The 72,089-nt window shown below is 33.5% G+C and overlaps 1 protein-coding gene across 1 annotated transcript; it reads right to left on the bottom strand.

Moving 5' to 3' along the window:
* Positions 1-50,247: 50,247 nt before the first annotated feature.
* Positions 50,248-50,493, bottom strand: LOC110632410 (uncharacterized). Its single transcript, XM_021780628.2, has one exon. It carries the CDS (start codon positions 50,491-50,493, stop codon positions 50,248-50,250), a length of 246 nt encoding a protein of 81 aa, XP_021636320.2.
* Positions 50,494-72,089: the final 21,596 nt, after the last annotated feature.

The following is a 72,089-nucleotide window of genomic DNA, read 5'->3' as shown; positions in this document are numbered from 1 at the left end:
ACAATTAGTTCAAGAAGAAGGCAAAGGAAGGTAAATAGAGTTGGAGTTGGAGAATTCTGACCAACCAACAGATCAGATGGATATAGATCCATTTAATCAACCTACACCTATTGATAAAATATCTACAACTGTTCCTCGTAGAACAACCAGGATATCTCACCCACTAGTGAGATATGGTTTCCTTCATGAAGAAGAGCAAGAGTTGTCTACTCATGAAGAAGTTGATCATGGAGATGATCCACTTACCTATGAAGAAGTTATATCAGATATAGACTCTTCAAAATGGATTGATGCTATGAAATCCAAGATTGATTCCATGTATAAGAATCAAGTTTGGGATCTTGTTGAACCACCTGAAGGCATTGTACCTATAGGGAACAAAAGGGTTTTCAAGAAGAAAATTGGTTCTGATGGAAAGGTACAGACCTATAAGGCAAGGCTAGTAGTGAAAGGGTTTCGCCAAAGGCAAGGAATCGACTATGAGGAGACTTTCTTGCCTGTTGCCATGCTTAAATCAATTAGGATTCTATTAGCAATAGCTACATACTATGATTATTAGATTTGGCAGATGGATGTCAAAACAGCTTTTCTCAATGGATACATTGAAGAAAACATTTTCATGGAACAACCTAGGGGTTTTGAATCCCAAGATGGTTCCAAGGTATGCAAGCTAAAGCGATCCATTTATGGGTTGAAACAAGCTTCGAGGAGTTGGAACATCCATTTTGATGAAACTATTACATCATTTGGTTTTATCAAAAATGAGGATAAGCCATGTGTATATAAGAAGGTTAGTGACAATGCTATCACTTTTCTTGTCTTATATGTGGATAATATTCTATTGATAGGTAATAACACAGATATGTTGACAACTATAAAGGTATGGTTGTCAAATACATTCTCCATGAAAGACTTAGGGGAGGCAACCTATATTCTTGGGATTCGCATCTATAGAGATAGAGCAAAAAGAATAAGGGGTTTATCCCAAAGTCTATACTTGGAAAAGGTGTTAAAGAGATTTAACATGCTTGATTCCAAGAGAGGATTGTTACTAGTGAGACATGGTATCCACCTTTCTAAAGAGATGTCTCCAAAGACACCTGAAAAAAGAGATAAAATGGCCAAGATTCCATATGCTTCGACTATTAGAAGTTTGATGTATGCAATGTTGTGTATTAGGCTGGATATCACATATGTTGTTAGTTTGACTAGTAGGTATCAATCCAATTCAGGTTTGGAACACTAGATAGTTGTCAAGAATATCCTTAAACGCTTGAGAAGAACTAATGATTTATTCTTGATATATGGAAATGGTGACTTGCAATTGGATGGTTATATTGATTCTGATTTCCAATCAGATATCGATGATAGAAAGTTTACTTTTGGGTATGTGTTCATTTGTAATAGAGTTGCAGTCAGTTGGAAGAGTTCCAAACAAAGTACGACTGCAGATTCCACTACAGAGGTCGAGTATATTGCTGCATCAGATGCTGCAAAAGAAGCTGTTTGGATATAAGAAACCCTGGTCTCAATAGAAATCCAAAACATAGAAAGGCACTACCACATTATCAGAGAAATAGTTAGGCAAGGCGATGTAGCCATGCAGAAAATAGCATCAGCTAAAAATCCAGCTGATCCATTCGCTAAGCCTTTGTCACAAGCTCAGTTAGACTGATATCTTGAGAAGATGGGTCTAAGGTATTGTAAAGAATGGCTCTAGTGCTAGTGGGAGATTGTTAGTAGTATGCCTTAGAGCATATCATTTAGTAAGTATCTTGTACATATTTTATTAATAAAAGGCATTTTCACTTTTTTGTTTATATAATATATTTATGTGAAATAGAAAAGGTCCATTGATATTTTGTTAGAAATTCTATTCTTAAGTTGTTAAGAATATGAATGATAGTATTTCTAGCACAAAGTATTATAAATTGGTTCACAATCGAGGATACTTCACAATAAGGACATGACTTATCCAGAAAGATTGTAATCATGTTTGTTCCCAAGTTATTTATATGAGATGTAAATAAGATGGAATGGTGAGTCTCATGCCATATAACAAATATGATAGGCATTTATACATGATAAGTAGGCCGAACCAGTGATACTTATGACAAGCATATGGAGTTTACTCTTGTCAATGCATTATCATAAATCATATTAGTGCATATAATCTTTAGACTTGAGATAGCATAGTTATCTTGTATATAGGTGGTTTGAGTTTGATATTGCTTTCATACTTGTACTGTGTATGGGTATATGGGCATGTGTTGGCTCTTATTAGTTATATATGAAGGTAGGTGTTGATTAAGATGGAATCTGTTCCTCTAAGTAAATAGGGATAAAATCCTATGTTCATTTAATTGTTCTTGATGTTTCAAGTTCCTGGCCAGGACAGATAGATTTAATTAGAAAAGAGTCTCTGATGAGAAAAATATTTTAATCAAGAACTGGAATTAAAAGAGAATATAATATTCATAGCAAATGGGGTTTGACATAAACCATGACTCCAGCTCGAATGGGGATTTTGTAACAGAGAGATTCTAGTGCATGGTAACATATGATTATAGGTTCATTTAAGGTAAACCTTATTACTAATTGGGTGGCCATGGCATGCTATGCTAGGTGTTAACCATGGTCTATGAGGTACATAAAATGATTTAGAGAAATCATTTATGGAAAGAAAGAGTTTTGATGATATTAAGAGTTGATATCATGTCTCATTGCCACATAGTGATGAGCCTAGTAAGTCACAAACATACAGAAGTAATCACCAAATTAAATATGATTTAATTAATTAATTAAAGAGTTTAATTGGTTAATTAAATAGGTTTGGTTTGTAATTAGATTGCAAAGTCCCTAGCATGACTTGAAACCAAATCTAGGTTAGTGGATGTATAGTATAAGTTAAATTTATATTTAAAGTGTTTAAATATGAATTTAATTAATGAGAAATTAATTAATAGAGATTAATTAATTAATTTATATTTGATATAAATTGATTAGAAGAAGAGAAATAATTATTTTGGGTTGAGAACTCAATATTAAGACACTGAGGTATTTTGGTCATTTCACAGGATAATATGTGGCACCATGAGATGGTGACACATGGCACTACACATAGGCTTGCCAAATATCTTTTAATCATGTAAGATGATTAAAATTAAAATTAAATATAGGTTTGACACTTGGCACAATGTGATTGGGTCAATTAAACCTAGAGCCAATCAGAAGGTGACATGTGGCAAGGGTTTTTAGTGCTGAGCTAGCTATATAAGTATTGTTATGAAAGAGTAAAATATGTGGGCTACTGTTCTTCTTTGGTGCCGCCACCCAAAGAACATCTCTCCTCTCTTCTTATTCATCTCTCATCAATTCAAAGAGATTAGCAAATAATCTCTTGAATTAAAAATACTAAAAATTGTTTCTAGTTTCCTGTTTGCATTTGTAATCTCTCAAAAAGCAAAACTTGATTTTCTAATTCATAGAAAAAGCTTTAGAAGCTGTTCAAGGGCTGCCATTGGTAATCTTGGTGTGGACAAGCTAGAGGGACAAGATCTGGTGTCCTAAAGACGCATCCCAAATGTGCCAAATACACTGCAGTGCATCAAAAGGTTAGTGCACTTGTTCTTGATCTAATATAGGGTTCTAATAATTAATCTGATTAATTCTAAAATCTTAAATGACAAATGTAGATCCAAAAATATATTAAAAGAGTTTTAATGTGAGACCCCTATATTCGGTAGTGCGTTCTACTATTCCGGTGACCAGTGTCTGTCCGGACAATTAGAATGCCTGAAACTATACTTAAATATTAGTGAGGAGACATAAAATAATGAAATACAATAGAGAAAAATACAAGAAAAATAAAGAAAAAATAATAGCAATGAAATGTAACTAAGTTAAACGAGCCAAAAACCGTAGCGATGGGTGACCGCACCGGGAAGTTGCGGCAAGGACCGTTGACTAGCCCTGGACCGTGAGGAACCTTGGAAAATATTTTTAACACTTAAGTAAATATCTATTGAGGTATAAATGACATTAAAAATGTGAAAGAAAATTTAATTAATTAGTACAAAGAAAAATGAAAAATCGAGAAACCAACAAAAATCGGTGTTACCAAAAAATTGAGAATACAAACCGAATATGAGCATTTTAGTCAATTGACACCCCGAGTTGGCTTTTGACCTAAATGTCCATGAAAAAATAAATGAAATTAAAGTTTGAAAATGCCATGAAAAAATGAAATTTCATGTGTTGTATAAATAAGGAAAATTATGAGGTATAATGTTGAATAAATAAAAGTTTAACATTAACTTAATTTTTTAATGACTTAGTGGACCACTATGGAATATATAAAGCATTAGAAATCAGAAACCTTCCACTAATATTCTGCACTTCATCTTCTCCACTAAACCTTCACAATTGCCAAACCTAATTTCTCTCCTAAAACCTCCATTGTTGTACCTCAACCAAGCTCCATGCCCATCACTTTAAGCCACTTTCCACACAATTTTCTTCATTAATTCTTGTCTACACACCATGGTCAGTATATAGGCAGCAAAAAGGAGAGGAAATTCCAAGGATTTGTCAAGCTCAAGTTAAGGTAAGTGCTTATTTTCTTAACTTCCTTCATTAGAGTTTGTGTTGAGGTTATAGGTAGTATTTTGGGGGAAGAAATTTGAAGAAATGGTTGAGTTATGGATTGTCCATTTTTTGCAGCCATGGGAGGTGAGTTGCTTGAGTTTTTCTTGCATTAAATTGGTGGGAATTGATGGGAATTAGTGTTGGTTGAGTCCATTTGAAGTGCTAGAAATTTAATCCTCTTGTATGTGTGAATTATGAATGTAAAGTGAGATTATGTATTGAAATTGGGAAGCTTGATGTATATGAGCAATTGGGCAGCCTTGTGATGCATGGTAGAGTGTTTAAATTCATGAAATAATTTAGTAAATTATGGTATTAGGATGACAGCATGTGTATGTAATTATTGGTGGGAAATTAGATGTGTTAATGAGAGTTATTCATGTGTATGTATTGTTGAAATTGGATAATGTGAAATGGAAGTGTAAATAGTGCATTGCCAATTAGTCATATTCTGCCCAAAGTTACTATAATGTAAACTAATGAATGGTTATGGTTAGTACCAAATGCAGAATTAGGTTTGGGAAGTGAAGTATGGTTAGTTGAATTTGTGATTGGTTGATGCCTCAAAAATGAGTTAAGGGCAGTATGCAAATGAGCCTATAACCCTAAGTGTGTGACTCCAATTGGTATGAGGCCAATTGGAGGTGAAACTAGGCACAAAATATACCAACTTTCATTAAGAAAGCCTACCTAAATTCTGTCCAAAAAGTGACATGAGAATTGACCAAATCCGGATTAGTGACTTTGTAAACCTGAAAATTGACCATTTGAACAGCAGTCAGTATTTTGGTCATAACTCACTCAAAACATGTCCAAATGACATGAAATTTATACCATGGATAGCTTAGACATAGAAATACAACTCTTATGAAGGCACCAAAATCCAGAAATAACCATAAGCAAGTCAAAATGCTTGCACAAGTTTGGGTATAAAAACTCCCAGAATCGAAAATGACCTAAAAATGACCAAAGTTTGCCATTTTAGTGCAATCTGTCCAGCAATAGTAAAATGACCATAACTTGGTCTAGTAAACTCCAAATGACCTAAAATTTGTGGCAAAAGTTCACTAAGACATAGACCTACAAGTTTGTAATTCGGACCAGAACCCAAAAACCGAGGAAACTAGGTCATCCGGTTAGGTCAAAACAGCATACTAAAATCTGATAAATTGCAATAAGCTTTAAAATGAAATTGGTAACATATACCAACACCTGAGGACTATAAAATGTGACATATTGGTAACATTAAAATTAATTCACCTAGTGTGCATTAAAGGTCAACATTATAGGTTGACTAATGAAAGGAGTAGTATCAATAAAATTTAATTTATGGAACCTTATGATTAGAAACAATTTAACTGAGTATTGAAACACTTTAAATTGTGTGTTTCAGTTGAAAAGGATATTGAAGAGCATAAGGAACATTGAGTCAAGGCCAAGAGGTGACTCATCCGAGGTCTGTGCACAATACTTTTTATATTCACTGCTTTCACCAGAAAATTTATTAGGAGAAATAAGTTATGAATAATTTTTTATTGTTTTGGCTTTGAGAATTTTATTTGGAAATTATTGTGTTGCCTACTTTGCAAATAGAAATTTTGAGATAAAATGTGATTTGTGGTTGTATGAAATATTTAAATATTGTGATTTGGAATTGTTTTGATTCACACTTGGCATGGCAATATCACTATGTTCCTCCTCCATTTATGGGGTGAGTATGACTATATTCCTCCCTCTATGACTTGCCAATCTGAGTTGAGTGTGGATGAGTACTCATTATCTAGCTAGCTACCTCTCCCATTGATTTCGATTAGTGGGGTGAGTATGTCTTATCGTGGTGTACAACACGGCATGTTTGGAAAAGTTTGTGTCATGACCTAAGTTGTGTTATTGATTGGCAACACTGTGTTATTCAATTGTTTGATCATATTTGTGTTATATGAGCTTTGAAAATTATGACATGAAATTGTGAATCATTTGAATTGTGAATTATCGATAAATATTTTATATACCGCATTTTAAATTGTTATTGTGCACCACTGAGTAAATTTTCCTCAGCGATAACTTTTTCATTGCTGTCGCAGGTAGACAGATAGATAAAGCAGCAGAGTAGGCTGCTTGTGCTACACTTTTGGGATTTTGCAAGGTATATTAAGTATACCACTTCCTTGTAAATATTATTGTAATGTATGTAAAATAAAGTTGTAAATTATTTTAGCCTGTCAAAATGTTGTATTATAATTCTCTTATTTCAGCTTTTGCAATACTCATTTATTTTGCACTTTATCTTTGGAATTACTGAAAATGATATTGAATTGAGTTTGAAAGGTGTTGAGGACACTGATTTGAATTGAGCCATATTGGAGTTTGGGATTGAACAAATATATTGGAAGCGCTTTTTACAGGTTTTTGAAGAACTGTTTTGCTCCAAATACAGATGGCACTCTGCCGAAATTTTTATAAAATTTGTGGCTATTTCAGACCTAATATGTGATTTAACTTCAATTAAAAAAAAAAATTTAACACCTATTAAAATTGCTCACCACTGTAAAAAGAAATAAGAAAATGTTTAAAATCCCTTGTAGTGTATTTAATGGGTTATCAGTAGACAAAGTTTGGCAATTCATTAGGTATACTACGGGATCATGTTACATCTTACAGAGGCATAGGGTGTGACATTTAATATGCTGTTTGTCATTTAAATCAAATAGATAAAAATAAATCTTGCATGATGCATGTGACCCTAGATAAAAATTTTGAATTTCAATGATCTAAACTTGTGTTTTTCATGCTTCCGCTCCTTCATACTGATCATCATATTCCTCTTCCCCTTGTTTTTGACTCTCCAAAATCATAGCCAGAGACTTTTGCGCCTATTATTCCAACATTATCACACTAATCTTAGTCAAACACTTCTTTTTCTAATACTTCACATCCCAGTTCCCATGCCACTCAAGTACCTTCTTCTCCATCTAATAATTCTATTGCAGAAGTACCATTATAGCCCTCTTTTATTCCTAGAAGAAGTATAAGACAAGTCATTAAGCCATAACGGCTAAATGATTCTATAGTATATGTTGTATTTCCAGCTCTAAATGCCTCTTCTACTGCAACTTTAGTAACTATGGAAATGTAAATACAAGTATGACTTCTTTTCCTAACCTACCCCATTTTATATCTTCACCCATTTTTAGTCATGATTACATGAGTTTGTGGCTATTATTTTTGCATCCATTGAGCCAAAGTCCTATCAAGCAGGTAGAGGGGATAGTAAGTGGATTCAAGCTATGTAGAATGAATTGGATGCTTTAGAATAGAATAATACATGGGATCTTATTGATTTTCCTAAAGGGAAGAAAGCAATAACCTCCAAATGGGTTTATAGAATTAAATATAGACTTAATGGGACAATTGACAAATATAAAGTAAGGTTGGCGGCTAAAGGCTATAATCAATTGCTTGGCATTGACTATCATGAGAGTTTTTAACCAGTTGAAATGTTGGTAACTGTCACTATATTTTTTGCTATTGCTTCTGCTTATAGTTGGCCAATACACCAACTTAACATCAATAATGACTATCTTCATGGGCATATTGATGAGGATCTTCACATGTTACCACATGAGGGATATACAAAGGCTACTGTAGGACAAGTTTGCAAGTTAGTCGAAAGTTTATATGGGCTAAAATAGGCTGGTAAACAATGGAATAAAGAGTTAACTTAGAAATTGAAGTTATTTGGGTTCACTCAATATGTTTTTGACAATTACCTATTCACTAAAAGTTCAACCAATCATTTTCTTGCTCTCATAGTTTATGTGGATGATGTTCTTATCACTAGCAACCTAGAGTAGGATATTCTTGAAGTCAAAACTTTCTTAAGTTAGCAATTTACTGTAAAAGATCTTGGTTACATGAAGTATTTTTTAGGTCTTGAAATGGCAAGGTCTTCCTCTGGCATGTTCTTAAACTAGAACAAATATCTCTTAAGACATCTTACATGATGCTGGTCTATCAGAAGCTAAACCTACTTTATTTATTATCTAAAAGTTCTAAATTGGATCATGAGAATGGAGAAGTATTAAAGGATCTTGATAATATAGAAAGCTTGTTGGTAGACTCCTTTATCTGGGTATCACACTGCCAGATATCACATTTGCCACACAATAACTAAGTCAATTCATGCAAAAACCTCATACCACACATTGGGAGGCTGCCATTCATGTTCTTCAAAACCTAAAAGGGTGTCCAAACAAAGGGATATTCTTCCCTGCACAAAATGATTTCAAAATTTTTGCATTTGTGATGTAGATTGGGTAACATGTCCCATATCTCGCTAGTCTATTATAGGGTTTTGCATATTTCTTAGTCCTTCTCTAATCTCTTAGAAGGCCAAGGAGCAAACAATAGTTAGTTGGTCATCGACTAAGGCAGAGTATCAAAGCATGGCCTCAACAGTTTGTGAGTTGCAATGGATTACATATGCTATGAGATTTCCATATTCCAATTTAGTTGCCTATCACTCTTCACTGTGATAATAAGGCTGCTCAGCATATTACAACAAATCCTGTCTTCCATGAGCACACTAGGCACTTTGACATAGATCGTCACGTTGTAACATCCTCCGGTAGCAACTCCGTACATTCTACTGTTCTGGTGACCAGTGTCGGTCTGGACAGCTAGAACATCCGAAAAAATATTTAAACTAAAGTAAGGAACCATAATTAACTCAAATATTAATAAGAAAAATTTAGAAAAAATTTTAGAAATAAAATACAACTAAGTTAAATGAGTCGGTGCCCTAGCGATGGGTAACCTAGTGGGAAGTTGCGATTCTCACAACTAGAAGCCCTAGAGCAGAGGGAAAATTCATAAAATAATTTTTGGGACTCCAAAGAAGGGTCATTGAGGTTCATATGGCATTAGAATGCCAAGAAAATGTCTAGAAAAATTTTTTAATCAGTACAGACAATTTTGGTCTGTTAAGCCAAACGGTGAGCATTTTGGTCATTTCGCTTTCAGAGGTGATTTTTGGCTGATTTGTCCAGTTAAGTAAATAATTATTTTGACATAAAATATGAATAAATATTGCTAAAAATTAAATTGAAATTAAGTAGACAAGAAAAGAAAAGAAAATGAAAGAAATTTGAATTATGACATCATTATGATGTCATTAAACATCCTCCCACCCAACCAAATTTTGACACATCATTATAAACTACTTAAAAATAAATAAAAGGAGATGAAAATTAAAGAACTAAACAGCTATCTTTAACCTTTGGGGCAGCAAAAAATGTACAGAGAGAGAGAGAGGAAGGAAAACTCCATTAAAGCTTCACAAAGCTTGAGTTCACCACCCAAATCACCCCAAAACCCTAGCTTCCCTTCACAAATATTTACCCTTACACCTAGAGCAAGTCTTAGGCAGCAAAAAGAAAGAGAAGAGGAGTTCTCAAGCTTTAGGAATTAGCTAAATCAAGGTTAGTGTCCAAACTTTTGCTATTTTGATTAAATTCATGTTTAATGGCATGAAGTAAGTAGGAAATGTAAGAAAACAAGATAAAAATGTGTGTGTGTGCACTCTAAAAATTTTGGCAGCTAGGGTTAGCTATGGTTCGATGATTTTGCTTGGTAGAAAAATGGATATGAGCAGCCCTTGGTATTAAATGAGTGATTGAACCTAGTTGTGTAAGTGAAATGGAAAGTTTAGGCATGTATAAACATGGAAAATGTGGACACTTAACAACATTAGGGTTTGCTCATGTAATGGTTTATTAACCTTGTAATGGTCAATTAGTGACTATATGAATGTGTGTGAGAAGGAATTGAAGTGAGTAAGGATGTTGGATTTGAGTTTAGGTGAGCTGCCTTGGCTGACCTGCAAGACTGAGTATGAGTCTAGTAGGTTTAGGTAGTTATAAATGGAGTTGTAGAGGTTCAATTGGTGCAAGGGCAATTGGAAATGAAACTAGACACATAATGGCACAACTTTGGTGAAGAAACCCTGCCCAGAAAACCAAACCAAGTTGGCATAAAAATTGCCCTAATCCCAGTGACCTGCATTCTACCTAGGCAAAATGACCAAATGAATAGTGTTTATTCATTTGGTCATAACTCAGTGTAGAAAGGTCCAATTGACCTGAAATTTTACCAGCAGAAATCTGAGACATAGACCTACAACTTTCATGAAGAACACAAATCCAAATTCTAACCATAACCTAGTCAAATTGCCAACCAAACTTAGGTTACCAAATCTAGAAGAACTAGTTTTGCCCAGAATTTTGGATTCTGTCCAATTCGGCCAGTGATGGTTTTTAGGCCATAACTTGAGCTACAAAACTCCAAATGGAGTGATTCGAAAAAGGAAATGTAACTAGACAAAATAAAGAACAACCTTCATGAAAATAATTTTGCCAAATTCCTACTGTAAAAATGACCAATGGAACAGTAAACACAAGGCTTGAAATCTGAAAATTTTGAATAACTAGCACTAAGCTTAGAAATGGTATTGGCAATCAATACCAACAATTTTAGAATGCAAAATGTGGTATGTTGGGAGTATTAGAACCAATGTACCTATTGTCTATGCAAAAGTCAACATTTTAGTTGACTAATGAAATGAATAGTAACACCTAAACTTAAATTTCAAGAATTGTAAAGTTTAAAAGTGTAACATGCCCTAGTACATCTAGCAAGATTGGTTTGGATAGGTTGGCATGCCAATAGGGTTTAGTGAGTAGTACTGCACTTGGCATTATGCCATTCTGTGATTTCATGGCTTTTAGCCATTCTGACATTGTGTTGAGACTTGGCCTTGTGCCTAATGTTATTACAGCTTATTTGCTGTTCTGTTGCACACCGGGAGACACACATGTGACTGATGGTGTGATGGCCTGAGGTACTTGATACCCAGTGTCAGTTTACCCATTTATCCAGTCCAGTCATCCAGTATAGGTTACTTGGGCAACCAAAAATGATAGTTGATAAATTTAATGAAATAATGAATATAACAAGTACCAAATAAATAAGACTATCAATAATTATGAAAAATTTGTCTGCATGAGACATCAATACACTCATTGCATATTTATTTTTTTATTAGTTCTTTTTATTTTATTATTAGCACTACTAAGCATTATTGCTTAGTGCGTCGCTTTTTGCCACGCGTAGGTTCTAGAGAGACAGATAGAGAGCCCAGCAGACCACAGACTGAGTGAGGTCACAGATCTGCCTAGCGTCAGAGTCACCTCTCATCTACAGTGCATCAGTGGTAGGACCTTTAGGTCCCCTTTGAAATTATATTTTTTCATTTTGTATTAGGTAGTAGTTTGTGATTTGTAAATTATGAACTCATGTAAATAGTAAATTTATGTAATCATATGTGGATGTATATATTTTGAAGAATTTTGTTAATTGATATAATTTGAGAATATCTTCATGAAATTTTAGTTGATTTTGAATTTAAATGAAATTGTGGATTAATGTTGAGAACTTGAAATGATTGCTAATGTTGAGACCATGTTGATGGTTATTAGAGTTTGAGAATGATTGAAAATGATTATTGGAAGTGTTTTTCACAGGTTTCGAAGAACTGTTTTCTTCATTTTTAGCCAGTACTCTGTCGGATTTTCTATAAAATTTTCGGAACCTCAAATAAATTCTAATTTCAATAAATGACTTCAATGAATTATATTTCATAAATTATACTTCATAACTATAAAAAAAATTAAAAAAATGATTGAATTAAAATAGGGTGTTCCGGTACACTGCGTGGCATATCTTACTCGGCTACACTGTAAACGGGTAAGGGGTGTCACACACGCAGTCTAGAATCAACTCTTGCAGGGCTTTATTTCCATTGTGCACGGTCCTTCAAAACTCCAGCTCACTGATCTATTCACCAAGCTACTTGGTTCTTCTCCTTTCCAAGATGGGACTTCATAGTCTTCCCTCTTCTCCATCATAAAGGGGGCTGATAAAGTTATTTATAAAACGTAACATTTAGAGTAATAGGAACAAAACGCTATGCATATGGGAGCAAATAAGTCAGCTATTGTCCTTTAAGTAAAATGGTGCGTACTAGCATAATCAAAAGATAAACTAAGGCTATGATTCTCACCTCCTTCGATTCTTCTTGTGACACTCCTCACCCGTCTATAGTATAGTCGAGCAAGGTGTGCCACATTCGGTGCCGGAGCACCCTATCTTATCTTGTCATGTACATTATTAATTTAATGTCCATTTATTTTTATTATCACATGTATAAATTTTTTTTATCACATTTCATTCTTATGAAGACTCAGACAAAGTCTGCTTTGTTTTATTAGTGCATGGCGAGTTTTACTATTTACCTGTTCAAAATTTCATATCATAAGTTCAACCTATATCAATTTACCTCTTGTTATATCCATCTCATTAACTTTCATGTATCACATCATATCATCAATTCATATCATATGTCATATAATCAATTCATGTAAAACACATTTACTTCTATTAATAGAATTTATATACAATAATTTACAATTTATATTACAGTCTCAAAATAAATTGCATCTTTGACTTATGTACAGAAATCAAAAATATAAAATCTAAATACAAATTGGCCCTACTTGTAACACCCTTACATTCACTAGTTTTATACATTATACTATTCCAGTGATCAGTGTTAGTTCAGACAGTCAATGGGCTTAGAACCATAATTAATTCATCTAGAAAAGCCATGAACAAAAATTAATAACAATTACATGAAGGAGAAATGAAGATAAAGAAAATAAAGCATAATGGGTTAAATGAGTCGAGGCCATAGCGATGGGTGACCAAACTGGAAAGTGACTGCGAGGTCAGTTGCTATCTTATTTTTGAGTGGGACTTTATGGCACCCCAGGCCTAAGAATTATTGCGAAGCTAATGGTAATATGAAAATCATAGAAAATAATAAAAAACCAGTTTGAAAAATTGAATCAGGGTTCCGGAAGTAATATAGTGCTATCAGTAAAACGGATCAGGCCGATAAGGGGAAAAATGGTCAATTCACCCTTAGAGGTGACTTTTGGCCTAAATGTCTAATAAAATATAAGAAATTAATATTTTGAAAAATAGATTATAAGAGGATAGGTGAATGGAAGAAAATGAAAAAGGAAAAGAAAATTCAAATTTTTCTTAGGAATTATGACATCACTTCTTATGCAAGCATGACCCAATTAATACTATAATTTTTAATTATGGAAAATTGAAGATAAGTTAAAAAGAGATTAAAACAAATTAAAATTATAAAATTGGTCTTCTTCTTATCCACCCAAGCCGTCCCTCTCCTCTCTCTCTCTTCTCTCTCTCATTTCCTCCATAACTAAACATTTTCAAGCTTACAAAGCTTGAATCTATCCCATAAATCCCATAAATTTCTTAAGTAAATCTTGTTTTTGGATCTTGGCAAGAATATTGAGAGCAAAAAGGAAGAAAAAACTAGAAGAATTAAAGACTTGGGAAATCCAACAAAGAGGTTAGTGGTGAATCTTCCAATTTTCTCTCTATATTCATGCTTAGGCAATTGAACTAAGTTAGAATTTGTGAAAATGAAATAAAAATGATGTGTTAGGGAATTCTATGAATTTGAACAGCCATGGAATGTTGGAGAAGATGATGTGTTTTATTTCAATTAACCATGTATATAAGTCCAATTGAGTGAGTAGATGCTATTAGAATACTTTAATTTCATGGATTGTGACAATTAGTGAATTAGGGTTCTTGACCAATGGAAAATTTGGGAAAAAATTTGGGGATTTAGTGAATAATTGAGGCTTAAATTAGTCAATTGGTGTGATTTGAAGTGTGATTGAGCATGGAATGGACTTGAGTTGTGAATGTGGTAATGTCCAATTCTGGACAGCTTAACCTTGGTCCACTCAAATAACCATAAGTTGAATTATGTTGCTCCAATTGATGTGAAGTTAATTAGAGATGAAAATTAAGACCAAAAGCAACAATTTTCATACAGAAACCTTGCCCTAAAACTAATAATAAGTTAGTGTAAAAGTTGGTTAAATCTGGACTTGGTACCCTACCACTAGGCAAAACTGACCATATGAATAGTACATGTTTAATGATTATAACTTGGTGTAGAAAGATCCAAATGACCTGATTTTTATATCAGTGGAAAGCTTAGACATAGTAGAACAACTTTTATGAAGAACACCAACCCAAATTCTGGCCACAACCAAGTCAATTTGCAACCAAATTTGGCTCACTAAATCTGCTAGAACCTAAAATTTGCCATGAATTCTGAAATTGACCAATCCAGCCAGTTATGGTTAAATAGCCACAACTTGAGCTACAAAACTCCAAATGGAGTAATTTAAAAAGGGAATTAAATTTAAGACCTAAAGGAACAACTTTGATGAAGGAAAGTTGGCCAAATTTCCATTGTAGAAGGTCCAATGGAACAGTAGAACCAAAAGACCCAAAACTGAAATTTTGGAATTTCACTTTGGGAATTTGGAATTTCAATTGGTAATCAATGCCCACATAATTGTAAATCAAAATTTGGTATGTGGGAGTAATTAGAACTAATAAACTTATTAAGTATGAAAAAGTCAAAATTTTAGCCAATTGATCAAATGAATAATAACCACAAATGCTCCTAATGCAAAGGATTCAAATGTATAAATCGTATTGGGTAGATTAAGGCTATAAAAATTTTAATTGTTGAATTACTTATTAAAAGTGATTTAAATGAGTATTGAAACACTTTAAATTATATGTTTCAGTAGAACGAGACACTGGGAAGGACAAAGAAAAAGTGAGTCAAGGCCAAGAGGCGACTCATTTGAGTTTGTGCACAACAACTAAATTTCTTTTGATTTTCAAATTGAATTTGGAATTGAAAATGTGGTGAAATAAATTTTATGGCCAAAATTATAATGAATTCCTTGATTGAAAATTTTTTGTGTTTTTAGCCCAAATTTTGGAAAACTAATTTGAATGTGAATTATTTGATAGTTGATACTTGGAAAATTATTGAAGTGGTTTGAAACCATAGTGTCATGACTGTATGTTTAAATTCCTCACTAGCATGCCTAGTGGGATGAATTGGATTTGTATTCCCTCTCTAGATGAAGTGTTGAGGTGTGTGCCAGTTGAGGACGAATTGAATGAGTATTCATATATTTGTGCTAGCTAACCTTGGTATTCCTCATTAGCCTTTGGCTAGTGAGATGAATTGGATATTGGAGTCATGATTAAGTTATGTGACTTTTCAAAATTTATTTTGTGATGATGAAACGAATCTAGAGCTAGAGCTAATCAAAGGGTGACATGTGGCAAGGGTGACATGTGGCAAGGGTTTAATGTGTTAACCTAGCTATTTAAGTGTTGTTATGAAAAGAAAAAGCAACCAGCAGCCACTCCTCTCCTTTGTCACGCCACTTTGAGGCTTTTCATCTATTCTTCTTCTTCTCTCATCAATTCAAAGAGATTATCCATCAATCTCTTGAATTAAGAACACTAGAAATTGTTTCTAGTGTCCTGTTTACATCTCTAATCTCTTAAAAGGCATAACTTGAATTTCTAATTAATAGAAAAAGCTTTAGAAGCTGTTCAAGGGCTGCCATAGGTGTTCTTAGTGTGGACAAGCTAGAGGGACAACATCTGGTGTCCTGAAGACGAATCTCAAAGGCGCAGACACGCTGCAGTGCATCAAGAGGTTAGTGTAATCGTTTTTGATTTAATCTAGGGTTCTAAATTAATCTGATTAATTTTAAAATCTTAAATGAAAAATACAAATCCAAAAACATATTAAAAGAGTTTTAATATGTTGTTTATCATTGAAATCAAATAGATAAAAATAAATCTTGCATGATGCATGTGACCCTAGGTGAAAATTTTTAAATTCAATGGTATAAACTTTTGTTTTTCACGCTTCTGTTCCTACAAATGGTATCAGAGCCACTATATTTGCCATTTAGATTGTTGATTATATGATTTAATTGTGTGATTTGATCATGAGATGATTGATCCATTGCTGGTTGCAATGGATGTGTGGCGGCACACATGGTGAAGCCACCATTGGTGGCGGCAACAAAGCTTCTTCAAGGTGGCGCAAGGTTTGCTTTTTAATTTACAATTGTTGTATGATCTAAAAGCTCATCCTATGTCTAATTAAATTGTTTAATTAGAATTTTAATCACACAATTAAATTATGATTCAAATCAGATTTTTAAAAATTGTTTGAATGTGATTCAAACATGAATTTTAAAAGTTGTTTGAATGTGATTCAAATCTGAATTTTTAAAGTTGTTTGAATCATATTTAAATCTGATTTTTTAAAATTGATTGAATAAAATTCAGATCTAATTTTTTAAAAAATGTTTGAATGTGATTCAAATATGATTTTTTAAAAAATATTTAAATGTAATTCAAATCTGAATTTTTAAAGTTGTTTGAATGTGATTCAAATCTGAATTTTTAAAGTTGTTTGAATGTGATTCAAATCTGAATTTTTAAATTTGTCTGAATGAGATTTAAATCTAAATTTTTTAAATTTATTTGAACCATTTTCAAATCTGGATTTTTAAGTTGAATATGTGATATTCAATTTAATTTAAGTATGTATGTTTTATTTAATTGTTAAATAGTGATATGCATGATGGATGATCATGGACTATAAAAGACCAATGTGATTAGATTTATTTCTTTTATGTTTCTTTGGGATTGTAAATTAATTAATTTATTTTAATTTATTTTGGGCATGTATTATTAAGTTTGTAATAATTTTTGGGTTATAATTTCATTTATTTAAGTTCTTGTAAATTCGCCTTGGTATGCCAAGGATTACCATGTAATATTGGATTGTAAGAAGTTCAAGGAGGTCAAGAGCATTGGTGGGACTAGTGGGAGGAATTCAAGATCAAGTGTTGATTATGTACTCCTGCAGCAACTCCTGTAAAATGAATGAATGAAATGCACCTAGGAATGCCCTGATTCAATTCTTGGTGGCTCAGAATTAAATCCCTTAGAAAGTCCATGATCATACCATATTTATTGCTTATCCATGAATGCGTGAGATGTATGGGAATGTATGCTATTATATGATATATGCATGCTAATTGGATAATGTGCAAAGTGAGACCTTAATAGTAATTAGAATGACCATAAATCTTCCAAACAAATGATTAAGTTGGAAATGCTATAATTAAAGTAATTATAACATAGGCCCTCCATTGGGGCAATTATTTTAAGAAATTTTAAATAGTTGCATAAGATACAATTAATTTAAGAGATTTTCTTAAGAATAATTGTTAAGCATGAGATGTTGTAAATATGTAAATGGTTTAGTGGCCAATATTGGATGTACCTGAGGACATTAAAATTATTTGCATAATTACTGACTCAATGGGATCAACTTAACTAATGCAAGATAAGTCAATAATGGATGTACCTGAGATTTTGAGCATTAGGGGCCAAGTAAAGGATTGAACCTCACATGAGATGTGATGGGCAAGGAGTTGCTCACTTATAATTTATTGTAATTCCAATAATGGATGTACCTGAGGATGATCAATAGAATTATAAGAATTCAATCACCCACTAGAAATCCATCCAACTAGGATTTCCGTTTTCTACTTTGGAAGTGTAGGATTCGCTAAGTTAGTGGGAGGACCAATTTGATTAAAAGATCATAATCATTTTGGTTAATTACATGATACATTTACTAATTAATCTGGTTATTTTTTGCAGTTAATTTTCTGATAAAAATGAGCACAAAACAACCACCACCATCCAATATCCTTGCAAGCATACTTGATTACAATAGGTTGACAAGACCTAATCTGTCTGATTGGCTAAGAAATTTGAAACTTGTCCTGAACCTTGAACATATAGGATATGTTCTACATTCAAATGTTTCTGGTCCCTTACCTCTAGAGGCCACACAAGAGGAACATGAAACTTTGGACAAGTGGAAGGAGCATGATATGAGAGCTAAGTGTTACATGCTTGCTTCCATGAGTAATGAGTTACAGAAGCAACATGAGAACATGCAGAGTGCGAGTGAGATCCTCCTTCACCTACAAGAGTTGTATGGTGAGCACAGCAGGAATGCTAGGTATGAGATATCTAGACAGCTATTCCGTATGAGGATGTCTGAGGGACAGAATGTTGGGGATCACGTCCACAAGATGATTCGGCTGATTGAGCAGTTGGAACATCTTGACTTCAACATGGATTTCCAACTACAAACGGATTTGATCCTTCAGTCCCTTCCTGAGTCTTTTGGGAATTTTGTGACAAATTTCCATATGACTAAACAGGAATGCACCTTAGCTGGTTTACTCAACATGTTGGTTATTGCCCAAAAGAATATGCCGGGCAATAAAGGAAAAGAGGTAGCTTTGGTTGCATCTTCTTCTACTGGAAAGTCCAACAAGAAGAAGGGCAATAAGAAAAAGAAACCTCAGATTCTTGGTCCTTCCAAGAAAATAGCTAAACAGAAAAGGAAGACTAAAGCTGATGGAGGCAAAGGAAAGTGTTTCCACTGCCAAAAGGATGGGCACTGGAAAAGGAATTGCCCAGAGTATCTTGCTTCTCTGAAGGACAAGAAGGATATACCTTCGGAAGGTATGTCCATATCTTGTTATTTAGATTCGATGATACTCATACTTCATCTGACTTGGGTTTTAGATATCTGGTGCAGTTCTCACATTTCTAATGATATGCGGGAACTAGCAAGCGATGGCGACTTGCGTTCTCAAGATATTAGAGTCCGGATTGGCAATGGCTCAACTGTTGAAGCTTTAGCCATAGGATCTAAATCTTTTTACATGTTTGGACATGTTTTGTGTTTGGATAATATTTTATATGTACCTGATGCTTTTAAGAACATCATTTCTATATCTAGTTTGACTAGAAATGGCTATGAATTTTAGTTCACAGATGATGTTTGCAATATTTATTTTGGAAATAAATATGTTGGTTCGGGTTATATGAGTGATGGTATTTATTATTTGGATAATAATGACAAACACAAATTGAATGCAAGTGATCTAAAAGAATGCAATGCCATGGTGAAAACCAACTCAAGTTCAAAATATATTTGGCACTTAAGGTTATATCACGTTGCAGAAGATAGGATTGCAAAACTGGAGAAAATGGGGATTCTATCCTCATTGGGCTCTGAGCCTACTCCAACTTGTGAATCTTGCCTTCAGGGCAAAATGACTAGATCACCCTTTGTTGGACAAGGGCTAAGAGCTGAAAATATTTTGGAGCTAATACATAGTGATGTATGTGGTCCATTTAAAGAAATGGCTAGAGGGGGTTTTCATTATTTTATTACCTTTACTGATGATAAATCAAGGTTTGGGTATTTGTATTTGATAAAATACAAACATGAATCTTTTGAAAAGTTCAAAGAATTTAAATCTGAAGTAGAAAATCAAACAGGAAAGAGTATTAAAGCTCTTCGATCAGATCGTGGAGGTGAATATTTGAGTACTGAATTTGATGAATACTTGAGAGAGCATGGCATTATTTCTCAGCTGACTCCTCCAGGAATGCCACAACTGAATGGTGTATCTGAAAGGAGAAATCGTACCCTATTGGATATGGTACGTAGTATAACAAGCTATACTGATATGCCAATCTTATTTTGGGGATTTGCATTAGAATCAGCTTTGTATATTCTGAATAGGATTCCATCAAAATCAGTTTCTTCCACACCTTGTGAGATATGGCATGGAAGAAAACCAAGTCTTAAGCATGTTAAGATTTGGGGTTGTCCAACTTATATCAAAAAGCTGAACACTGATAAATTGGAGACCAGATCAGAAAAAGGTCGATTTGTTGGATATCCAAAAGATAGTTTTTGATATTATTTTTATTTGCCTACTTCACAAAAGGTTGTGATAAGTAGAGATGCCACATTTCTTGAACAACAGTTTGTTCAAGAAGGAGGCAAAGGAAGGCAAATAGAGTTAGAATTGGAGAATTCTCACCAACCAACAGATCAGATGGATATAGATCCATCTAGTAAACCTATACCCGTTAATGAAACATCTACAGCTATTCCTCGTAGAACAACCAGAGTATCTCACCCACCAGTGAGATATGGTTTTCTTCATGAAGAAGAACAAGAGTTGTCTACTCATGAAGAAGTAGATCATGGAGATGATCCACTTACTTATGAAGAAGCTATATCAGATATAGACTATTCAAAATGGATTGATGCTATGAAATTCGAGATTGATTACATGTATAAGAATCAAGTTTGGGATCTTGTTGACCCACCTGAAGGTATTGTACCTATAGGGAACAAATGGGTTTTCAAAAAGAAAATTGGTTCTGATGGAAAGGTAGAGACCTATAAGGCAAGGCTAGTAGCAAAAGGGTTTCGCCAAAGGCAAGGAATCGACTATGAGGAGACTTTCTCGTCTGTTGCCATGCTTAAATCAATTAGGATTTTATTAGCAATAGCTGCATACTATGATTATGAGATTTGGCAGATGGATGTCAAAACAACTTTTCTCAATGGATACATTGAAGAAAACATTTTCATGGAACAACCTAGGGGTTTTGAATCCCAAGATGGTTCCAAGGTATGCAAGCTAAAGCGATCCATTTATGGGTTGAAACAAGCTTCGAGGAGTTGGAACATCTGTTTTGATGAAGCCATTAAATCCTTTGGTTTTATCAAAAATGAGGATTAGCCATGTGTATATAAGAAGGTTAGTGACAGTACTATCACTTTCCTTATCTTATATGTGGATGACATACTGTTGATGGGTAATGACACAGGTATGTGGACGACTATAAAGGTATGGTTATCAAATACATTCTCCATGAAAGACTTAGGGGAGGCAACCTATATTCTTAGGATTCGCATCTATAGAGATAGAGTGAAAAGAATAATTGGTTTATCCCAAAGTCTATACTTTGAAAAGGTGTTAAAGAGGTTTAACATGCTTGATTCCAAGAGAGGATTGTTACCAGTGAGACATGGTATCCACCTTTCTAAAGAGATGTCTCCAAAGGCACCTGAAGAAAGAGATAAGATGGCCAGGATTCCATATGCTTCGGCTATTGGAAGTTTAATGTATGCAATGTTGTGTACTAGGCCGGATATCGCATATGCTGTTAGTTTGACTAGCAGGAATCAATCCAATCCAGGTTTGGAACACTGGATAGCTGTCAAGAATATTCTTAAGTACTTGAGAAGAACTAAGGATTTATTCTTGATTTATGGAGGTGGAGACTTGCAATTGGATGGTTATACTGATTCTGATTTCCAATCAGATATCGATGATAGAAAGTCTACCTCTGGATATGTGTTCATTTGTAATGGAGGTGCAGTCAGTTGGAAGAGTTCCAAACAGAGCACGACTGCAGATTCCACTACGAGGTGAGTATATTCTTTGCATCGAGATCTTTGCAAAGAAAGTCATTTGGATAAAGAAGTTTGTGTGAGAACTTACAGTAGTTCCTTCCATTGAGTCGAGTTCCACTACACCGTGACAATAATGGAGCGATCATACTGAGCTAAGGAACCAAGGTCTCACCAGAAATCCAAACACATAGAAAGGCGCTACCACATTATCAGAGAAATAGTTGGGTGAGCCGATGTAGCCATGCAGAAAATAGCATCAGCTGAAAATCCAGCTGATCCATTCACTAAACCTATGTCACAGACTTAGTTAGACCGACATCTTGAGAAGATAGGTCTAAGATATTGTAATGAATGTGTGACACCCCTTACCCGTGTACCGTATACGCGAGTAAGTAATGCCACACGGTGTACCAGCACACTCTAATATTCCTCAATTAATTTATATCATACTTTTGCATATAATTTATGAAATACAATTTGTTTAAGCCATTTATCAAAAGTATTATTCATTTAAGGTTCCGAAAATTTTAAAGAAAATCCGGCGGAGTACCGGCTAAAAATGGAGAAAACCGTTCTTCGGAACCTGTTAGAAACACTTCCAATAAACAAATTCATTCATTCTCAACTTCAATATCATCACAAAACTCAATATCAAGATTTCAACAATTTTTTCAGTTTCAGGTTTCAACAACCTTTTCATTTCTCAACATCCATTTCTCATATACAAGCAATAAATACATGCTTAAATCTTGCATTCATAGTCATAACTTTCATTATTTACATAACCATCAAAATATATTACATGAGTTCAAATACATATGAGAAAATACAAATCTGCTACAAAATATCAAAATGACAAAATGACACCTAGTGCCCTACCGATGCACTGCAGGTAGTGAGGTGACACGGACACTGAGCAGAACTGTCAGATGGACTCACCCAGTCTGTGGTCTACTGGGCTCACGGTCGGAATCTCCAGTACCTACGCGTGGCAAAAGCAACGCGCTAAGCAATAATGCTTAGTGGTGCAATAATATAATAGAAGAAAATAGCAAGAAAATAAATGTGTATACAATGTGTATGCTTTCTTTGTTTGATCTTGGTATATTCATTAATTCATTAACTTTGTTCACTTTTATTCATTTGGTTGCCCCAAGTGACCTACACTAAGCATTGGATGGATAACTTGGGTAACGGCGCTGGTACCTAGTACCTCGGGCGTCACACCATCGGTCACATATGCATCTCCCGGTGTGCAATGAGCGGCTAACAAGTCGTAAATAATATCGAGCACAAGGCCAAGTCTCAATGAAAAGTCGAATGGCTAAAAGCCATGAAATCACAGAATGGCATTTTTGCCATGTGCGATCGCTAATCGAACCCTATTGGCATGCCAAACTATCCAAACCAATCTTGTTAGGTATACTAGGGCATTTGAAACTCTTAAATTCGTCAATTTGTGAATTTCAACTTTTTTGGTGTTACTATTCATCATTGGTCAACAAAAATGTTGACTTTTAGAATAAAAATGTGTACATCAACTTTGGCACTCCCAACATACCACATTTGGTGTTTAAAACTTGTTGGCATTAAGTGTTTTTGCCATTCCAAAGTGTAACTCAACACAAACAGATTTTTCAGTTTTGGTGAGTCAATTTCACTGTTCCATTGGACACTGTTACTGTTGGAATTTGAGGAAATGTAAAACATGAAAGTTGTTCCTTATTTTGTCTAGTTGAATTTCCTTTTTTGAATCACTCCATTTGGAGTTTTGAAGCTCCAGATATGGCTCAAAAACCCAGGCTGTCCGGATATGCAGTCTGCAGAATTTTACCATATCTATAGTGCATGAACAGTAACTTGAGTCACTTGGTTGAATGGGTTCTGGCCATACTTTGGGGTAGGTTCCTTCATGAAAGTTGTTTGTCTATGTCTTAACTTGTTTCTGTAAAACTTTCAGACCAATTGACCAAATCTACAGTGACTTATGGCCAAATGAACAGTTACTGTTCATTTGATCAAATTCTGCAGAGGCAGTTTCAGGGTTCCAGATTGTGGCTGAGTTTTGACCCTTTTGCTTTGGTCTTTTGGGCATGGTTTCTTCAGCAAAAATGTGCCATTATAAGCCTAGTTTCATGTCCAATTGGCCAAACATCAATTGGACAAGCACAGCCCAAGTTATGGCAGTGCAAAGGGACTGAAATTTCAGTCCCTATGCTGCTGTCCATAGGGCAGTTTATACTTTCACTTTACCATCTCATTTTTCAGTTCTAATTAGGGTCAACCTACCTAAAATGGTCACTAATTGACCATTAAAAAGTTCCCTAACCATTTCCTAAGCTAAGTCACAATTTCACCTACACAACCCTAATGTCCAAACTCATTACTCATACACTTTGATTAACATACTTACTTAAGTCTCCATGCATATTAATACTTTAACCATGATTTCCAGCCATTCTAAGCTTATCAAACAATCAACCTCAATCTCCCATAGGGCTGCCTAAATTCTTTGGTAGAGATACACATGGATTTGTTTCATTATTTCACAATTTTTCATTCATTACAAGCATAGATCATGGAACTAATGAGTTTTAAACTTCATATATGCACTAACCTTGTTTGGGCAGAATTTCCAAAGCCCTAAACTCCAATTTCTTCCTTCTTCTAGGCTGCCAAGAGACCATGCAAGGTATTAGAACAAACTTTAGTGAAGCTAGGTTATGATTTTAGGGTGAAACAAGGTAGGAATTTGAGCTTGCTTATTTGAACTTCAATGGAGGTTTCTAGGTGTGTTTCGGCTGGGTAGGGAATGAAGAGGGGCTGCTGCAAATTTTGGTAAATTTAGTATTCATTTAGTCTTTTATTTAGTTAGTCAAAGGGTGGTTAAATTGTGATTGGTCCAAATAACCTTAATGACATCACCATGATGCCATAATTAAGCTTTTTTCCTCATTTTCTTTCCTTTTCTCCACTACTCATTTTCAATTTGATTTCTAGTAATGTTTATTCATATTTTATGTTATATTAATTATTTACTCAACTGGACAAGTCGGCCAAAAATCACCTCGGAAGGCGAAATGACCAAAATGCCCTCCGTTTGGCTTAACGGGTCAAAATTGTCTGTACCGATTGAAAAATTTTTCTAGGTATTTTCTTGGCATTCTAATGCCATGGGAACCTCAATTACCCTTCTCTGGAGTCCCAAAAATTATTTTATAATTTTTCCCCCGGGTCTAGGGCTCCTCGTTGCGAGAACCGCAACTTCCCTCCGGTTACCCATTGCTTGGGCACCGGCTCGTTTTACTTGATTGTATTTTATTTCTAAAATTTTTACTAAGTGTTTCTTATTAATATTTGAGTTAATTATGGTTCCTAACTTTAGTTTAATTATTTTTCCGAACGTTCTAGCTGTCCGGACCGACACCGGTCACCGGAACAGTAGGATGTACGGAGTGGTTACCGGGAGGGTGTTACAACTCTTCCCCTCTAATTTAAATTTCGTCCTCGAAATTTACGTGATGCAAACAGTTGAGGGAACTGTTGCCTCATCGTTTCTTCACTTTCCCAAGTTGCCTCCTCGGTGTTGTGGTGCCTCCAAAGCACTTTCACCAATGGAATTTGCTTGTTCCTCAATTCTTTTACTTCAGAGCCAGGATACATAGAGGTTCTTCTTCATATGTCAATTCCGGCTGTATTTCAATTTCTTCTCTGGAGATGACATGTGAAGGGTCTGAGCGGTATCTTCTGATCATGGACACGTGGAACACATTGTGAATCTTGTCCACTCGGTGGTAAAGCTAGCCTATAGGCCACTGGACCCACACGTTCAATGACTTCATATGGGCCAATGAACCTAGGGCTCAACTTACCTTTTCTTCCAAACCTCAACACTTTCTTCCATGGTGACACCTTGAGGAACACTTTGTCGCCAACCACATATTCTATTTCTTTTCTCTTGGTCGGCATAAGATTTACATGCATGCGAGGCAACCTTCAAGTTGGCTTTGATTATTTTCACTTTTTCCTCGGCTGTTTCACAGTGCAGCCCTACCAGTTGTCTTCTCCCAATTCAGTCCGGCCTGCTGAGTTCTACATTTTCTCCCATCTGAGCTTCATACGGGGCCATTTGGATACTAGCTTGGTAGCTATTGTTGTATGCAAATTCTACCGATGGGAGGTATCTATCGACTTCCCTCAAACTCAATGACACAACTCCTCGGCATATCCTCAAGGACACGACAAGTATTTCACGTTATTGTTATCATTTCAATTCAATATTTGTATCAATTTCATGGGTTTCAATTGTTTACGGATTACTCTTTACGATTACCCATCCGTCGAGGATGGAAAGTCATCTTGAAATGGAGTTGTGTACCTAAGGATTCATGCAACTTCTTCCAAAATCTCGATGTAAACCTTGGGTCTCGATCAGATATGATGGAAAGTGGGATTCCATGCAGTCTAACTATCTCACTAATATACAATTCTGCTAACTTCTCCAGTGAGTAGTCAGTCCTAACTGGCAGAAAGTGTGCTGACTTTGTCAATCTATCAACTATCACCCATGCTGCATCATGTTTCTTCCGGGTGAGAGGTAGACCACTTACAAAATCCATGGTGACCCGATCCCATTTCCATTCAGGTATGCGTATAGGCTGTAGCAAACCCGATGGAACTTGATGTTCTGCCTTGACTTGCTGACATGTCAAGCATTTAGTCACATAGTCAGCTATGTCTTTCTTCATACCAGGCCACCAATACTGAAGCTTCAGGTCATGATACATCTTTGTACTTCCTGGGTGCATAGCATATACACTGGTGTGTGCCTCTCTTAGAATACTAGCTTTCAATTCCCCATCATTTGGTACACACAGTCTTTCTTTGTAGTACAGACACCCATCTGCTTTCACCCCATAGTCAGTTGCTTTTCCCTCTGAGATCTTGCTCATAATAGCCATTAACTTCTCATCTGCCTTTTGCCCATCTAGTATCTGCTGTAGCAGGTTTGGCCTCACTTGCAACTCAGCCAAAACAGCTCCATCTCGAATCAAAGTTAGACGGGCATTCAATGATCTCAAAGCTGTGATAGACTTTCTGCTCAAAGCATCAGCAACTACATTTGCCTTCCCAGGATGGTAGTCAATTACACAGTCATAATCCTTCAGGAACTCAATCCATCGCCTCTGTCTAAGGTTGAGTTCCTTCTGGGTTGGCAAATATTTCAGGCTTTTGTGGTCTGTGTAAATGTAGCACTTTTCCCCATACAAGTAGTGCCTCCATATCTTCAGTGCAAAGATAATTGATGCAAGCTCTAGATCATGGGTAGGGTAGTTCTGCTCATGTGGACTTAGGTATGCGGAAGCATAGGCGATCACTTTCCCCTCTTGCATCAATACACACCTAACCCATTATGAGAGGCATCACTGTAGACCATAAAGTCCTTCCACGACCTGTGTGCTGCTGGTGCCTCTGTCAATATAGCCTTCAACTTCTCAAAACTGGTCTGACACTTGTCATTCCAGTCAAATCTGACATTCTTGTGTAACAGTTTAGTCATTGGAGCAGCTATTAGGGAAAATCCCTTCACAAATCTCCTGTAATACCCAGCTAGCCCCAAGAAACTTCTGACCTCAGTTGTATTTCTGGGAGGCTTCCATTCCATCACTGCTTCTATTTTCTTAGGATCCACCCTAATCCCATCAGCTGACACTATGTGTCCAAGGAATGCAATTTCACTCAGCCAAAAGTCACACTTGGACAACTTAGCATACAGCTCCTTTTCTCTCAGGGTTTGTAGAACAATCCTCAAATGCTCATCATGTTCTTCCCTGGTCTTGGAATACACCAAAATATCATCAATAAAGACCACTACGAACCGATCTAAGTGTGGATGGAAGATACGGTTCATAAGGTCCATGAATCTTCTTTGGTGCATTTGTTAGGCCAAAGGGCATCACTAGAAACTCATAATGCCGTGTCGGGTCTGAATGCGATCTTGGGCACATCTACATCCTTCACCCTCAATCGATGATACACGATCGAGATCAATCTTAGAAAATACTCTGCTCCCTTCAACCGATCAAGCAGATCATCAATTCTAGGCAACGGATATTTGTTCTTCACAGTCACTTTATTCAGCTGCCGTGTCGATGCATAGTCTCAAAGTCCCATCCTTCTTTTTCACAAACAACCGGAGCTCCCCATGGTGACACATGGGCGTATGAACCCCTTATCAAGCAACTCTTGCAATGAAGTTTTCAACTCCCTCAATTCGATGGGTGCCATCCTATAAGGAGCAATGGAAATGGGTCTTTGTACCGGCGGTGTCTCAATAGCAAATTCAACTTCCCTTTACGGTGGCAAACGGGTAACTCTTCAGAAATACCTGCAGGAAGTCTCTCACTGTGGGTATGTCACTCGGGTTTGGCTTAGCATGCCTAGTATCCACCACATGAGCTAGGTATGCTTCACAGCCTTTTCTCATCATTCTTCTTGCAACTCTGGCTAAGATGACATTGGACAGGAAATCAGTCCTTTCCCCCACAACTGTCATCACATTACCCTCTGAAGATTTTAGAGAAATTCTCATCAATTTGCAATCAACTATTGCACGATGACGTGACAACCAGTCCATTCCCAAAATCACGTCAAACTCATGGAAAGGCAACTCAATCAGGTCTGCCAAGAATTCATACCCCTGAATCCTTAAAGGGCAACCCTTATACACTTTGTTCACTACCACACTGTGGCCCAATGGATTAGTGACCGAATATCTTGGTCACTCTCCCTACCAATATCCCCTTTCTACGAGGAGGTTGATGCAGATGTATGAATGAGTGGATCCTGGATCCACCAATGCATGCACAGGTGTAGTGTAGAGGGAGAACGTACCCCTGATGACGTCCGGGGCATCTTGCTCCTCCTGAGCTCTCAAGGCATAATTTCTGGCAGGTGGTCTGTTATCTGGCCTCTCTGCTGGCTCAGATGTAGGCCTCTGAGATGGTCCCACGCCGATTTACGGACCTTCTACCCCTTGGTGGTGTAGGAGCAGTGCATCTACTTGTGTCGGGCGGTGTAGTAGTTCTGCGTGGGCGGTTCCTCGATTGATGTTCGCCGACCCACATCTCAAGCAAGCACCAGTCACTCTCCAACATTCCCCCTTGTGCCATTTCGGCGGTGTGGACACGCGAGAAGATCTTGGGCTGGTCCTGAACCCCATCCTGGAGCGCCCCTTGATGGTGTGGGTGACCTCTCCTAGGGGTGAGCGTGGCTGGGCCCTGAGGTGACCTTGACCACGTGGCTGACCCGAACTGCGTGCGGGAGGACCCTTAAACTTCTTCCCAAATCCGGGGTGGAACTAGACGACTGGTCCCCTCTTCTTTGTCTCTCCCTTCCAGTCCGCTCATTGATTCTCACTTTTTCAACCCTTATTGCAGCTTCCACTAGCTTGCTAAATTACGTGATTCCCAAGGCGGTGAGCTGTATCTTGATATTGTCATTCGGTCCCTCTTCAAATCTCTTGCACCTTTCAGCCGTTAGGGACTATTTCCCTTCCATAGCGGCTTAACGAACAAACTCCTTCTCATACTCGGCCAGCGACAACCGTCTCGCCTCGGGTTAATGAATTCCCTTCTTCTCTCTTCCGGTATACGGTACCCACGTATTTCTTCTTGAACTCGAGAGGAAGAAGTCCCAAATTCTGACTTGGCTGCACTTCACTGAACACATGTCCCACCATCCGTAGGCATCGTCTTGTAACAAGGATATAACGACTTCTAAGTTACGCTCAGTACAGTGGAGTTGTTTTAAGACTCTGCCTGTTCTGTTCAACCAATTCTACCGCAATGAGTCATCTTCTCTCTTGCCATAGAAGTCCACTCCAAACTTCCTTAACCTTTCGGTGTGATTTACTGCGTGGAGTGGTGGTGGTGGTGTCTGGCATTACCCGACCATTTGTCCAAGAAGTCGGCCATTTGTTGGAACATGGCACTGTGGAGGTGGCGAGGCTCGCTTGAGTGGTGGGCGATTCTCTCATGCCCCAGTCTCATTGCTGCGGTGGAGCATGACTCTCCACTTCCTCCTCAACGGCTCTCGTGATGTAGGGTCCATATCCTATTCAAAATAAGAAAGATAGACAGATCTGCGTTAGTGTCACCTCGACTCTTACAAATGCAATGCATGGTATGGACTCAATCTAGGACCAGAAACGCCTAAACCGTGCTCTGATACCACTAAATGTGACACCCCTTACCCGTACCGTATACAGAGTAAGTAATGCCACACGGTGTACCAAAGACACACTCTAATATTCCTCAATTAATTTATATCATACTTTTGCATATAATTTATGAAATACAATTTGTTTAAGCCATTTATCAAAAGTATTATTCATTTAAGGTTCGAAAATTTTAAAGAAAATCCGAGTGAATCTGGCTAAAAATGGAGAAAACCGTTCTTGAACTGTTAGAAACACTTCCAATAAACAAACTCATTCATTCTCAACTTCATTATCATAAAAATAATCAATATCAATATTTCAACAATTTTTAAGTTTGAGGTTTCAACAACCTTTTCATTTATCAACATCCATTTCTCATATACAAGCAATAAATACATGCTTAAATCTTGCATTAATAGTCATAACTTTCATTATTTACATAACCATCAAAATAAATTACATTACTTCAAAAACATATGATAAAATACAAATGCTACAAAATATCAAAATGACAAAATGACACCTAGTGCCCTACCGATGCAATGCGGTGTAGTGAGGTGACACGGACATCGAAGCGTATCGGATGGACTCACCCGATCTGTGGTCTATTGGGCTCACGGTCGGAATCTCCGGTACCTACGCGTGGCAAAGCAACGCGCTAAGCAATAATGCTTAGTGGTGCAATAATATAATAGAAGAAAATAGCAAGAAAATAAATGTGTATACAATGTGTATGCTTTCTTTGTTTGATCTTGGTATATTCATTAATTCATTAACTTTGTTCACTTTTATTCATTTGGTTGCCCCAAGTGACCTACACTAGACAACTGATCGGATAACGGGTAAATCGCGTATTTGGGTACCTAGTACCTCGGGCCGTCACACCATCGGTCACATATGCATCTCCGGTGTGCAGAGCGACTAACAAGTGTAAATAATATCGAGCACAAGGCCAAGTCTCAATGAAAGTCGAATGGCTAAAAGCCATGAAATCACAGAATGGCATTTTTGCCATGTGCGATCGCTAATCGAACCCTATTGGCATGCCAAACTATCCAAACCAATCTTGTTAGGTATACTAGGGCATTTGAAACTCTTAAATTCGTCAATTTGTGAATTTCAACTTTTTTGGTGTTACTATTCATCATTGGTCAACAAAAATATTGACTTTTAGAATAAAAATGTGTACATCAACTTTGGCACTCCCAACATACCACATTTGGTGTTTAAAACTTGTTGGCATTAAGTGTTTTTGCCATTCCAAAGTGTAACTCAACACAAACAGATTTTTCAGTTTTGGTGAGTCAAATTCACTGTTCCATTGGACACTGTTACTGTTGGAATTTGAGGAAATGTAAAACATGAAAGTTGTTCCTTATTTTTTCTAGTTGAATTTCCTTTTTTGAATCACTCCATTTGGAGTTTTGAAGCTCCAGATATGGCTCAAAAACCCAGGCTGTCCGGATATGCAGTCTGCAGAATTTTACCATATCTACAGTGCATGAATAGTGACTTGAGTCACTTGGTTGAATGGGTTCTGGCCATAATTTGGGGTAGATTCCTTCATGAAAGTTGTTTGTCTATGTCTTAAATTGTTGCTGTAAAAATTTCAGACCAATTGACCAAATCTACAGTGACTTATGGCCAAATGAACAGTTACTGTTCATTTGGTCAAATTCTGCAGAGGCAGTTTCAGGGTTCTGGATTGTGGCTGAGTTTTGACCCTTTTGCTTTGGTCTTTTGGGCATGGTTTCTTCAGCAAAAATGTGCCATTATAAGCCTAGTTTCATGTCCAATTGGCCAAACATCAATTGGACAAGCACAGCCCAAGTTATGGCAGTGCAAAGGGACTGAAATTTCAGTCCCTATGCTGCTGTCCATAGGGCAGTTTATACTTTCACTTTACCATCTCATTTTTCAGTTCTAATTAGGGTCAACCTACCTAAAATGGTCACTAATTGACCATTAAAAAGTTCCCTAACCATTTCCTAAGCTAAGTCACAATTTCACCTACACAACCCTAATGTCCAAACTCATTACTCATACACTTTGATTAACATACTTACTTAAGTCTCCATGCATATTAATACTTTAACCATGATTTCCAGCCATTCTAAGCTTATCAAACAATCAACCTCAATCTCCCATAGGGCTGCCTAAATTCTTTGGTAGAGATACACATGGATTTGTTTCATTATTTCACAATTTTTCACTCATTACAAGCATAGATCATGGAACTAATGAGTTTTAAACTTCATATATGCACTAACCTTGTTTGGGCAGAATTTCCAAAGCCCTAAACTCCAATTTCTTCCTTCTTCTAGGCTGCCAAGAGACCATGCAAGGTATTAGAACAAACTTTAGTGAAGCTAGGTTATGATTTTAGGGTGAAACAAGGTAGGAATTTGAGCTTGCTTATTTGAACTTCAATGGAGGTTTCTAGGTGTGTTTCAATTTGGGTAGGGAATTAAGAGCGTCTGCTGCAAATTTTGGTAAATTTAGTATTCATTTAGTCTTTTATTTAGTTAGTCAAAGGGTGGTTAAATTGTGATTGGTCCAAATAACCTTAATGACATCACCATGATGCCATAATTAAGCTTTTTTCCTCATTTTCTTTCCTTTTCTCCACTACTCATTTTCAATTTGATTTCTAGTAATGTTTATTCATATTTTATGTTATATTAATTATTTACTCAACTGGACAAGTCGGCCAAAAATCACCTCGGAAGGCGAAATGACCAAAATGCCCTCCGTTTGGCTTAACGGGTCAAAATTGTCTGTACCGATTGAAAAATTTTTCTAGGTATTTTCTTGGCATTCTAATGCCATGGGAACCTCAATTACCTTTCTCTGGAGTCCCAAAAATTATTTTATAATTTTTCCCCTGGGTCTAGGGCTCCTCGTTGCGAGAACCGCAACTTCCCTCCGGTTACCCATCGCTTGGGCACCGGCTCGTTTTACTTGATTGTATTTTATTTCTAAAATTTTTACTAAGTGTTTCTTATTAATATTTGAGTTAATTATGGTTCCTGACTTTAGTTTAATTATTTTTCCGAACGTTCTAGCTGTCCGGACCGACACCGGTCACCGGAACAGTAGGATGTACGGAGTGGTTACCGGGAGGGTGTTACAGAATGGCTCTAATGCTAGTGGGAGATTGTTAGTAGTATGCCCTAGAGCATATCATTTAGTATGTATCTTGTACATATTTTTATTAATAAAAGGCATTTCCACTTTTCCGTTTACATAATATATTTATGTGTAATAGAAAAGGTCCATTGATATTTTGTTAGAAATATTATTCTTAAGTTGTTAAGAATATGAGTGACAATATTTCTAGCACAAAGTATCATAAATAGGTTCACAATTGAGGATACTTCATAATAAGGACATGACTTATCCAGAAAAATTGTATTCATGTTTGTTACCAAGTTATTTATATGAGATATAAATAAGATGGAATGGTGAGTCTCATGCCATATGACAAACATGATAGGCACTTATAAATGATAAGTAGGCCGAACTAGTGACACTTATGACAAGCACATGGAGTTTACTCTTGTCAATGTTTTGTCATAAATCATATCAGTGCATATAATCTTTAGACCTGAGATAGCACAGTTATCTTGTATATAGGTAGTTTGAGTTTGATACTGCTTTCATACTTGTACTATGTATGGGTATATGGGCATGTGTTGGCTCCTACTAGTTATATATGGAGGTAGGTGTTGATCAAGATGGAATATGTTCCTCTAAGTAAATAGAGATAAAATCCTATGTTCATTTAATTGTTCTTGATGTTTCAAGTTCCTGGGCAGGACAGATAAATTTATTCAGAAAAGAGTTTCTGAAGAGAAAATCTTTTAATCAAGAATTGAAATTAAAAGAGAACATAATATTCATAGCAAATAGATTTTGACATAAACCATGACTCCAGCTTGAGTTGGATTTTGTAACAGAGAGATTCTAGTGCATGGTAACATATGATTATAGGTTCATTTAAGGTAAACCTTATTACTAATTGGGTGGCCATGGCATGCTATGCTAGGTGTTAACCATGGTCTATGAGGTGCATAAAATGATTTAGAGAAATCATTTATGGTAAGAAAGAGTTCTGATGATATTAAGAGTTGATATCATGTCTCATTGCCAATTAGTGATGAGCCTAGTAAGTCACACATATACACAAGTTATCACCTATTTAAATATGATTTAATTAATTAATTAAAGAGTTTAATTGATTAATTAAATAGGTTCGGTTTGCAATTAAATTGCAAAGTCCCTAGCATGACTTGAAACCAAATCTAGATTATTGGATGTGTAGTATAAATTAAATTTATATTTAAAGTGTTTAAATATGAATTTAATTAATGAGAAATTAATTAATAGAGATTAATTAATTTATTTATATTTGATATAAATTAATTAGAAGAAGAAAAATAATTATTTTGGGTTAAGAACTCAAAATTAAGACACAGGGGCATTTTGGTCATTTCACAGTGTGACATGTGGCACCATGAGATGGTGACACATGGGATTACACATAAGCTTGCCAAATGTTTTTTTAATCATGTAAGATGATTAAAATCAAGATTAAATATAGGTTTCACACTTGGCGCAATGTGATTGGGTCACTTAAACCTAGAGCTAATCAAAGGGTGGGTGACATGTGGCAAGGGTTTAATGTGTTAACCTAGCTATTTAAGTGTTGTTATGAAAAGAAAAAGCAACCAGCAGCCACTCCTCTCCTTTGTCACGCCACTTTGAGGCTTTTCATCTATTCTTCTTCTTCTCTCATCAATTCAAAGAGATTAGCCATCAATATCTTGAATTAAGAACACTAGAAATTGTTTCTAGTGTCCTGTTTAAATCTCTAATCTCTTAAAAGGCAGAACTTGAATTTCTAATTAATAGAAAAAGCTTTAGAAGCTGTTCAAGGGCTGTCATAGGTGTTCTTGGTGTGGACAAGCTAGAGGGACAACATCTGGTGTCCTGAAGACGAATCTCAAAGGCGCAAACACGCTGCAGTGCATCAAGAGGTTAGTGTAATCATTCTTGATTTAATCTAGGGTTTTAAAATTAATCTGATTAATTTTAAAATCTTAAATGGCAAATACAGATCCAAAAACATGTTAAAAGAGTTTTAATATGTTGTTTATCATTGAAATCAAATAGATAAAAATAAATCTTGCATAATGCATGTGACCCTAGGTGAAAATTTTTGAATTCAATGGTATAAACTTGTGTTTTTCATGCTTCCGTTCCTATAGTTATGCCTTACAGGAAGGTAAGGTGTGACACTACTAAAAATACTTTACTGAGGTGACTCCCACACTAGTGCAGATCTGCTCATAATCTCTGTCTGGACTCTACTGGTCAATCTCTCCAATATTTACGTGAGGAAACAATCCATCGAGCTAAGCATATTACTTAGTGATGTATATTTTGAAATAAAAATAACTAAATAATCAAGGATAATTATTTCATGTATAATTTCATATAGAGATTCATATTTCATGGATTCTAAGTCAATTACATGTTTACTGAACATTAGAAGCAATTAAACTTGACGGGATCCTTTCTAATAATTTATTCCAATTTCAATCTTCTTAATTTCATATCAGTGGTCTCTTCATGTAATTATTTAATTTTTAAAGCTTATTACTTATGAGTTGTTTCATAACTTTAGTCGCTTCATAGGAGCATATTAATTTACTGGGATTTCTTTATATAATCAATTGATTTTTACAGCCTATTACTCATATCTGTGATCTTTTTGGTACTTAATTAAATTTAATGCTCATTACTCATATTTGTGCCCAAGTAACCTATAACATATTGTAATGCTGGATATATGGGACCATACTGGTTAGAACTCCATAAGTCTACCCTGTATACAACTGTCATGTCAGGCACTAGGCCAATAGGCAGGCATATAATATCCTGTATACAATTGTCTGTCAGGCACAAGGCCAGCGGGCAGGTATAAAGCCAGAAATATAATTATGCATAATGACATCTGTCATGTCATCTGTCATGTCAGGCACAAGGCCAGCGGGCAGGCTGTTAAAGCTAGAAATACAATTAGGCACAATGGCCAACGGGCAGGCATATAGCCTGTAGAACAATCATATCAAACACATATTGTCAGTCCATGACTTTCCATGTAGGTAGTACTGCTATCTGTGATCTCTAATTGGTATACCCATCAATCCAACTATATATATAAGCCTAGGTATACTTTGCACAAATCAACTAATCAACCAATCAATCCAACTACATACCAATCAATCCATGACTTTCCACTTGTAGTTTATTTTTTTTCATGCTATGTACTGTTATTTCACTTCATGTACTATCTATGCTTTATACCATTTTCATGTCATTATAATGGGAACATAGGTCCCAAGTATATATTCATATAACTTATGTATTTATTACTCTCATTATTTTATGTCATGTACTATACATATTCATAGTATTTTTATTTTATATATGATGAAAACATAGGTTCTAAGTGTGTTTTCATATGATTTATGTGTTTAACAAACCATTTAGGCAATTTACATTTTATGTATCAACTAATTTCATGTCACCTTGTAGTTGGATAGTGGGTCCCACATACCTATTTCATGTAATTTAGCATGTAGTGACTTATTAAGAATAAGTCCTTACTAAAACAATTTAATTCAAGAACCTTTATTTAGGTTCAGTTTTACTGTTTTGAATTTTCATATCAAATTGAGCAAATTGTGGCTACTGTTTAGCCCCACTCCATTCATTGAAGTTGTTTTTCTATGTCTTGTATTTATTTTCTTTTTTGAATCATGTCATTTGGATTTGTATAACTCAAGTTATGGTCAAATAACCATAACTAATTCAGTTGCAAATTTCGGTTCCTTTAGCTAGGGAGTTTTGGGTATCATACTTTGTTAAATTATTTGGACAGGTTGTAGCAATATTTAGGCCTAGTGTTCTTCATAGGATACGTTTCCCTATGTCTTATGGTCACTCAAAATTTTTAGTTGCACTTTTTTAAGTTATGTAGACTTACTTATAGTCACATTATTGGCCTAGACTCAAATGTCCTATACTAACATGATGATATCTATTTAGGTCAGTAGATTTGACCCAAAATTTAAGCTTTTTACATTCATAATTTCAGGTAGGTGTTTAAAACAAAGTTAAACCCTTATTTCTTAGGTTTCCAAAACTATATGGTACATCTCAATTGAAGTTTTTTAGTGGGAGATATGCTTAAAAGACTATTCTGGATTCAATGGTCACTTATGCAAATTTTCAGATTTTATATACTGTCTTGACCTAGCCAAATAACCTAATTCCCTTGATTTTTGGGTTATGGGCAAAATACCAATATTATAGGTCTATGTCCTATTGAAATTTTGGCACTAATTTCATGTCATTTGGAGTTCTATGGACCAAGTTATGGCCTCTTTACCAAAACTAGTCAAGTTGTCTAGACAAAGACAATTCTGGGCTATTTTGGTACTGGACAGTTTTGGTGTCCCAATTTTTGCAGGCAATTTGACTTGGTTAATGGCATTTTTGGGCTTTGTGTTCTTCACAAAAGTTGTAGCCCTATGTCTAAGCTTTCTAATGGTATAAATTTCAGGTCATTTTGACCTGTCTACAGTGAGTTATGGCCAAATGAATAAACATTGTTCATTTGGTCAAAATTCTGACATGGTTTCTACATGAAAAATGGACTATTTTAGGTCCAGTTTTACTTCCAATTGGCCTCATACCAATTGGGGCCACATAATTTCACTTATGGCTCAAAACATTCATTACCCTAACACATACTCAACCTGTACAAAAATTTACACTTCTAATTTCATTCTCCAACCCCCAAATTCCACATTTACATTCATAGCACTTCTAATCATCATCAATCAAACCTCATTACAATCAATTTCCAGCAGTTTATACAAGTCTCCAATAATCAATTCAAAACCCTAATTTAAATGGTCAAAGTCAACATTATACACATGGAAACAATTTGCTAGTACATATAACTTCAACTATCAACATATAACTCACTTCCACTTATCCATCAACACCATTAATCAACAATCACATACATGAAATTATCAATCTCCTAAGGTCCTCAAGGCGGCTGAATTGAACCATTTGCACAAGTCTTCAATATTTTGCTCAAACCCTAATTCAAACGGTCAATCTTAAACATACACAAGTAATTAAATAGTAATACATATAATTACTTTAATTAACATCACTAATCACCATTTATATGTAAGAATCAATCACACTCTCATGTTTTCCATGGCTGCCAAATTCAAGACTCCCTAATACTCATCAAATTCTTCAAATTTCTTGGCATATCAACTCAAATAAACCTCAATTCAACTTTTAATGAAGCAAGAAAGAAAAATTATGCACTAACCTTTAACCAAGAATTTTCCAACCTTGTAGAACTTCAAAAATTTCACTTCCTTTTGCTGCCTATATACTTCCCATGGTGTGAGGAGAAGTTCTTGTGAAAGAATCTTGTGGTTTCATGTGGAAAATGGTCGGATTTCAAGCTTGCATGATCACAAAATTCCCAATTTAGTCCCAAAACCCTAACTTCCAACTTCCTACTCATGCATAACACTTGGACTTCAACCTCTAATCCATACACACTCCTCAAACACCATCATTAAACTAATTTAATTCAGTTTAAATCATCAAAATCATCACTCATTTAGAGTTGCCAAAATTCATGAGTGGTTATATGTACATATTTTCTTTTATTCTTTAACAAATTGAACTCAATTTAGCTTTCTAAATAAAAGATAAGAAGGAAGGAAAGAAGTATATGCACTAACCTCTTTGAGCAAAGATCTTGAGATGTCCAATCTTTACTTTCTTTTAATTTCTTGGTAGCTAATCACCAAGGTCTAACTATTAATTTTTGTGTTGGAGGTTATGAGTTTTGTGGTGTGTTTGCATGGGAATTCAAGTTTGTATGAAGAAAAATGGTGAGGAGCTTTGCAAAAATGGAGTTCGGCCAAGGCTAAGAAAAATGAGGAAGAAGACCATTTTCTTCCTTTTCAATAGATTTATATCTCTTATTTTATGTGTTGTCAAGTTTTGATTGGGTGGGAGACTTTAATTACATCATGCATATGTAATAATTCTAATTAAATTTTAATTTGTTTTGTTTTCTTTTTCTTCTTTCTTTTATCAAATTTTTATTAAATTTTTAGCAATATTTATTCATATTTTACATTACAAATCTTACTTACTTGAATGGACAAATTGGTCAAAAATCTTCTCTGAAGGCGAAATGACCAAAATGCCCTTCGTTTTGCTTAACGGACTAAAATTGTCTGTACCAATCTAAAAATTTTTCTAAGCATTTTCTTGGCATTCTAATACCATCAAAACCTCAATGACTTTTCTCTGGAGTCTCAAAAATTATTTCATGAATTTTCTCTCGGGTTTAGGGCTTCTAGTTATGAAGACAGCAAGTTCCCATCAAGGTCACCCATCGCTAGGGTACCGGCTCATTTAACTTCATTGTATTTTATTTCTTAAATTTTTCTAAATTTTTTCTTATCATTATTTGGGTTATTTGTGACTCCTCACTCTAGTTTACATATGGTTCCAGATATTCTAGCTGTCCGGACAGACATTAGTCACCGGAACAGTTGAATGTACGGACTAGCTAAAGTGAGGGCGTTACAATTATTATTATTATTATTATTATTATTATTATTATTATTATTATTATTATTATTATTATTATTATTATTATTATTAAAGTTTTGTAAATTTAGTAATAATTAGTGAATTAAAGAGTAAGAGATTATCCTCTCTTTTTCTCACCATATAAATAATAAATATTTCGTCCAACCTAAGTAATGAGTAACATAAGAATGATATTGTGGCACTTCTTGTTTGAACATCTTAGTATTGTAAGGTTTGATGAATTTTATAGATGTATCGTGTTTTGTTACTTTTAGCCCTTATTATGTTTCATCAATTTTTCTTACTTTTCTGTATCTTTGTGCTAGGTTTTCTCATTTAGCATTCATCATTTAGGTTGGGGTCTTTGTTGAAACCTAATGACAGTGTTAGTTTGATGATATTTGCCAAGTTTTTGGTAGCTTTCCTAGTTAATAAAATTTATGCGTATTAAAAAATCAAAATATCAAACTATAAAATCTTTTATCAATTTAAAAATTATAATAAAATTTTATAATATTGTAGTTTTGAATATTATATTTCATAATATAAGTTATATTATTTAAAGAAATAAAAATCAATTGGCATCAAAGCATTATACCCCTTGCACAAAATTCTCATAGATCCAAAAGGCAAAAAAATAAATGTAAAACCTAAATGGCTAGACTATATGGCATAATAGTATAAAACTAAAGATAATAATAATCATTAAAATTAGAGAGACATGATAAAGTAAACATATTAGTAAAAAATACATGTATATTTAAAATTGATCCATCTAAAATTAGCAGAAGAGTTGTGACCATTAATTTTGTCTACTTATATACTGTTAGTAGTATGCCCTAAAACATATCATTTTGTATGTATCTTGTACATATTTTTATTAATAAAAAGGCATTTTCACTTTTCTATTTACATAATCCATTTATATTTAATTGAAAAGGTCCATTGATATTTTGTTAGAAATTCTATTCTTAAGTTGTTAAGAATATGAGTAACAGTATTTTTAGTACAAAGTATCATAAATTGGTTCACAATCGATGATACTTCACAAAGGACATGACTTATCTACAAAGATTATAATCATGTTTGTTCCCAAAGTATTAATATTAGATATAAATAAGTTGGAGTGGTGAGTCTCATACCACATAACAAATATGATAGGCACTTATACACAATAAGTAGGCCGAACCAGTGACACTTATGACAAGCACATGGAGTTTACTCTTGTCAATGCATTGTCATATATCATATCAGTGCATATAATCTTTAGACCTGAGATAACACATTTATCTTGTATATAGGTGGTTTGAGTTTGATACTGATTTCATACTCGTACTGTGTATGGGTATATGGGCATGTATTGGCTCCTATTAGTTATATATGGAGATAGGTGTTGATCAAGATGGAATCCGTTACCCTAAGTAAATAGGGATAAAATCCTATGTTCATTTAATTATTCTTGATGAATCAAGTTTCTAGCTAGGACTGATAGATTTAGTCAGAAAAGAGTTTCTGACAAGAAAATCTAATTAATCAAGAATTGAAATTAAAAGAGAACATAATGTTCATAGCAAATGAAGTTTGACATTAACCATGACTCCAACTGAAAATTGGGATTTTATAACGGAGAGATTCTAGTGCATGGTAACATATGATTAAAGGTTCATTTAAAGTATTCCTTATTACTGATTGGGTGGCCATGACATGCTATGCTAGGTGTCAACCATGGTCTATGAGATGCCTAAAATGATTTAGAGAAATTATTTATGTTAAGAGAGAGTTCTGATGATATTAAGAGATAATATCATTTTTCATTGCCAATAAGTAATGAGCCTAGTAAGTCACATATCTACACAAGTTAATCACCAAGTAAAATGTGATTTAATTGATTAATTAAAGAGTTTAATTAATTAATTAAATAGGTTTGGTTTGCGATAAGATTGCAAAGTCCCTAGCATGACTTGAAATCAAATCTAGGTTATTGGATGTATAACATAAATTAAATTTATATTTAAATTATTTAAATATGAATTTAATTGTGAGAAATTAATTAATGAAGATTAATTAATCAATTAATTTATATTTGATATAAATTAATTTGAAGAGGAGAAATTATAATTTTGGATTGAGAACTCAAATTAAAAAGTAAGGGTAAATTGGTCTTTTCACATGGTGACATGTGGCACCATAAGATGGTAACACATGGCACCATGAGATGGTAACACATGGCACCATACAAGCTTGCCACTTGTCTTCCCATGCTGGAAGACCACCTTTTTGTGATTCAATTGGAGCTTGACACTTGGCTTAATGAGATTAAGTCAAACAAAAGTAAGAGTGGATCTTGTGATGACATATGGCAAGGGAGTAAGTAAGTGTTGACTTTGGTATATAAGGGAAAAGGAAGAAAGAGAAATCATTCTTCTTCCTTCTCTCCATTTGGACAATAACTTTGGGTCTCATTCTCCTCTCTTCATTTCTCAATTGATTCAAAGAGAAAACATTTGTTTTCTTTAAATTAAAATTGCTAGAAAAGGTTTCTAGTACCCTATAAACCCATACGCCCTCACTAAAGCCTAAAACCTCAATTACAAGTGGTTGGCAAGGCTTTGGAAGTCAAGATTAGGGCTGCCATTGATACAAGTTGGTGTGCTTGTGGTGGACAAGCTAGAGGGATTACAATTGAAGTCCTAAAAGCATCCTAAGGAAGAGAGATTCATTAATAGTGCACCTTGGAGGTTAGTACTCAAAATCCCTCTTTTAGTTAGGGTTTAATAAATAATATTCCTAAAGTTCAATTCTTGATGGCAAATGAATATTTAGTGCATGCTAAAATGTGTTTTGGTATGCTTTTGGGTATTGAAAATTGATTAGGTACATAACTCATCAAGTATGGTGCATGTAACCCTAGATTAATTTTTGAAATTCAAGGTTCTAATGCCTTAAATTCCATGTTTCCTTACCTTCATACACATATAAAATATATATATATATATATATATATATATATATATATATATATATATATATTTAATTTGAATGAAATAAAAGAGAGAAAGCTAAATGAGAGAGAAAATAATGTACCCTAAAATGAGAGGGAGAGCAAAAATAAAATAAAATAAAAAACTCATCTAATTTTAGATTGTTATAGGAAATTATAAGATTGGCTTGAACTTAAGTTGTAAATATCAATTATCAACTAAATTTTAATTTGTAAATATAAAGTTTAAATAATTAATTTTTAATTAAGATTTTATAATCATTTAAAGTAATTTTATTGGTTTAATTTAAATTATAATATATAAATTTTATATTATTAGAGCTAATAAAATAGTTGAAAAGGCCAATTAATAAAAAAATAAAAATTTACTACGTCAATTAATAAAAAATAAAAATTTACTACGTTAGTTAAGATTTTTTAATAAATAATAAAAACGATTAGTAAAAAATTAAAATTTGATATATTAAAAATTTTGAAAATATTGAGGAGGGTCAGGACTACCTGGCCTCCTCGTCTATGTCATATCTGCAAAAAATTCCAAGCAAACGTATGTGCTTTCCGTAAGAAAATTCCAAAACCCACATTACATCACGTAGCTATATTGATCCACCACAAAAAAAAAAAAAACAGTTGTTTCAGAGACAGAATTTGCGACGGAAATAAATCCATCAGAAAAAATTTCTTTTAGTGACGGACTTTCAACGGATTACTGACGGGTATCAATTTAAGGGAATAGTGATGAATATTAAACTAATTAGCGACGGGTTATAAACGAAATTTGTGACGGACAATATTTCCGTCAGAAATCTGTCAGAAAGACTTAAATCCCTAATGTCGACAGCCACATTTTATCCCTTTTCTTTTAAAACACATCTTCCTCTCTCTTTCTGGATAGTAAGGAGTTCTCCCTCTTTCCGTTTGTGACAATCCACCACCGCCGTTGCCATCACAGTTCACCGTCGTTGCCATCGTAGGTCACCATCGTAGATTGTGCACAAAGCCCAACTATCATTCTCAAGTTCCTGCTTCTCGATTCAATGCTTAACAGGTAAATAAGTTGGTTTTAATTTTGTTTTGATTTTAGTTTTAGATTATACCAGTCTGATTTTTAATTGGATTAAAATTATATAGGCATTGGAGTTTTCTCTTCTACAATTTAGAGTTGGTTATTTGATAATCTAGTTCATTGATGATTGCGATTGCACTCTTGCTATTAATCTTTTTTTGTTGTGGAATTAAAAAATGTGCCTAACTTGAATGATCTGTGTGAATTTGATTATCCATTATATATTAGAATGGATATTACACTGTGTTTGGAGTTTTCAAGATTTTCCATTGCAGATGAACTGACTTCTTGTATTTGGGATGGCATTTACAGAATTAGTTTTTTATCCTCAATAATATTCAGCCTTTTCTTTTTTCTGGAAACTTGTTCAAACTAAACTTGTTCAAGCATTTTTTGTTCTGATACAGTGGGAATTGCATATAGGGTATTGGGCTTTTGGTAATTAGTGGAAGTAAATATTATAGGGACTTGTGCCATCTAAAGTAGTTCCAAAGTTATTCAGTGGTGATTTCTTCTGTTCTTTATTTATACACTGCCATCTAAATTGACTATTATAATTCAACATGATATGCTTCATTCAATTGTAGCTCAATTGGTAGAGAGGAAGATTATGGCCATGCTATGCATGTGAAATAAAATTTTTAGTGAACTAATATTGATTACAAAATATGATATTGGTTTCTTCCTTTCATTCATTATATGGTTGTTTATTATGATTGTTAACTGTTGATATATGTTAGATAATGTAGACAAAGAGTTGTTTCCATCCATTTTAACATTTCTTGTTAAGAAATATATTGTGTTATATTTAAAAATCTCGTTCCCTATATTATTAAGAATAGCCTTTTTTTTTTTAAATGGTGATAAGTCAATTTAATTTTGGCATTTGCTTGATTCAAAAAACAAAAAAGTACTTGAGGCTAGGAAACATTCTTCTATAGTTAAGCCTTGAGGGCTCCTTTTGAGTTGGCTTTGTAATTTTTATGTGCCTATTTGGTTATATAAGGCTTGTTTGTAGGCTACTTTTTGCAGCCTATGCTTGTTAGACCATGTTTTTGGAAAAGCTAGATTTTCCAGCTTTCACCAAATCATTGTCCACCAGCAGCAGTAAAAAAAAAGAAGTAAAAATTAAAAAGCAATTTTGATGAGCAACTGAAAATGTAGTGCCAAACAAGGTTTTATGTCAGAGTAGTGACTGATTTATTGTGAAAAATAGCTAAGTATGAGATTTATGGCAATGTTTTTTTTTAATCAATTTAACACGTCCTTTTCATGAATAAGGTTTTGTTTTAAATGATGAGGAGCTTGAAATGTTGCCGGCATAACTCTTTATAGGTTTTACATATTTTTACTGTATATTAGATGAGTATCAGTGATATAATTTGGTCCTCTGTTTGGCATAAAACTAGTTAGTTTGGCCTATTTATTTGGTTTTTCACACCATGTATGTTTGCTTGATAATTCTTGAATAGAAGTGGAAGAACTTAAAACTAGAAATCAGAATTTCATTATGTGCAAATCTAAACCATTCAAGGTCTAGTGTATGAGAAAAATGATTATTGAACAAACAGGATGGTAGTATTTATGAGTTAACATGCAAAGGAAAAATAAAGATGTGTCTATGCATTTCTTATTGCAGAAAGCTTTATAATGGGAGGAAATATACTTTTATTCTGAAAAAGCATGAAGTTCTTAAATTTGCTATCTGTGCCTATCATCATGCTAAGGTATTAGGAAGTCATACTCATATCAAACAAAAGTATGTTTAAATTGAGATTTAGCTATGTTGTTAATTAATATTCTTCAAAATTTATTCACTTAATATTATGGTAAGTGATATTATGTTGTTAATAATTAATACTTTCACTGCTTTAGCTCTGCAAATTATGGTAAGAGGGAAAAAAAAATAAATTTCATGGATTATATGCATAAATAAAATAAAAAGATTTTTATTTTTATTTTTAGTTTTTTTAATTTAATTTTTATTTTCATTTTTTTTAATATAATTAACACTTAAACTTCAAACTTCATAGTCTTATGTTATTGGAAGTACGTATGCCTGTCAAGTAAAATGTTTCTTGTACCAACTCTTGAGTTGGCCTTTGAGTACTCTTTCTTCAGTAACTTCAAAAAAATGAAATAAAATAAAATATTAAAAAAATTATAAAAATAATATCAAAATGTGTTAAATCTTATTTCTTACCTTCATGGTGTAGATTCTCCTGAATACATTCAAGAAGCACAAAAATTAGCAATTGAATAATGAAAATGTCAAATTAAACACATGAAAATGTTAAAATTTTTCATTAATTAGCCCCAATTTTAAATAATTATTAACACAATAACCAAACAGAATCTGCCTCCACACCTTTGTTCTCATTCTTCAATAGTCAAATTTGATAGTCTCTCTAAAACTGTACTCAGTTCTCTGCAATAGCCAAAACCCATTGAAGTTTAAGCAAAACTCTTATATACAGTCATACTAATTTTATCTTAGTAGTATTAAGTTTATTTTAGGGTTAATTTAAAAAACACGAGGAGCAAGCGATCAACATCGCACAATGTGGCAAGTTCTCTAGCTTTATTTAAAATTCCAACTTTTCTCTTTGAATATTTTAGTTGCCTCACCTTGGTGCATTCCAATCTCAATATCCTTAGCTTCTTTCTTCCCATCTTCTCTCAGACTTTTGTTAAGTGATAAGTAGATTTGCTTCAATTTCCTACTTCACCAAAAGTTCCTAATTCACCAAACACACACATATATAAATATGAATGCTCAATTTGTGTTAATCCAAATATATTATCAACCCTCTATTTTTTTGTTGCTAATTTATTTTTTATTCTTTAATTATTGTTTCCACTTTTGTTTAAATTTCAGAAAATATTTATCATGTCTGTAGATCGTAGTTGGATGTATAAGTGATTAGATGTCAATGGCTTCCTTAATCCTGAATTTGAGGTTGGGGTGGAGTATTTTTTTAAATTTTGCCTATGCACAAGTAGATCTTATCTCCAATGACAAGATTCATTGTCCTTATTCTAAATGTGAGAATAACAAATACCTACAAAGAATTGATGTCACTTATCACTTGTATAAATTGGGATTTGTTGGGGCATATACTAAGTGGGATGCATATGGTGAAGGTTTCACATCTGAATTTAATTCTTTACCAACTTCTAGTACTTCGATTGATGATATGACTCAACCAACCGATACAAATAATTATAGAAGTATGGTTATGGAAGAAATGAATTTTGATGAGGAGATAGCTGGAGTGAGAAATTGTTTCATGGGCCTTGAACAAGAGGAACCAAATCTAAATGCTTCAAGTTTCTATGGCTTGTTACATGATGCTGATGCTCCCTTATGGGAAGGTTGCAATAATCATAAACGCTTATCAGCTGTATCTCAACTATTAAATTGCATGTCAGATTTCCACATTAGTCATAATTGTTTTAGGGTTGTTACATGTGGGATGAAATTTTTAAGGTCGTTACATGTGGGATGAAACTGAAGAGTAGAATGTGCGTCTTGCTTGGGATAAGCTTGGGAAGGATAGATTTCGTGATATTCTTAACAAAGCCAGGAATGAAATGTTGGTGAAGCACAAGAAAAGTGATATTGCTTATTTGCACAATCTAGGACCAAACTGGATGAAAGCAGAGGTGTGGAATGAGCTTGTTGCTCATTAGAGTTCTCCAGAGTGGCGAAAGAAGTCACAATTTGCTAAGATTAATAGAATGACAGTAAAAGATGGGTCAATTGCAAAACATGCTGGTGGTTCAATCAAAATTGAGATTCATGATGATCGATTGGTATAATTTTTTAATTTCAGTTATTTTTTATTTATAGTTATGCATTTTGTTGGTTGTAAAATTGTGTAGTGTGTATTTTGTTGATTACACAATATGATAATTTTTATTTTATAGACAAAGAAGTTAGGTAGGCCACCAAATAAGATTGAAGTATTTCGAGCAACTCACACCAAAAAGGGTACTGATGGTGTATTTATTGATGGCAAATCACGACGGGTCGATGTAATTTTCTTTGAAAATATTAATTTTACCACAATATTTTTCCAATTTAATTTCATTGTCATTAAGTTGTATTAGACTATAATGTAAGGTTATGTGTGTTGGCCATTCATTTAATAAGATATTACTGTATTTCATTTGTTTAGGAAGATTATGCAAGTGCAATTGTGGAGAAAAATGGTTCTAATTCTGAATTCACGCCAATATTTGATATGGATAAGTGGATAGAAGTATCTGGAGGCTTTAATAAAGGAAGGATGCATGGTTTTGGGTCTTCTACAAAATCTTAAACAAGTGACCTCCCAATTATGCATATCTGCTTATCTTGGGTCATCTTCTCAGCCTGCGATGACACAAGAGGAAATTCAGCAACTTATAGAAGAAAAAGCATCATCAATGAGCGCAGAGATGATGGCTAAAATACTTGATCAGGTGCGAAAGGAGTTAAAGACTACAAGTGGTACTCAATTTTCAACATCTTCACAGCCAACCGCTTCAGACTCCACAAACCCATAGGATAATCTAGATAATTGACTATGCTATTTATGTTTCCGTTTAATGATATTATTATGTGTGGAATTTTAATAGTACTTTTTCTGAATATGATTGTATTTTAACTTACATTTTATTAATATTAGCTACTTTGTATGGATTATTTTACAACTTTATTAATATATGCATTTTAATTATGCTGATTAGAAAAATCATAATTAATATATTGTATTTATTTATGGATCTTTTTATTAATTTGTTCTATAGGAATAATAGAATAATTAAAAAATAATAAATTTAATAATAAATAATATTACTTTTTTGACAGATTTGGGACGAATTAGTGACGAAATTTTAAAATTATTCAAAATTTTAAAAATTATTTATGCATTATCGATGGACCATATAACTTTAGTGACGGATTTAGTGACAAAATTAGACACAAATTTGTGACAGATTAGCGACGGTATTTTTCTGACGATATATTTCATCGTTAAAATTCATCGCTATTTCATTTATATTAGTAACGGCATATTTCGTTGCTAAGTTCGTCACTAAATATTAGCGACGGCTAGCAATTTTGGTCACAAAATTTTCTGACGAGTGTTTTAGCTACGAAAACTTATCCGTCGTAAATCAGTCATTAAAATCTTTTGCGACGGAAACTAGCCCATCTGCGACATCGCAAATGGCCTGTTTTTTTTGTGGTGTCAATCTCCTATTACCATGGTTAAGAAAAAAAAAAAAAGAATCTCCTATTACCCATCTGTGATTCTATTTGATAATAAAAAACAAAATGTAAAAACCAGGATTATTAAAGTTGTTGTCATTTACAACCAAAAATTCCAAATGGTTTGTTGTGGACAAAATCAAAATTTGACTTACACTTGCTTAATTAATTAATTAATCTGTGCATTGTATCCTGATCGACAGCCTTGAAAATAAAGTTCAAACTAGATATTTGAATCAGTATTAATCAATTATTTTTAGATTTTCTCCCCTAGTAAGCTGCACTTGATTTACAGTTGTTCATATCTCTTTACATTAGACTTCCTAAGCATCACATTTGTTCCCCTCCGATTAACAAACCATTCTGAGATTCATTTGTTCTATTCATAATACAATGAGACAAATTTAACACAATAGCCATTGGGGGCTTTTTCTTTTTCTTTTAACGAAAGATTTGTTACATTGTTCATGTTTTCCTTCAAGAATTTAATGTGCTACTTTAAGTTGATGCATGGTTATAACTACATTGATAAAATCTAATAAATCTTTAAATATATGCAACTTGGGACAAAACCTATAAGCCTTTTTAACCTCACATCTTCATTTACCGTAAATGTTGCTCCCTTTTTTTTCCCTACAAACCTATAAGCCTTTTTAACTTCACATCTTCATTTACCGTAAATGTTGCTCCCTTTTTTTTCCCTACAATATTAGAAATAAAAATGAATTCAAAGTGAAACTTATAGTGCACATAACACTATGTATACTATGGGAATCATGACAATATACTTCCAGATATACAACAAATATACAACAAAGACACTAGATTATTTTTATGTCATATATTATTATTATAATAGAAGAAGCAAACAAATATGTTCATAACTTATTACATGGGGTTTTATCATTTATGTGATACATTACACGAAAAAGAAAGTGATACATAAAATAGATAGAAATCAAGTCTAATCGGCCAGGCCAGTGCCTGTAACGCCCAAGTCCTTCTTGTCATCATCTTTACCAGCCCCAAAAACTGGGCCACCTTTCCCAGCAGGATCAGGAACCTTGTCTTGCAGTTTATCAATCTGGATCATACCCTGGTCTTCCTTCGATTGCAGCTCCGTTTTTGTCCTATTTTCTCCTCCGATTACCGATTCGTACGTCGTCGCCGTCTTTTCCCCTGGCGGTTGTGCTCCTTGTGCCTCTGACATTCTTCTTCTTGTCCCTCTTTCTCCTATTTGCCCAAACCGATATGTTCGTCCCTCACTCCTTATCTAATATATACACGGGCATTTGGATCACTAAATTATACATGTGTCAAAAGTGGTATTGATGTGGCATTCATTGCCTCTATGCTGTAACACATGTCGTGCATGCAACAAGTAAATATATATCTGTGTTGAACTTGGCGGTCTCAACACACAGATTCGCATGTTCTGGAATTATACACATTAGTGAGATAGACCTAATAAATTTATCTCCAAAGTTGTATATTATTTTGGTGGCTTTGTACTACATTTTTTTATTGCACAAATTTACTTTATTTTATCACTAATTTAAATTTATATTTTTAAAATATTAATATTTAAATGCATAATGGAATAACAATTAAGTAGATGTGTGATGGAAAAATATATGATGTAAAATAAGTAAACTAATATAATTATATAAATATATGTTTAAAATTATAACATATTATTATATTTTTTTATTATAACAATTAAGTTTATAGAAGTTTTACAAGGATATTTACTAAACTATGGAAGTTAAAGAGTGGGTGATCACCAAAATCAAAGATGGAAAAAGCTGAAAGAGAATAAAGGGGTTTGATATTCTATGTTTCGGATGCTCTTTGCAATGCTATATATAGAGCCTTTTATTTAGGTTTTGTGGTATAAGTTTATGCAAAGTGTATTTTAGTGATGTGCAACACTATATCTAATTATTGGAACCTTATCACAATAGATCATGATAATCCTATCCTAATATATATACAATTAGAATACGAACTAAAAATAGGAGCATGTGCTACCTCTAAAGATTTCTTGATACTTTAAGACACCTTTTCAAGTGAAATTGCTTCTTTATGAGTCTTCTATCTTATATAGACTTCTACATCTTCAAGGATTCTATCATTTAAGTGTAGTGAGATGGTGGTCTTCCTATATATTGAACTCTCATAGCTTTGGAACTCTTCCTTGTTGCAGATATACTTTAACTCGGAAGTTTCAACATTGTTATATTGTCAGAACGTGTTTGCACCAAAATAATTATTTTTAACTTATTAATTATTTTTAAATTTAAGATTGAGGAATGCTAGCTACTGTCCAACAACCTCCTTCTCATTGATTGGAAGAGTATTTAATAAAATTTAAGTAACTTGTTATCTATTATCACATGTTATTTTTTTTTTCTCTTTCCTATAATTGATTATCATTTTCTATCTCTTAATCTCTAATTTATTCACTCTCCTCCCATTTCAGACAAAACAAAAACCTCCTCCTCTTATTCCACCTTTTTTTCTCCTCCTGTCGTTCTCCTTTCCTTTATTTCATCTTCTTTTTTTCTTAAAATATTTTATACTTTTTCTCTGTTGTGTCAGCCTTTTACCGTAAAACTTTTTATTTTGAAGGCTAATCTTTTGCTAAAGGACAAGAACTTCAAGAAAAAGAATTTTTCGATAGATACACACATAATTTATACTCTCTTTTTTTTTTTAATTGATTATTCTGGTCACAAATTGATCTTTTTTTTAAGAACTCTCAATGAATTATGTTGGGCACTCTTTTTTTTTTTTAAATTGATTATTTTAGGCACTCTATTGTATATCCACAGTTACTTGTATATAATTTATATATGTTAGTAATTTGAAAGAATTCCTCATAAATTTTAAATCATTTATAAATGGTAGATTTAGGCAAAAATTTGTTGGGCAGTCTGATTTTTTTAAATAATAAATAAACTTAATGCACTTAATTTAGATAAAAACTGAAACTCATTAAAAAAAAAAATTGTGATTAAATGGAGTGCAATAATTTGTGATCTGTTTGAACTTTTTATAATTTGTTGTAGGTAAATTGAAAGTTGAACATTGAGATGGATAAATAAAAAACATTTTTTTTTAGATATCGAAACGTTACTTTTCATACTCCCAATCCTTTTTTTTAAATAAATTTAATGGTGACATCTAGTTTTTTCATCTAATAGGGTTTTTTTTTTTTTTTTTTTTAAGATAGTTGACCTTTTGAATTTTTTTGCTACCATCTTTCTTACCAACATTGAGATGTTGATCCATGTTTCTTTTTTTTTTTCTTTTTCGGAATCATGTTAGATTGCTTGAACAACTTCTTGGATTTGGTATGAAAATTAATGTGAAGTTTGTTCCAGAGCATGAGTCATGTATTTAGTTAATTTGGAGTGGGTTTGTAATTAGATTGTTTTGTTGTGCTTTAAGTAATGTTTTTATTTTCAACATTTTTTGTCTTCAATTTCAAATTTTATTCAAACCATGTCGACATGTGATTGCTTGACCAACATTTTTTATTTACTAGAAAAAAAGTGGTATTTTGATTATTTTGTGTACTGGAAAAGAAAAAAACAAAAATGAGCTTTGCTAGTAGCAAGACTTCTTTTCTTCTAACCATGTTTTTTCATTTTGAGTTTCATAATTTTGAATTAAATTGCTATCAAAAAATATTTTTTAGAATTAATTTTATTTAAATTAAGATTTGAAAGGTTCAATTAAAAAAAAAAAGAATGAATAAATAAGAGGTCAAAGAAAGTAATTAATTAAAGAGAGAGAAAGAGTAATTAATTAGAAGAAAGAGAAAAAAAAAAATTAATGATTTTTTTCGTTATGTTGATAATAGGTAACATGTTACCTAAAAATCTAATAAATACTCTTCCACCAATAAGAAAGAGATCGTTAGGCAGTCACTTTTTAAGTGACTGTAGCAAGCATTTCTCTAAGGTTAATTAAATTAATTTTTTGTAAAATTAATTCAATTAATTTTATTTTATTGATTTAATTAATTAAAGACCTGAAGATAAATTAATAGATAATTATAGGTGGTTAAGAGATAAATATCAAGATTGATTAAAAAATAATGGGTAAAAGTAGTTAATAGAGGTTGTGAGAAATTTAAAGAAGTTATAGATAATGGACAGATAACTTCATAGAACATGAAAGTGGCTTTTAGATACTTTCAAGTGCTTCAGGTACCTGTAAGGAGAGTTATAAATATCAGATGAGTAGCAACGTTTATGGCCCCAACACCTAAAACAACTTAAATCAAACAATAACTTAGACTCTAGTAATCTTTTATCTTTATCTGTCTTTTATTTTTCAAGCTTTCGCATTTGATTTCAAGCCTTGTATTTTCTTTTCGATCAATCAATCAAAGCATTAGTTCACTCACTTTCGATTACTTGTGAGATCAACAAAGTTGCGTACTATAGAGTCAGTTTTCATAGTCATTTGGTTTAGAAGTCAGAACACAAATTAGGAGATATACTCAGTATCTGGCACGCCCACGCAAATCACAAGCGATGAGACAACTAAGATGTTTTCCATAAGAAATAATTTTTAGCACGCCTAGTGGGACTAAAGATCTAATTTCACACCAATTTCCATTGTTCTTACCCAAAAATTGGAAATAATTTTTGGCACGCTCAATGGATAAATTCTTACACAGTATCAAAATAATAATCCACACCACTGTTCTTCACCAAAAATTAGCAAATAATTTTTGCTGCACCCAGTGGGACTAAAGATCTCATTTCACACTAATTTCCATTGTTCTCACCCAAAAATTGGAAATAATTTTTGGCATACCCAATTTTCACACAGTGTCAAAATAATAATCCACACCAGTGTTCTTTGCAAAAAAATTAGCAAATAATTTTTGGCACGCCCAGTGGAACTAAAGATCTCATTTCACACTAATTTCCATTGTTCCTACCAAAAAATTAGAAATAATTTTTGGCATGGTCAGTGGGACAGAAGGTCTGACATTTCACTATCATGCACATTCTTTATGGGGTGTCACAAAATGCCTAATATTGATGAAGAAAAACTTACCTCAACCATCACTGTCTTGGAGAAAAGCATAGGAAAGTGGATGGATATGGCCTTTAACAAAATTGATGTAAGTATGGAGAAAATAATTTCTTCTATATAGTTGTTATTTGAGATACTCAGTTTACCAGTTCCAGCATTTCCTAATGGCTAAATTTCCAAGCTAGAGGAATATTGGTTCGACACCCAGGAGTGTCAAGGAACTTGAGGGGCAGACTCTACCATAGACTCCCTAGGGTAGTTCTGATGGAAGCTAATTCAAACGAAAGAAAGTACCAACCACCTCATAGGAGAGAGGAGTAGGTGGATAACCATTCTAGAGCATCAATGCAAATCAATCTTCCTACCAGCAGGGCCGATGCTCTTACCCAGATTCTTAGCAATTGTAATCCTGTGATCATCTGGTAATTCATAATACAGAGGTAATTGCAGGTTCTCAAGTTTCACTAGTGCCTCAGTAGGTGCAGATATGCTAAGTGACATTCAACTCAAGGGCCAACAGTCATGGATGAACTAACATATCTACAGTACAGGTACCTAGCCAACTACACTAATGTTTCAGGTACCAACACCTATGGTCCATGTTCCTAATATCATAATTCCAATTGATAATACTCTAGACAAGCTGATAATCCGGCAGGTAATGGAGGGAAAATTTCATCTTCAAGTTCCTACAGCTTCTAATGACCAATCCCTTATGCTGGAGGAGCTAAACTTAACTTTCAGAAGTATTATAGAATTAAGGGGGCACCAACCTTACTATGTTTTTTAAGGTAATGGTTCAAATGATGTGATTTTGCAAGTCCAAAGCCATCACACCTTACAGAAAACTGATGGGATAACACCAGCATAAAATAGCCAAGGCCAACCCATGACCTCAAATAACTAACCTTGCAGCTTTTCCTAAAATCCTTGCAGAAGTGAAACAGAAAAAGCCAACACAATGGCTAACATTTTGAAGCATTCACATTTAATCAGACAAAGGCTAATGTGATAAGTAGACCTCATGGCCACTTTCATTCATAAATAGAAATCGAAATACGACTTATTATTCAATAAGTGCCCAAGTGATCAAATGTATGCTAAATTTATTACATCGAAATATAATGATTATAACATGCAGGAAAGTTCTTGGAGGAAGCTTGAAGTCAATAGGCGATTTTGGAACAAGGTTGAATTGGCAACTCCCCAATATCTGATACTGTGCTTGATGAACAAGGGCCAGAGACATAAACTTACATTCTCTACAAAAATAAAAGTAATGAAATGAAGTTAGGTACCTATGAAAAGCACTTAAGGAAAGTATTCAATGGTCTCAAGAGACTGCAAGCACTTACAGGAATCTTAACAACAGTGGATGAAGGCTGAGCACCTCCAAAGATATTTGAGGAAAAAGTACCTGTAAAGGTACTAGGTACTAGGTACATGTGGAGGCACTAGTAGGGGTACCCATGGAAGCACTTACAATGTCAACAAAGGCAGATAGGGAAGCACATAATATATAATAGAGCAAGTCTCATACAGTGGGCCACAAGTGTTGGTACTTGAGGCACTGATGTACTAAAAGAACTAGCTTTTGAGGTACCTATAGTAGAAGAGCTAGTACCAGTGGAGTTGTATAACACCCCCTACCTGACCTACAGTGAATTCGAGCAAAGGAATGCCACATTCTATGCACGGAGTACCTAAACTTGTCTTAGAACATTTTTCTTTCAAAATGTTTACTTTTTATTTTTAATAAATATCAAAGGAAAAAACTGCAAGAGTTTCCCCTAAATATATAATATCCACCTGTTAATAATAATATTTTCAATCTCCAAGTTCAACAATATTGACAATCAAATCTCATCATATTTATATTCAACTTCGTTCCTTTATCATATACAAATATTAACATAACATATATTCTAGCATAAACTTGTAAATATAACAAATTATGTTTATGCTTAAATTTACAGTCATCCAAAATGAATTTACATCATGTGTTTTTAGTACATGGCAATAGGCATATAAAAAAATGAGTGACAAAATACATCTATTATTAATAGTGCATCTATCACAAAGTCTAAGTATTAGGTGACTTTGGACTTTTCTGCAAATCCACTCTCTCCTCTCCTGTCTATATCTACTCCTTACCTTCTGTACCAGTGCAAGGAAAAACCTATGCGCTGAGCTTTATAGCTTAGTGGTGCACTTTTAATTTAAAATAAGATAAAATCAAAATTTGCATACATACTGGAAGAGATTCTATAAATAATGATAAAAAATAAAGAAACTCAAAGCATTCAAATCTATGACCATTTCCAATTACAAATGTACTAAATCAGTTAAATGATACAATGATTATATGAAATCTTTAAAGTTTCAAGGTTAACATAATTCTCATTATATTTGTGCACATTTTCTTAATTAAATCACATTTTAAGATTTATTATGTGCCCACAGTAACCTATGATAGAACTGTATGGACTGGATATGGGACTCCCAGTAATGAACACTCAGTGTCTCTGACTGATTTAACAATGGGCACTTAGTGCCTCTATATAACTGTCAATATAGACTTTCGGTACTGAACACTCGGTATCTCTGATCGGTTCAATAATGGGCATTTGGTGCCTCTAATAGACATTTATCAATCCATTAACATAATTAGTGCAGTACTGCTAATGATGTCCTCTATTGGCATGTCAATATATTCAAACCTATAATTTACTGTTTAAGTTCACCCGGGCTTAATAAGGTAATTATTATTTTTATTTTCACTTGATGTAATCAACAATACTTATATGCACATAAACTTTTGTTATTACCATATTTTCATATCACATGCATTTAAATTTCATATATTTATACAAAATTTACACATATGATTACCATTGTCAAATTCCAACAAAAATAAGACTTTATGCATTACTTTGCTCAAGCATTTTGACCTAGTAATTGCAGGAATTAAATTTAACTTTCTTCATGAGATTTTTAAATCTATGTCTTAACTTTAACATAGTTTTTGAATCACTTAATTTGGATTCAAAGATCAAAAGTTATGGTCAATTAATCAACAGCTGTCCTTAAGAAAAATTTCAACTTCACCAGTTACATGGCAAATTCTGAATAAATTTTGGAGTCCAGATTTGAACAGGTTGCAATCAGATTTTGCCAATTCATTCCCCATAAAAGTTGATCCCTCAAATCTTAAATTTACAACAAAATAAGAATCATCTCATTTGGAGTTTCCTAGGGTAAGTTATACTCATTTTACTTCAGATAGTCTAGAATGTACTCCTACCGAGTTCCATATTCTGTGCCCTATCTTCTAGCCAATTTTAAGGTTACTTACAAACCATTTTTGGAAATATTCCTTCATGAAAGTTTTAGCCTTGTGTCTTAACTTTCATTTACCATAAATTTTACATCATTTGGAATTATAGAACGCAAATTATAGGCCTATGAATCATTATTGTCCTAAATTTCAAGTCAATTTAGAAAAATAAGGCAGCAAAGTTAAAATTCCTTAAAAAAATTCCAGCAATGAGGGTTTCATGGCATCTTTTCTAGAATTGAACTTCATATGTCCATTTCAATCGTCAATTTAAATCATATCAAAATTAAGACTACAACTCAAGTTATGAATGAAAATGTGCAAATTATTCCAGACTCCAGTTATAGTCAGAGCAATAATAAGAAATGCAAGAATTTCACCATGCAGTTGACAAAATCAATTTTTGGTCATAACTACAAAGTTTTAGGGTATTCATTTAGCTTTCCAATGGTTTAAGAATCACACTATTTCAAGTTCTAGAGCACAAGTTATGAATTTTCAAAGTTAAGTGTCTTGCTTTTAGAAACCATTAGGTTAATTTTCTAGATTTGAGCAATAAAAAGTTTTGCCCTTCAACACCATCTTAATAGGGGAATTAGGTCCAGCACAAAACTAAAAAGTTTTAGAGCATTCATCAAGGTTTTTATAGACATAAAGATCACATAAATCTAACTTTCTTAGCTCAAGTTATGAATTTTTAAACTTGACTGATCCTGCAACCCTACTGGCAGAACTAGGGTTCCATCACCCCTACCAACTATCTTTCTCATTATCTTATATTTCCCCCTTATCCCTAGTAATATCCTTACTCAAACTTGATCAAAAATAAAGGTTTTAGCACTAACCTTAAGGGAAAATGAGCTGCTACTCTCCTTTTTCTTCCAATTATCCTCTAAACCCTTTATGGAATTAGGGTTCTTCAAGCTTTAATTGCCAACTCTTCTTGCTCCCTTTGCTTGGCTTCTAAAAATTTGAGGAATCTAGGGTTTTAGCTGGAAATTTTCTCTTCAAATTGAGAGAAATGGCTGTTGGAAGTATGAAAAAAAGAAAAGGAAAAGGTTGAATAAAGATGGCCTGCTGGTTTAGGGGGAAAGAAAAAGATAAGATTGCTTTTATTTGCTTTTAACCGTTGATCCTTCATTCTTTGTCCATTGGTCCATATGGTATTTTCTCTTATTTCTAAATTTTTCTCAAAATTGTATAATATATTCAAGTTAGTCCTCCAACCTTTTATTTGCCCCTTAACTTATTGATTAATTCATTTTAGTCGTCTAACTCTTAGCGGCCAACTTCCCAGCAGAGTTACTCATCGCTGGGACTTGTGCACATTTAACTGATTTTTAATCCACCTCTTTTATTTTTTTTTAACCTTACTTGATCTTTGTTAAATTAAATTATGACTCTTTACTTTAATTTAAGAGTGGTTCCAGACATTCCAGCCGTCCAAACAGACGTTAGTCGCCGAAATAATAGAATGTATGAAACTACCTAAAGTGAGAGCGTTACAAGTTGTCTAGGTGTTAGATGTCATTTTCACATAATGAAATCTAAGTGCAAAAGCCACATCAACAAGTCACCCAACACATCCAGAATACAAAACCAGGCTTGGAAATGCAAAGATATCAAAAGTCATTCTAAATTGTCAAGATTGATAGGTACCTGTAGATTTCTTTGAAATTCTTCAAAGCACAACAAATCGACAACACCCACATAAGATCCAGTACCCAAATAGCTAAGAAATGGTTATAAAAACCTAGAATGGCTTAAATGGTGTGAAAGTGAGGTAAAGGAAAGGAAATGTAACCAAAAAGGCATTGAGTGTAGATAGAAAAAAACATGAAATTTAAGTGAAAAGCTAGGCAATAAGTAAAGGAGGACTTGTAGGCCTTCTAACAGCTGGTAATGGACCAAAACCAATGGTGTGACATGAGCAGGTGGCCGACGACAATGGATGACTAGCAGAGGTGACTCGAATCATGCAAAAAGGAAATGCACATGTTGAATGAGAACCAAAAGTGAAAAGAAAAAGAAAAGGAGAGAGAGAGAAGGGAAAAATTTTATGGTTTGTGATTTCTTAATGGTGGACAGTAATTTTGGTAGAGAAAGTAGATTTTGATGGTGGTGATTAAAGAATTTGGGTATGTTGGCTTTAGGTTATAAAGTTGGAAATTTTTTAGAGTAAAAAAGAAAATGAAGTGGAATAGTAAAAGTGGTGAGAGAAAAAAATCCTTTTGATTGGGTGTTATTAATGGCATAGGAAAGATAAGATCAATGGACATTAATTAGAGTTCTATGGGAAGCATGAGACTTTTTGGGAGAGAGTTTGTTTAAAATTTGAATTCCCAAAAAAAACTTATGGAATCCGTGAGAATCTCTTGGCTAAAATTATTAAAGAGCAGAGGAGCAAGAGAATTAAAGTGCCAAGGAAAAATTAATCTCCACATTAGAATGGGTGCCAAGGAAAAAATTAATCTTCACATTAGAATGGCCTAATCGGCCAATCAATGTGTGGGAGGCAATTGTTTGCACCACAATAATTATTTTTAGCTTATTAATTATTATTAAATTTAAAATTAATTGAATTATTTTTTTGTAAAATTAATTTAATTAATTTTATTCTATTGATTTAATTAATTAAATGCCTGAAGATAAATTAATAGATAATTATGGGTGGTTAGGATATAAATATTAATGGGTAGAAGCAGTTAACAGAGGTTGTGAGAAGTTTAAAGAAGTTACAGGTAATGGGTAGGTAACTTCACAGAACATGAAAGTGGCTTTCAGATACTTTCAAGTGCTTTAAGTGCCTGCAAGGAGAGCTATAAATATCGAAAGAGCAACAACATTTATGGCTCTAACACCCAAAATAACTCAAATTAAACAAAAATTCAAACTCCAATAGCTTTCTATATTTATCTTTATCTTTATCTGTCTTTTATTTTCCAAGCTTTCACATTTAATTTCAAGCCTTGTATTTTCTTTTCAATCAATCAATCAATCAAAATATTCAATTTTAGTTCACATACTTTCGATTACTTGTGAGATTGATAAAGCTACGTACAGTAAAGTTAGTTTCCACAGTTATTTAGTTTAGAAGTCAGAGAGCAAATTAGGAGATATACTTAGTATCTGGCATACTTGTACAAACCATAAGCTGTGAGCCGGTCGAAATTGTTTTACATAAGAAACAAAAGGAAAAAAACCAAGGTTTTCAAATACCAGGATTTCATCACTGGTATAATATTACATAAATATTAAATATATTATAAAATTAATAACTTCTTTAAAAATAATAAAAATAATGAATTATCGTAACTAGTAATTGATATATTTTACAAATAATAATTGAAATAAATTTAATTAAATTTTATTATGTAAATAATTTTAAAAAATAATTTAAAATTTAAAATTTTAAATGATAATATTTTATTATAATAAATTTATTCATATTAATAAATAAAATAGATTTTAATATATTAAAATTTATAGAGCAATATATAGAAAAATTTTAACATAAAAAAATTAATTCATGTTACCATAAATTATTAGTACTATTGCAAAAGGGAGACAACAACTAGTGGTTGTGGTTGCAATGGTATGCATCATTTAATGGTATGAAGTGGTTTAGAGTTTGAGTCTCCTTTCCAACAGCATTTGTTCCGATTATTATTATTATTATTATTATTATTATTATTATTTTTTTTTTTTTTTTGTTATATGAGAAACCTGACCAATTGTTTGTCTTTGAAACTACCTCTAAGAGACCTAAGGACCTTTATTCAATGTTGAAACCTCCATGAATGCTTCTATGGCTAGCTCTGTAGAGAGAATTTTATGGAAGTAGCTAGAAGTATCTTCTAGAAGTTGTTGGCAAAAATAGTATAATTAATTTATTTATTTTGTTGAGTTGGTTAACTTTGTTCTATAACTGTAATATGCTGACTTTAGTAAAGTTAGTGCATGTGTATTATACACTATAAATACACTTCTATAATCTTCCTAAAAAAGGAATCATAATCAATCATTCAGTTTTTCTACCAAACTCAAATCTGAACATGGTATAAGAAAGAGACATTTATTTTTGTGTTTCTCTAAACCTATGTAGCTGCCATTGAAGAACTCATAAGATGCTTGAAGAACAAAGTTGGGAAATGAATTGAGAATGGAAAATGGTTGAAAGAAATGAAGGAAGGATTCAGAATGTTGTGGTTTAGAACTGTAACACCCTCACTGTAGTAATTCCATAATGTCGGTCCGGATAGCTAGAACTTCTGAAAAAATATTTAGACTAGAGTGAGGAGTCATAAATAACTCAAATAATAATAAGGAAAATTTAATAAAATTTTTAAAAATAAAATACAACCAAGTTAAATGAGCTGGTGCCCTAGCGATGGGTAACCCAGTGGGAAGTTGCGGTATTCACAGCTAAAGGCCCTAAACCCAGGAAAAAATTCATGAAATAATTTTTGGGACTCCAGCAAAGAGTCATTGAGGTTTCTATGGCATTAGAATTCCAAGAAAAGCCTTAGAAAATTTTTTCTATCGGTATAGACGATTTTGGCTCAATAGGCCAAACGGAGAGCATTTTGGTCATTTCGTCTTCAGAGATGATTTTTGACTGACTTGTCCAATTAAGTAAATAATTATTATAATATAAAATATGAATAAGAAGTGATGAAAATTAAATTAGAAATAAGTAGAAAAAGAAAAGAAATGAAAGAAAGAAAATTAATTATGATATATGCATGACATAAGCATGACCTAATAAAAGCTAACATTAAATAGAAATTAGACAACTTATCTTCATAATCTAAATTAAAACTGATTTCCTTCCTCTTCAGCCAGCATTCTGCCATCCCAATTCCTCCTCACCATTCTCTCTCAATTTTCTTCATTTCCACCATAGATCCACCATTCCAAGCTTTCAAACCACCACCCTCTCTTCACCTAAATTGTTGGAAACCTTGAGGGAACTTCATATGTAGCCTTGAAGTGAAGAAAACACACCAAATTTCCAAGCGAGAAATTTGGCCAGAAATGGAATACAAGGGGGAAGTGGAGTTTGATTGAAGTGAAGGGTGATTGAAGGTTGTTTGAAGCCAAGGGACCAAGGTTAGTGCTATCAATTCCTTTAGATTTTGAAGTTGCACCAAATTGATTTAGGTTTTGCTAAATTGGGAATTTGATGTTATGTTGATAAATTGATGTGTTGAGATTAATTATGGAGTATTTAAAGTGTATTGAATGTGATTGAAGTTGGTAGTAGTGTGAAAAGGTGGGTATTGGAAGTGTTGTGTTCATGCAGGATTTTCTAGACTTTGAGTCCAGTACCTAAATGTGACCATAAGTAGAGTTACATTACTCCAATTGGTGTGAGACCAATTGGACATTAAACTTAGAACATAATGACACATTTTTTGTGAAGAAACCATGCCCAGAAAACCAACTTAGGATAACCTAAAAATTGGCTTAATCTGGGTGACCAATATGCTGTCCCTGGAAAATGACCAAATGAACAGTATTTGTTCAAATGGTCATAATTCAGTGTAGAAATGTCCAAATAACCAAAATTTTATACCATTGGAAAGATTAGACAGAGGACTATAACTTTCATTAAGAACACCAAGCCCAAAAATGCCTCTAAATAATTGAAATTGCTAGCCCAAGTGAGGTCACCAAACTGACCAGAACCATTCTGCCCAGGATTTCCTGGACTAAAGCCCACCCGACCAGTTATGGAAAAATGGCCATAACATGGTCTATAAAAATCCAAATGCAATGAAACTAATGAAAAAAGTTTTATAAGACATAGGCCTATAATATTAGTCTTTTGGCCAAAACCTAGAACCCAAAGGAATTAGGTCAAATGCTTAAAAGAACTTAGTATATCCAAACCTGGAAATTTACCCAATTTTATCTGACCTCGGATTAGTGTTTATGGCATATCTTTCACTAGAAAACTCCATTTAGGATGAGCCATACCTTTTCAGAAACCTAAGACATTGGGATCTAACTTTTTTTGAGAAACCTTCCTCAAATTATGAATGTAAGAATCCTAAAAATCCACTTGCATTCACTGACCTGAACTGGAACCCGGAATACACAGGGTACTGGAGTCTTGGCTAATTAAATTGGTATAATTAATTCTACAAAACTTAGAAAATTGTAATTAAAATTTTTGAGTGACTATAAGACATAGGGAAACAAATTATATGAAGAATGCTAAACTTAAAATTAACTATAACATGTCTAATTAAATTGGCGAAAGGTAATGCCAAAATCTGCCTAATTAAAGAGACAGAATTAGGAAATGAACCGGTTATGGTTATTTGGCCATAACTTGAGTTGTGTAGGTTCAATTGGTGCAAGACTACTTGGACATGAAGTTAAACACATAATGGCACAACTTTGATGAAGTAACCCTGCCCAGAAAACCAAATCAAGTTGACTTAAAAATTGCCCTAATCCGGGTGACTTGCATTCTGCCTGGGCAAAATGACCAATGAATAGTATTTATTCATTTAGTCATAACTCAGTGTAGAAAGATCTAATTGACCTGAAAGCTTACCAGAAGACAGCTGAGACATAGACCTACAACTTTCATGAAGAAATCAAACCCAAATTTTGAAAATAACATGCTCAAAAACTGACATGCAATCAGTGTACAAAACACTATAGATTTGGTTATGTTCAGAAAATCTGGAAAATTTGTAATCCGGCCAGTTATGGTGTTTAGGCCATAAGTTGAGCTACAAAACTCCAAATGGAGTGATTCAAAAAAATAAATGTAACTAGACACAATAAGGAACAACTTTTATGAAGACAATGTTGCCAAATTCCTATTGTACAAATGACCAATGGAACAGTAAACTTAGTGCTTGAAATCTGAAAATTGTGATTAACTAACACTAAGCTTTGAAATGGTATTGGCAACCAATACCAACAACTTTAGAATGCAAAATGTGGTATCTTGGTGAACTTAGGTTCAACAAATTTATTATGTATTAAAAATTCAATAATTTGAGTGCATAGTAATATAAATAGTAATACAAAGACACAAAGTGTAAGAACTAAATTGGTAGAGGAAATTAAGGCATGAAATTTGGAATCCATGAACTGTTCATGGATTACTTGGAATAGGTAATTGAGATTTATACTCCCACACCAATGGAGTTCATAATATATTAGCAATACAACTTAAAGTATGAAATGTACTTAACATGAATAAATTGTTGAATGTATAAATGAGATAAAAGTATCATTTGGGATTTAGGTTCCCATCAAGAGAGAAAGGAAATATGATGAATGTAAATGGTACGTGAAACCAAATAAATGTGAATTGAAATTAGTATGAATATTATGATGAATGTATAAATTATGGAATTTGTCATGAAATAATGAAATCATAAAACACAATGTATTAATATTTAATGATATTATGTGCCCTTGTATTGCCTAGACACGTGTGTCAGATTGGATAGATTGGCATGCTAATAGGTTATTGTTTTAGCAGTACTGCGAAAGGCTTTATGCCTGTATTCATGGCTTTATGCCTGTACTGATGGCTTTATGCCCGCATTCATGGCTTTTATGTCTGATTATGTGTTATCATGGCTTTTAGCCATACTAACTGAATACATGGTTGACGTTCCGCATCCCATGGTATAACGGCTCGAGGCACGCAGTGTCTAGTGCCAATAACCCATTATTCAGTTTAGTCAGCCTGTCATAGGTTACTTGGGCAGTAAAATTTATTGAAATAAGTTAAGAATATTAGCAATTAAAAATATTAGAAATTAAATAAAATAAATGAGTAAGATGACCTAAAATAAATTAGAATAGTTATTTATTAGAAAGAATCGAAATGAACTGGACCGATGTTAAAATTTACTTATTATGAGATAATCTGAGATAACCTAGCAAGTATTGAGAAAATGCTAAAAGATTAGCAAAGAAAATTATAACATAAATAAATATTACAAATGTGACTTATATAATAATATAAGCATAAATTTATTATTTTTAGATCATTTCTCTTTGTACATTATTACTATACATTGGCGAAATAAACACTTCCTAAGAAGACTAAATTAGGATAAAACATATTAAATTTTAGAAACTGCATGTGAAGTATAAATAAATTTTAATTATCAGAATTTTGTTTCTATCTTTATTTGTATATTATTTCCTTATTTATATTATTGCACCACTAAGCAGCAATGCTTAACACAATGGATTTGTTTCCTCGCGCAAGTACTTTGACTGAGATTTTTGGAGTCCAGATCTGCAGAAGTGTCAGAAGTGTTCAAGTTGTCACCTCCTCAGCAATGCATGTAGATAAGGCTCACAAAAGTTATTTTATGTATTTATAATTAGTTATCATGTTGAAATATAAATTATGAAATTGTAATTAATTTGTGTATTATGTAAATTGTAAATTATGTAATTAATGAAAATTTGAAATTTTTGATATATGAAATGAGCATGAATGAATATGCATGGTAATGAATAAGAATCGAAATGTATGGACACTATCAGAAATGATGATGCATGAAATGATGAGATGATTATGTGAATTATTGATGAGATTTTTATTGTAAAATATTACTGAAAATTTCAAGCAGGTGAATAATGAAATGTGCCAAATAGAAATAAAATAGGAGAAACTCTATTGGTTTCTCTATAGAAAAATAATTAATATTAAATTAAACAAATTCAAAATTACTAAAATAATAAAGTAAGATAAGATAGGGTGCTACGGCACCGAATGTAGCACACCTCGCTCAGTTACACTGTAGCCGGGTGAGGGGTGTTACAAGAACATTGGAGATCCATTAAGCCTATAAGACTCGAACAATCTAGGTATGATTTTGGTTTTAGCCCTCTAAATGGTAGTAATTTTTACTCCTAGAATAGAGCTATGAAGATAGCGTTAGGAGCTAAACAGAAGTTAGTGTTTATAGATGGTTCTTTCTCTATTCCAGATGAGGAATGTGAGATGTGTGAATAGTAAAAAAAATGTAACATATGGTCACATCTTGGACATTAATTCTATATCTAAGGAAATAGTTGATGCATTCATTTATACTACTTCTTTGAAGAAATAATGGGAGGAAATTTTAGAGAGGTATGGAGAGAGTAATGGCCCATTTATTTATCAACTGCAAAGGAAAATACCTTCTATTTCACAAGAAAATGCTTTTATTTCTATTTATTTTACAAAGCTCAAAAGGTTATGGGATGTGTTGAGTCTTATTGAAGTTTTACATTCTTGTACTTGTGGTGTGTTAAAAGAGATAGTAGAAATTACAAGCAGAAGTAGATAAATGTAGTTCTTAATGGAATTGAATGATGCCTTTCAACCAATGAGAAATAAGATACTCTTATTAGATCCTTTGCTACTTTATGGCTCTTAGATTTGAGGCTTAAAAGCAAGTGTTGACCAGTTTCTCTAAAATAGTGCGTTAATGTCACTTTACACTAAGGCACAACCATAAGGTTTTAACGAGTGGAGCAAATATGGTCCTAGAAAAGGTTAATTGTTTGCTGGTTTTTCAACCACCGTAAGTGCACAGATCGCTAACAAATAATAAAGTGATGAGTAAAGTATCGTTCTCACGAGGAATTTAATTAGCAAGTACTAGGCTACATGATAATTCTGACTGTTTAGGCTACCGAATATAGATGGAGAATGAGTTAAACCTATTTTAGATGCTGAAAGTAATTTTTAATTAAACTATCTATAAAAGAAATTCCAGAATTAAGATTTCACACTGCAACCTTACTATGGATTTTAATCTTGTCCATTCATCGGATTGAGAATAGTTGCTTTAATGGAAATTAATCCTAGGATATCCTAAGTCCTCTCTCAAGGCACTTAAGGTGTATTTTAATTAACCTAAACCCTACTTTCGTGGTAATTAAATTAATTAAAACCCTTTAAGATCTATGATTAATTTTGGGACTCCACAAAGGTCATCAGCCTATCTCTAGGTCAGATTTCCTAGGTTTAAGATTACGATTTTATAATATTAATCTTCACCTTTCAGTCCTTCAATTAATATCTGCAATCAATACTAAGTGGGCACCAATACATAGCATGCATTAAGATCACAAGAAGTTGAATCAAAGAACTAAACTCAAATCCAATAAATAAAACTCAATATTTATCCATAATAACAATTGCAAATGTTACTCTCCTAATTCCAAAATAAAGGAATTAATCAATCATGGTGAGTTCAACAAATATGGATAAAATAAAATAAAAGAACATAAAGAGTCCGTTTAGAGAAATAAAATAAAAGAACTAAAGAGGAATGACTGCAGTCTTGATCCTTGTGGAACTTTGGCTAAGGATTTTCCTTCTGTGCTGGTGTTCTACTTTTCAAGATGATTGTGGAGAATGCAAGTATGAAAAGTAAAAACCCTTCTGAAAATCTCCAAAAAGCTCTGCAAAAAGGTTAAACTCAAAGGAAGAGCTTCCTTTTTGTTGTCATTTTCTGCTTCTATTTATAATAGCTGGTCTAGGGTTAGGTCTTTAGAATCCCAAAAGCATTAGGAGTCTTTTTTGGAGTGTGTAAATAACAGCTGGAGTTCGGATTGGGAAACTGGCTGCCACATGGTACATGACCCGTGTGTCACTACACGACCCAGGGCTGTGTAACTTACTGGAGCTGAATGGTTGCGTCTTACATTAGCACAGGAGTTTACACGGGTCTGCGCTGGGTACACAGGTCTGGTTACACGGACCATGTTCTTCTGTTTTTAGAGAATTCTTCAAGCTTGTACCCGGCAGAGACTAACACAAGTCTCCATAGCTTACACGGGTCTGATTACACGACCCGTGTACTTTTGCTTCTTCTTTGGCTCTCTGGCTTTTGTCTGGCAGTAGGTTACATAGGTTTGTGGCTTTGCTTACACAACCCATGTAATGTGTATTAGTAGCTTTTCTCAATCCTTTGGCTTTTCCAAGTTTCCTTCTGCAATCCTATGCCCTGGGACTTCACCCAAACACCTTAAATGATGCAGAAAACATGGAATTTAGAGCTTGACAATAGAATTTACAGAAGTTAATGAAATTAATGGTTACACATGAGATTACCATTCAAAATGCTGTGAAATATTATACAAATGTACTTAAAAATATCTATATAACACAAATTTATCAAATGCCCCTAAACTCAAACTTTTGCTTGTCCTTAAGCAAATCAAAATTGTTTTTAGAACACTTTTTAGGGGAAAACTTAGAAACATAACCATAAACTCAATATGCACATAATTGAACTCTTTCAACCTTCATACCAATTCCCTTTTTTCAAGGCATAAGGGCTTCAATAGCTACCTGCTTAAACCTTCACACTTTTCATGGAGTTTTAACTAGTTATTCCTCTATGCAAGTGTTACACCTTACCCCTCCATAAGGCATAACATGATCCTGTAGAATACCTAATGAACTACTGAACTTCACCTACTGATAACTCATTAAGTACCCTACAAGAGATTTTAAAACAATTTTCTTACTTTTTATAAGTGGTGAGCATTTTCTAATAGGTATCAAAATATTTAATTAGAGTTTGAAAACTAGTTAAGATTTTTGTCCCATTTTATTTTTTCACAAATTTTATAAAAATTTCGGCAGAGTGCCGTCTGTATTTTGAGAAAACAGTTCTTCAAATACCTGTGAAAAACACTTTTAATGATTTATCTCATCAACTTCATCAATTCAACATCCATCCCAACCAATTTCAATATCATTTCTCAAATTCCAAAATTCAACATCATCAAAAATACTACTAAGTAATTTCATTCAATTTAAAACAAAATACTTCCATTCATATTTCATTAAAGATAAAACAATTTACATACATCATTCCAAAATTTACATTAGGGAACATCCAAACCAAAATTTATTACAAGCTTTATACAACTGCTCATGACCATTTCCTACATTTACATACATTACATACATTAAAATAATTTTTTTACAATAAGGGTATAAAATATACCTGATAAAACTTCAGGGAAGGTAGCTCCACAATCCTTAGCAGCTCACTCTGCTGCTCCTCTAGTCTCTATATCTGCGACAGCAATAACAGCCATCGCTGACTACTATGACTCAGTGGTATACAACATACTAAAATAACATTTATGCAGAATTTAAATCATACTTATTCAAAAATTGAACTAAACATGAGAAATAAATACAAAACATGATTTATATGCATTTAATCCAAAGAATTTCATTTCGAAAGTCTCAAAACAAATTTCAAAAAAACACACAGTTATATCATGTCATTCGAAACAAAAATAATCTCAATAGCCAGAGGCTAAGGAGAAGTCACATCATAAGGCTAGCTAGCTCAAATATATGGGAACCCATTCTTTTTCTTCTTCTACTGGCACACACCTCAACACTTCGGCTAGAGAAGGAATCAAAATTCAAAACTGATTTCCCCCACTAGTCATGCTAGTGAGGTATTCAAATATATGGTCATGACACTGTGGTTTCAAAATTATCTTAACAATTTACTAAACATTTGATGCCATTTCAAATATATACAATTAAACTTTCAACAATTTAAATTAAAAGCATAATAAACATTTCAAGACAATGATATCACAATTCAATATTTCAATTCATTTGAAATAATGTGTAGAAGAAAATTTATAGAAATTCTATGTTGTGCACAAACCTTATACGAGTCACCTCTTGGCCTTGACTCGATCCCTTGGGTTCTTTCCCGGTATTCTTTTCAATTGAAACACACAGTTTCATAGTGTTTCAGTATCATAACTTATCATAAATCCAAAAATAAATTCAAATTTACTTTTACCTAGCTTTAATATACTAAAATTGACGTTCTTTAAAATTTGTATTTTTGGGTTACTATTCACTACACTATTTAAGTCAATTTGTTGACTTTCTAATGCTTAATAGGTATGAGAATTCTAATTTCACCCACATACCACATTTTGATTACTAAATTTTTTGGTTTTGGTTGTTTTCTCAAAACTTAAGTCTTTTAGGCAAAATTTCAAATTTTCAGTTTTGGTGTCCTATGTTGCACTGTTCCATTAATCATGTTGCTATTAGAATTTGGCAAAGTTTTCTTAATATAAATTGTTCATTATTGTCTTAACTTTATTATCCTTTTTGAATCACTCAAATTGGAGTTTTGTAGCTCAAGTTATAGCCATTTGAACATGGCTGGCCAGATTGGCCTAACCCAGATTTTATGGGTACCAACTTGGTTCTGGCAGTTTTAGGTCACCAATGTTGGGTGGCTAAATGACTTGGTTAAGGGAATAATTTGGGTTTGTGTTCTCCATAAAAGTTGTAGGGATATATCTTAACTTTCTACTGGTAAAATTTCAGGTCATTTGGACCCGTCTAGCCCAAGTTATGACCAAACGAATAAATACTATTCATTTGGTCATTTTGTACAGGGCAAAATACCTAAGTTCGGATTTGGTCAATTTGTTCACTGGGTTTTAGTCACTTCTAGGCATGATTTCTAGATGAAAAATGTGCCATTTTGTGTCTAGTTTCACTCTCAATTGGCCTCACACCAATTGGATTGATAAATTTTCAATTTTGGTCCCTGAAAGGGACCTTGGTCCTGCTGCCTGCAGAATGTCCCAAAGCAATCCAAATGTAAACCTAATTTTAACACTTTCAACATACCACAATTGGTCACATATGACCATTTTTCAGCTCAAACAAGGTCAAACACACAATTTGACTAATTCTCTAATTTTTTTCTTCCAAAACCCTAGGTTCAAACCCTAATTCTCTTGATTTGTTACATTTAATTGATTCCAAGCATACCAACACCATTTCTCAACTCATTCAAGCTTACATACACTTTTAATTCATTCAAAACACATCATATTCTTATACATCTATGGCTGGACGAAATTCACATATAGTCCTCCAAAGTTGTTTTCATTTCATTTTAAGTATATTTCTAGGTTTATTCAACTATAAACACAATTAATTCAACTAGAACTTCAAGTTTAGATTACTAACCTTTATGCGGAATTTTTTTCCTCTTCAAACTTCTTCCTTTCTTTTTTCTTTCTTCTTGAACGTTCTTTTCTAATTTCTCAAACAAAGTTTAGTTATGGTAAATGAAGTTTCTATGGTGGGATTTTATTGTCTTCAAGCTCAAAAGTGAGCTTCCATGGAGGATTTGGTGAGGGAGGGATGAGAGAGATAGGTCACGGCAATTTGAAGAAGATGAAGGATTTTTTGTTTTGTTTTTTTTTTCTTTTCTTTTTCTAAATATTTAACCTTTAGTAAGACCAAAAATTATCCTAAAATTTAAATGTTTAATTATAATGTTTATTGCATCATGCATGATGTCATGCATGATGTAATCACTTTTTCATTTTTTTTCTTTTTCTCTTTT

The sequence above is a fragment of the Hevea brasiliensis genome, chromosome 11 (assembly GCF_030052815.1).
Source record: "Hevea brasiliensis isolate MT/VB/25A 57/8 chromosome 11, ASM3005281v1, whole genome shotgun sequence".
Classification (NCBI taxonomy): domain Eukaryota; kingdom Viridiplantae; phylum Streptophyta; class Magnoliopsida; order Malpighiales; family Euphorbiaceae; genus Hevea; species Hevea brasiliensis.
The sequence above is the reverse complement of the archived record's forward strand: the minus strand, read 5'-3'. Positions and strand labels throughout refer to the sequence as shown.

Coding starts and splice junctions, on each gene's coding strand:
- LOC110632410 (XM_021780628.2), bottom strand. CDS start 50,493: ATGTCAGAGGCACAAGGAGCACAACCGCCAGGGGAAAAGACGGCGACG.